Source organism: Nicotiana tomentosiformis, chromosome 4, assembly GCF_000390325.3.
Source record: "Nicotiana tomentosiformis chromosome 4, ASM39032v3, whole genome shotgun sequence".
In the NCBI taxonomy this organism is placed as follows: Eukaryota; Viridiplantae; Streptophyta; class Magnoliopsida; order Solanales; family Solanaceae; genus Nicotiana; species Nicotiana tomentosiformis.
The window spans coordinates 90,035,829-90,107,652 of record NC_090815.1 but is presented as its reverse complement, the minus strand read 5'-3'; the positions used below and the strand labels follow the sequence as shown (position 1 = coordinate 90,107,652).

The window sequence follows — 71,824 nt, the reverse complement described above, 5'->3', positions numbered from 1 at the left end:
TTCATCATTGATCTGAGATATATATTTTAAATTTGTTTGACCTTTTTCTGCTAATTGTTTTACCTGTTTAATTGAAACTTGGTTTTTTTAATACTGTGCATTATTTGAAGGTTGATTTTCTTTAAATTAAATATTATTAATACGAAGTATTTGATATTTTTAAATTTGATATTGAAGCAACGTATTAAAAATTTGAAATATTATTTTTCTGAATTATTTATTCTTGAATATTTTCGTAAGATTTTTTGGTACTCATTGTGATGGAGCCGTGAGCTCTTTATTGTAGAAAAAATATTATTGTTGGATTATTCTGGCATGAGCCGTGAGCTCTTTATTATTGAAAAATATTTTTGTTGATTTATTGTGGAAAATTGAAATATTGGGCACTTGAGGTGCAAATTGTGATATATTGTGATATTAATACGCATGCGATGGTATAAGGTCTGGGTATTGAGATGCATGCGGTGAGATAAGAGTGGCTTGATACGCGTAGCTAGTAGGGGTGACTACTAGAAGTCATGCAGTGTGATAAGGGTGGCTAAAATGCGGGATGCTATTTCGAAAAAAATATTTTCTTTAAATAAATCGTGAAGGCTCCCGCGGTGATATAAGAAAATGAGATATTGTGAAATTATTTATAATTTATGACTACGAGGCGGTACCTCGGTAGTGCCCTTGTTGATATTGATTTATGGTCATAGTTGCCTTTGATTAATTGTTGTGATTTTCATAAAGTTGAAGGAAATTCTGTTTTGATTCCACGAGATATTATTTGCAATTATTTGGTGTCATTAAATGTGTCATACTATTTGATTCAGTTACCAATGTCATTTTATTTTACTATATTGTTAAATATTTTACCATGCCATTATTATATTCCAGTAGGGCCTCACCTGACCTCGTCACTACTCTACAGAGGTTAGGCTTGGCACTTACTGGGTACCGTTGTGGTGTACTCATACTACGCTTCTGTACATCTTTTTGTGCAGATCCAGGTACATCTTATCAGCCTAGACGTTAGTGAGTTACCTGCGCACGGAGACTTCGAGGTATATCTGCCAGCGTCCGCATACTCCGGAGTCCCCTTCTATCATTTTATGTTGCTTCCTTATATTTTATTTAGACCTGGATATATAGAGACATTGAGAAGAAATTCTTAGAAGCTTGTGATTTATTTCTACCGGATTTTGGGAGTTGAAATTGTTTGAATTGTAGTTTATTTATTTTAGATATTTATTATTATTCTGCATTGTTAGGCTTACCTAGTTTTAGAGACTAGGTGCCATCACGACATCCTACGGAGGGAATTTGGGGTCGTGACAACGACGATTCTTATTGCTATGGTTCTGTAATTACGATAGGGAGCTGATGGTTCAATCAAATCATAAATAAAAGGTAGTTTGCACAATGTGGTACCCTTTATGCCAAAAGAAACGACGCCGAAATATCAAATAAGAGCGCGGCACAATCCAAACCCATTTGAAACTCACCTGAACCCCATGGGATCCCATCCAAGTATACTAACAAGTCCCAAAATATGATAAGAACTTGATCGAAGCCTAAAATCGCCTCTAACAACAATTGAATCACAAATCGAGCATCGATACAAGCATAAGAAACTTATGAACTTCCGAATTCCAAAACTAATGTCGATTCATACCAAACCAACTCCGATTGACTTCAAATTTTGCACACAAGTCATAAATGACATTACGAATCTATTACAACTTCCGAAACCTGGATCCGACCCCGACATCAATTAAGTCAACTCCCGGTCAAACTTTTCAAAATCTTTCATTTTTTCCAACTTTCGCCAATTCATGCTGAAACGACTTACGGACCTCCAAATAAACATCTGGACACACTCCTAAGATCAAAATCACCATACGGAGCTATTGGAACCATCAAAATACTATTTCGGAGTCGTCTACATAAAAGTCAAACTCTGATCAACTCTTACCGCTTAAGCTTCTAAAACAAAAACCATTCTTCCAAATCAAACTTGAATCGTTCGAAATCCAAACTCGACCATGCACGCACGTCATAACACATAATATGAAGCTGCTCGAGACCTTAAGCTACCGAACGAGACCCTAATCCTCAAAACGATCGATCGGGTCGTTACATCACTCTTCATAAAGATTGGCCTTCTCTTCAGCTTTACAATCTAGACGATTTGTGTAAGTGGATCAATATGCTTTGTCTCTCATAAAGTAAAAACAAGAATAAACTACTCTCTCTATTAGCTCGGGCAATATCTAAATGGGACTTTTTCTTATATATACGACATTTTAAACTTATTTACCCGGCTTATCTAAGTTTTCTTATTTACAAAAAGTAGAACAAAAGATTTTTACAAAGTATATACAAATTCGGTCAAAATTTATAATAAATCTATAATTTATCTACAACTTAAATACAAATTGTTTGTACAGAATTCGATCAAAAATTATAATTTATGTATAATTTATATACAATTATGTTAGTTGTATATATTTTGTACGCCTTTTATACACCCGACATACAAAATATGTACAGTCTGTTTGTCTTCTTTTTTGAGTTTCAATCTGAAATTCCAAACCAAAACCACCTCAAAATTGAGACATAAACTCCAAAGGATATTCCCATTCATTTTCAACAACAACCAATCCAAATAAATAATAATTTACAAAATGTCATTTTCGAATTCAAAGCTTCGAAGTTTTTAATGGTTGTCAATGGAGTTTCACAATGTCAATTACGTTCTAACTTTAAAATTTATAAAAAAGAGTTTTCGTTAACGAGCAAACAGATTGTCAGTGTCGTTCAAATGGTTTTCATTTGAACTATCAATAGTCGCATAATTGGATGTTCATGCTCATAGAAGAAAACCTTAATATTGAGGAGTAGGGAATATGAGTCCTTTGTACGTAGCAAGCTTCTAGGTTGGTATTACTGGACCACATAGCTTAAGCTTCAAGGTTGGATGAGGAAGAGAAAATAGGGAAGATTAGATTCTAATATAATATTTTGTATACAATTAGTAAATTGTATATCAACTTGTAGTTAAGTTAAAACTTCAATATTGAGGGTAAATAAGTTTCAAAAGTAGTATAGATATGTAAAAATCTGTATCCTAATCAAATTTGGCCCATATTATACCTCCTTACCTAGTTTGGCACACTTTGTATATAACTTAAAATTTCCTTTTGGGATTTTTTCGTTTCTCTCTACCCCTAGGGATGGGGTAAGGTCTGCGTACACACTACCCTCCCTAGACCCCAATAGTGAGATTTTACTAGGTCGTTGTTGTTGTTATTGTTATTCACCAAAATTATCCTAGATTTGTATATTACTTGACCTAACTGTATTTTTCTTATAATTTATATACAATCCATTATTAGTGCCTTAAATTAGAGAATTTAGTTACATCGTTTTTATTTTTTCTCTCCTCTCCTCCTTCTCTATTCTCTGTGGCCTCTCTCCATATACAATCCATTATTAATGCCTTACATTGGGGATTCAGTTACACCCTTTTTCTTTTTTTCTCTCCTTTGATCTTTCCTTATTCACTGCCGCCCCTTTTTACCCAAAAATGTGGAGAGTTGAATATTGGATCCTGGACGCACACCTCCGTGAAACTCAAAATTTAAGTAAATTATTCAATGACTCCACCTCTATCGATGTAGCACCACCACCAGCAGCAATAGAAACTCGACAGTGAAAAACTTGTATGGTACAATAGCATACAAATTAAAAATAAAATTTGGTACAAATTTGATACATCTAAAACAACATATAAACTAAAAATAAATTTTATACAACTAATTATATAACATATAATTCATTTATAACTTATCTACAATTTCATACATCATTTTTACCCAATTAAATATAATATAATTACAACATCATACAACTTAAATATAATTTTTATTCAAATTTTATACAATATACTTATTGTATGTATCTTATATATGATTTGTATATATTTTGTATGTGGTGTGTTCTTCCTCATCTATAAAATTTCAATCAAAACTTCCTCTCTTAATAGAATTTTGATACATATCAACAAATTTATGTAAAAAGATAATATTTATAATGTAAATACAAATTTCATACAACGATTCATATATCATATAACTATTTTTCAACTTTCATACAACATTTAAATAAAAAAATCACTACAACAGAATACAACTTAAATACAATTTATATATAACTATAATACAAGTTTAATATAATTTTAATATAATTTTGTATGTATATTGTATATCATATGTTCATCTTCTTCTTCGAGTTTCAATTTGAATTCCAACCAAAATCAACTCTAATTTTTTACCAAACCCCCCTCAAAATTGAGATATAATCTGAAAAGAATATTTTCAATTGTTTGCAACAATATCCAATCCAAACAGATAATATTTTTTGAAAACCCCAATTCGAATTCAAAGTTTTGAAGCTTTTTAATGGTTGTCAATTGTGGAGAGTCAAAATACCTTCAAAATTTATTTATTAGCAATTTCAATTCGAACACCAATTGTGAAACATGAAAGAAAATTGCTAAGTTAAAATGCTATAGTAAAACGATTGAATTCCATGAGAAAAAAGGACAAAGTAAATGAGAAAATAAAAGAAAAACAAAGAAAATTAAAGGAAGAAAAATAATGTTGGGGGAAAGAACAAAGAAGGTGAGAGACAAAGAGAGAGAGAAATGGAGAGAGAGAGAGAGAGATCGAAGAGAGAGAGAGAGAGAGAGAGAGAGAGAGAGAGAGAGAGAGAGAAGAGGAAATAAGTGATATTCTCTATTTAAATCCTAATATAAAGAGATACTCATTTAATACTAATTTGTATGTTATTGGTGTTAAATTTATAATGTGATTTATAGATACGTGAATTAACTTGACCCAGAAAATATAAAATGAATAAGAATAGAGTCCAGATTATAAAAATAAATTAAAAGAAATACAAGCCTAGTTGTATAATGAGCCTATCCGGGAGCAAAAGTATTGTCACGACCCAAAACCTCAACCTCTCATGATGGTGCCTATCATAGTACTAGGCAAGCCAACACCTCGCTCATACTAACACTTTCAAATGAAAAGAAAATAAGAATAACACAGGTTTAAATCATCAAACTCTCAAAAACGGAATAAAAGGCCAAAACCCAATACAGTAATTCCCGACATCGGGGTGTCATGGCGTACATGAGTGTCTATGCAACACAAGTCTGGAAATACTGTCTATAAAAGACTAAAACTAAGTACATAACGCGGAAAGATAGGTAAAGATAGACAAGGTCTGCGAACGTCGGGCAGCTACCTTGGAATCTCCAACGATTAAGCTGCACAAAGAAATCAACACCCACCATGACCAGAAGCACCTGGATCTGAACACTAAGTGCAGGGTGTAGCATGAGTACAACCAACTCAGTAAGTAACAAGACTAAATAATGGACTGAAAGTGATGACGAGCTTCACAGATATAATTCAATTACAGAAATTTCAACATAGAAAGATAGGCATGCTTTCACGTTCAACAGTTAAACTCAGTTCAAGTAATATAGATCAATTCTGAATGACATGAAGAATACGACCTCTCTATATCTACATACCAATATACATGTTATATGTAATGCACCACACTAGAAGCTTCGTGCACTCACACTTTTGGAATACTCAATCACTCAGTACTGTATATGGCCAATCCAACCCAGGGAAGATCCATCCCAAATATATATGTATCGACTGACAGTCAGTCACTCAGTGCTATATAAGGCCAATCCAGCCTAGGAAAAATCCATCCCTAAATATAAATGATTCGGGCAAGATCCATGCCCGGGGAAGATACATCCCTCAATATAAAACCATTGCGCTCAATGTGGGTGTGCACACTCTGGAGGGGCTCCTTCAGCCCAAGCGCTATAACAAGCCAATCAGGGCACAAATCAATTAAACATGTTGCGGCGTGCATCCCGATCCCATAATATCCTCACAAAAATTGGGCCATCGGCCTCACTCAGCCATCAACCTCTCTAGTCTCTCGGGCTCTCAGTAATCATGATAATCAGCCCAAAAAAATGATATGATGTATCAATAATGAACAATAGAGACTGAGATGTAATATGCAAATAAAACTGTGACGGAGTATAAAACAATAATTTAGCAGATAATTCAACATTTACACGACCTATGTGGGTCCCTACAGTGCCAACACATAGTCTAAACATGATTTCTAACATAATTTGTAGTTCATTTTCTATAACATACAAAGAGTATACGGATAAAAATAGATTTTCCAACTATTCAGTTCCATGGAATTGACTATGACATAATTCCTATGGTGCACGCCCACACGCCCGTCACCTAGCATATGCGTCACTTTCAAAACCAATCACATGACACATATTACGGGGTTTCATACCCTCAGAACCAAATTTAGAACTGTTACTTACCTCAAACCGTGCAAATCCCTACTCCAACACGCTCTTGCCTCGTGAGTCGGCCTCTAAATTCCTCGAATCTAGTCATAAATAGTTTGATACAATCAACACGGGCTAAAGGAATCAATTCTATAAGAAAATACTACGTTATTAATCAAAAGTAAAAAATCGGCTAAAAAGCTGACCCCCGGGCCCATGTCTCGATATCCGATAAAAGTCACAAAACCCAAAAGCCCATTTAACTACGAGTACAATCATACCAAATCTGTTAAAATCCGACACCAAATCGCCACCCAAATCCCCAAATTCAACTCTCCAAATCCCTAGCCTCAAACCCCCAAATTACACCTTAAAACCACACAATCTAGGTGGAAAAATCAATGGGGAAACAAGATTATCGAACACAAATGCACACAAGTGACTTACCTCAAGAAACCCCTCAAAACGCCTCTCAAAACTTGCCTAATCCAGAGCTTGAAATGTTTGAAATGGTGAAAAATACGGAACCCTCATTTTTAATACACTCTCGCATCTGCGACCCTTTTCCCGCTTCTGCGGTGTCGCAGAAGCGACCCTTTTCCCGCTTCTGTGGTTTCCTATGCTCCTGCGGTCCATGATTCTGCTCCTACGGTCCATGATTCTTCTCCTGCAGACTCGCTTCTGCGAGCCACAAAGCCGCTTCTACGGACCCAGCTCCCACTTCCATTTCCGCTTCTGCGCTCCAATCGCTGCACATGCGTCCAAGCAGGTGCGGTAATTCACTCGCACCTGCGACCACTCCACCCTCCCCTACAAAATTGCATCGCGCAACACAGCTCGCACCTGCGACAAATGTTCTGCAGGTGCGATTGCACCAGAAGGCTTCAGCTACAACAGTCTTTCAAACTCAGATTTTGATCCGAAAACTATCTGAACTCCACCCGAGGCCCCCGAGACCTCAACCAAACATACCATCAAGTCCTAAAATACGATACGAGCTTAGTCGAGCCTTCAAATTACATCAAACAACATCAAAACATGAATCGCACCCCAAATCAAGCCTAATGGAACTAAGGAAATCAAATTACAAACGACGCCGAAACCTATCAAATCACGTCCGATTGACCCCAAATTTTGCACACGAGTCACAAATGACACCACCAACCTACTCCGACTCCCAGAAATCCAATCCGATCCCGATAACCACAAAGTCCACTCTCGGTCAAACTTTCAAATTTCCAACTTTCCCCATTTCTTGCCTAATTCAACTATAGACCTCCAAATCACAATTCGGACACGCTTCTAAGTCCAAAATCACCCAACGAAGCAAACGAAACTATCAAAACTCCATTCCTGATTCATCTACACATAAGTCCACACCCGATCAACCTTTTCAACTTAAGTTTTCATCCTTGAGACTAAGTGGGCAATTGGACATAAGAATTGTAAAATTCCAAAATAGGGGAAATTATTTTTCAAGTGAAAATGGTATTTGAAATTTAGAGTTGTGTTTGGAGATGAATATAATTTTGGGTTATTTTTGAAGTTTTGTGAGTGAAAATTTTGAAAAATATTTTTTTGGAGTTTTTCAAATTTTCGAAAATTTCCAAAATGTATTTTCAAGTGAAAATTAAAAATTTTATGAACAAACGCTGATTTCAAAAAAAAGTGAATATTTTTTGGAAAAAAGGAAAACATTTGTTATGTCCAAATGGGCTCTAAGTGTCTCAATTCATTCTGAAACCTCACCGAACCCGAACCAACTACCTCGGTAAGTCACATAATAGTTATAAAGTAAAACATGAGTAGTAAATAGGGGAACGAGGCTACAACTCTCAAAATAACCGGACGGGTCATTACATCCTCCCCCTCTTAAACAAATATTCATCCTCGAACGGGTCTAGAAACATACCTGGAGTCTCAAATAGGCGTGCATAACTGCTATGCATTTCCCGCTCGGTCTCCCAAGTAGCCTCCTCAACTGGCTGGCCTCTCCGTTGCACCTTCACTGAAGCTGTGTCCTTTGACCTCAACTTTCGAACCTGCCGATCCAAAATGGCCACCGGCTCCATATCATAACTCAAATCACCATCCAAATGAACCGTGTTGAAATCCAAAAAATGAGACGGATCACCGACATACTTCTGGAGCATAGAAACATGAAACACTGGATGCACACTCGACAAACTAGGTGGCAAGGAAATCTTGTAAACCACCTCTCCAATCCTCTGAAGTACCTCAAATGGCCTAATATACCGAGGGCTCAACTTGTCCTTCTTTCCGAACATCGTAACACCCTTCATGGGTGACACGTTGACTAGTACTTTCTGCCCAACCATGAAAGCAACGTCACGAACCTTCCTATCGGCGTAACTCTTCTGTCTGGACTACGCCATGTGAAGCCGATCCTTAATCAATTTAACTTTGTCCAAAGCATTCTGAACCAAGTCAATACCCAATAGCCTAGCCTCCCCCGGATCAAACCAAACCATCGGAGATCGATACTATCTCCCATATATAGCCTCATACGGAGCCATCTGAATGCTCGACTTGTAGCTGTTGGTAATTCTTTCTCTTGTAAAGTTCTGCTAGTCCGACCACGATCCATTCTTCTATCATAAGTAAACCTATCCGATGACTGAAAACCTTTATTTCCTCGCCCATCGGCCCTTTGTAAGGCTAAAAGCGACCTTTGGAAGATCTCCAATCTATATCAACAACAGCTTTAAACCTTTCCTGATTCCTATCATGATTACATCCTTTAGAAGACATCGAGGAACTCAGTTGATCATCTTCTATTCTAATCTTTGACTTGTAGCGATTGTGGACATCTGCCAATGTGGTTGTCTGAAATTCTAACAAAGTTTCCTTCAGTTTCCTGGAGGCATCAGAGCTCAATGGGTTGAGACCCTTTGTAAATGATTCTGTTGCCCACTCATATGGTACTGCCGGCAACAACATCTGTTCCTTCTTAAATCGAATCACGAACTCTCGTAATAGTTCGGTTTCTCCTTGGGCTATTCTGAATATATCTCCCTTAATTGCTTGGACTTTTCTAGATCCAGCATGAACTTTAATAAAAGAATCTGCAAGCATTTTGAAAAAATCAATGGAATGCTCAGATAAAGAGAATACCAAGTTAAAGCACCCTTCGTCAGGGTTTTGCTGAATTTTTCAAAAAGACAGATGTGATCTCGTATTGGTCCAAGTAATTTCCTTTTACAACTGTAATGTAGGTCGTGATATGCTCTTATGGATCTGAAGTCCCATCATACTTCGGAATATCCGGCATCTTAAACCTTTTCGGAATCAAGTCTAGGGTCGGACTTGGTTTGAACGGCAACTGCTTATACTTCTTGGGATTCGGTCTCTTTAGCACCGGTGGTACTCCTGGGATCTGATCCATCCGAGCATGGAATTCTTTAGCATTTTGGTCCATTCATTCATTCATTCATTTCCATCATGAATCTCATGAGCTCGGTTTTGAAAGGGTCGTTAGCATTGTTATCATTCCCCGATCCACTATCGATGCCACCTGCCTCGTTAAAACTGAACTCCTCCCTTGGAGCATCGTTTCCAATTCTTTGAATTGTTTGATTTGCATGGACGCTAGGAGAAATCTGAACTGCTCCATTAGAATTATTGAAAGCAACCAAAAGCGCATGCTTCAATTCTGTCGTCACCCGGTCTTATCTTGAGAGGTGATTCATAATTTTTCTTTGTTGCTCTCTCAAGATTTTGACCATTTTAATAACGTGTTCATCATCTGCATCAAGAGGAGTTGTACTTCTCATATGATGAGGATTTTGACCTTCACGAACAGGAGTTGTTTCATCTTTTTCACTGCAAGTTTCGCTAGTTGAATCATCATGTTGGAACGCATCCTCACGTTCGTTGTGTGCTCCAACATTATAGGAACTGGTCACATCGTTAGCTATCATATCTGATTTTCCTTTTGCTAATAGAAAAGAATCAAACTTTGTTAGTAACAGATGAATGGATCAAAGTAATTACACTATTGTTTATGCCCCACGGTGGGTACCAAACTGTTTACCCATAAAACGGTACGATTAAATTAGTAATGTCATTTATAGATACGTGAATTAACTTAATCCAGAAAATATGAAATAAATAAGTATAGATTCCAGATTATAAAAATAACTTAAAATAAATACAGGCCTGGTTGTATGATGAGCCTCTCTGAAAGAAATAATATGAGTAATATTACGAACAAAAGAAAGCAAGTAATTTTATAATATGAAAGCAAATTATAGCCTTTGAGTACATATGATTTTTCGTGCTTCACAATGGATACTAATTCTCCTATTTATAACTCTATTTAGGATGACAAGATCCCCAAATCAAGCCCCTCTTGAATGAGAATAAAACCGTCATTGATGGCTACATAGCGGTTGGCTATAAATACAGAGGTTCTTTGTAACAGCTGCTCATTGAATGTTGTCTTTCCAAACGATGTCTTCCTTTTAAATATTTGTTATCGTATCCCATGCTTTCAAAATTTACACAACACCGAGCTCATGCTTGTATCTGGTGCCAACTATTTGCTGACTCACACCTTACCTATCTTAAGTTTCACGTGTTATCTCGTCATTCGTCCAACTATCGCAAACCAATTTTACCCATACAATTGGTAAATTGTATATCAACTTGTAATTAAGTTAAAACTTCGATAATGAGGGTAAATAAGTTTGAAAAGTAGTATAAATAGGTAAAAATCTTTTTTTCATCCCATAGCCCAACATTAAAGACCCATTAATAATTGTTTTTCTTTTCTTCTTTCTTATTCTCCTTTAGCTCTTTTTGTTTTTTTAATGTAACATCTACTGGTCCAAGACTTTAGATAAGTATTCAACATAAAATTAATACATCAAAATTGTGGGAGCTGATGGATGTTTTTCTTCTTCAATAGTAGCCACAATTCCAAGCTTGCGACTAACAATAATTTTTTTTTTTCTAGTAATAAATTGAGGAAGAAAATATTATTAAATTGGGTAGGCATGAGTTGATTGTTTTTGATGAATGGATGAGTGAAGGGGTTGCAGTGAGATGAAGAACATAATATCACCATTTTTCTTGATGTGAGGGCAGAAGAGACAATTATGGTATTGTCAAAAATTGCATTTTGTGTGGGACTGTTGCAGTGTAATATTTTCATGGTAGAATTGTAATTGCTCTACCATTGTTGTTCTCCTTCACTTCTCATTCCAGATTTAAAACCGAGATCTATTCGCTCCTTGTGAGTTAAGAGTTTTAAAAGAAAAGCTTGAACCTCTATTATTTAATTTCGTCGAAGATTCAAAGTCAGAGATTTTTAAAAAAAAAGTTAGATCTGAAGTTTATACTTTTGAACCGCTTTCTTTTATAGCTGAAGTCGAACTTCTCTTTACTGTGGTTGATTGAAAACTTGAAAATAGAAGTCCATTATTAAAATCCGTTCGAAGCTTATTTTCAGAAATTGTATTTTTCGAGTTTGTTAGTTGTTTGGATTGAGTGTTATCCCAATTGATTGAAAACATCAAGAGGAATTCAAAATTTAAATTTGAAGTGATTTAGCTAGCGTTTGGACATAGAGTTGGTTGAAACTTGAAAAAAGAGTTTTTGAAATTGTGTTGAAATTTTTTTTTTTAAAGAAGTTGTATCTAGACTTACATTTTATTTGACAAAAAAGTTGAAGTTTTGTGAGCAAAAGAAATAATTTTACCCAAAAATTGCATTAAACCATTTTTGGGAACTCTTAAAAAAATTTCAAATACTGATCATGTTCTATGAACAAATAATTTTTTCAACAAAAAAATTAAAAGTAAGTTGCCAAAATATATGGCCAAACGGGAGCTAAAGTAGATTTGAATTAAATTTCAGAAGAGGCTCACGAAAGAAAAAGCACCTATGAAGCTCCATTTATAGGATTTATTTGTAAAACGGTATATAATATTATATAATAGCATATAGGGGTGTGTAAATACCTCATATATATTATTTTATACAAAGTTGATATATTATCTATAGCTATTTGGCGGATTTCTTCCTTCTTCCTCCTTCTTCTTCTTCTTCTTCTTCACCTATATATAATAGTATATCGCCAACATATTTTTTACTGTTGTGCTTATACATCTTTATATATATATATATATATATATATATATATATATATATATATATTAAAAACAGGAAGCCCTTAATTTAAAAGTTAAATTAAAAAATTATCCTTTTAGTTAATACCCTATTTAATTTATAAAAAAGAAAACCTAAAACAAATCTTCAGGGAGTCGTGCGTCTTTGGCGAAGAGTCGCAATATTTTGTTTCCTTCTCTACAAAGAAATACAAATTTTCGATTGGGTACTTTTACTTCTCTGTTGATGCTTTTGAGTGCGCTGAACCTGTTCAACAAATTTATTTTTTCCGATATCTATCTCTGGTGAAATCGATATGTAAGTTTACTTCTATTTACATAGCGAAAAATATATGTTTAAACTTTTCATGCTACTCTTTGCCTTTGTTTCTCAACTAAGGTTCAGAGATGGGTTTACAATTTGTAATTGAATCGAAATTTTTTCTGATTAGAGTTAATCAAGTTTGAAGTTTTTCGGACTAAGTTTTTATGTTTCTGTGTTGTTTTTGTTTTCTGCATCAAAATAGTCATGACTCATGGACAAGGCATAAATTTGCTTTCAGTTATGTTCGTGCTTTCTAATTCTTGCTATAGCTTTAACTGGCCGAGGAATACAAAGAAAATAAAACCAATATTGGGTGTCAATATTCGTTCTATTTTAACAAATTTTGGTAATGTACAATGTGTGTTTTTATTTTCTGTTGATAAGTCATTGGGACCGTATTCTCGTGGTTATATCATATTCCTCAAATTACCAATTTTACTAACAGTTTATTCACCCAAGAACCCATGGCACCTATGTTGTGGTTTTCTACTTTAACTTCTTGTAATGATTTTTCAAGTCAAAAGTAACAAATATCTTTTAACCTTAGAATTCAATGCAAGAACATTAAAACTAACAGGAACATCAAAACATATATTAAACAAATTAATCACGATCTCAAGTTCCATATTTTTATAACAGAAGATCACGTCAGGGGATTTTAAAACAAAGTAATTGCTTTGAGGCATGAACTTGGATTTTCTAACGGTAAATATTAATTCTGGAACACAATAAAATATAAGCCTTTCTCTTAAAAGAATGTGAACTTATTCGTAATTTTTTCCTTACTATTGGAATCTACTTTTGAACTGGAGTTTGAACACATACATATATATATATATATATATATATATATATATATATATATATATATATATATATAAAGCTTCCTCTAAATAAATATATTAGGATTAAAACTGTAACGATCCCATCGGTCATTTTGCTTTCTAGATCTCTATTCCCCTAAATAAGACTCCCTGTATATCCTTTTACTGTTTTATGACTTGTGAGGATGGTTAGTTCGGGATTTGGAAGGGTTCGGGTTGAAATCGGAACACTTGGTTCCTTAGCATGGCTTTTAAAAGGCTAAGTTTGACTTTGATCAATATTTTGAGTAAACGACCTCGGAACCGGGATTTGACGGTTCCAATAGATTCGTATGATGATTTTGGACTTGAGCGTACGTTCGGAATGGGTTTTGGATGACCCGGAAGTGTTTCGGCGCTTAATATTGGAAGTTGGCTTATTGAAGGTTTAAAAGTTCTTTGAATTTGGTTTGGAGTAGATTTTGGTGTTATCAAGGTCCGTTTATGATTCCGATCCTGAGAATAGTTCTGTATGGTAATTTAAGACTTGCACGCAAAATTTGGTGCCATTCCGAGTAGTTTAAGTATGAATAGGCGCGTTTGGAGTAAGTTGAAAGAATTTAAAGTTCATAAGTTGATCATATTGGTTTTGGGTTGCGATTCTTAGTTTTAATGTTGTTATCTGTGTTCCGAGGGTGTGAGCGAGTCTATTTTATGATTTCAAACTTGTCGGTACATTTGGGCGGGGCCTCGGGGGCCCCGGATTCAATTCGGACCTTGCGCGGAAGTCATTTGGCCTTAGGGTCAGCCACAGGTGCGAGCTCGTAGAAGCAAGCCAGTAGCCGCAGAAGCGGCCAAGCATAGGCAGCCCACAAATCGCAGATGCAGAGGCGGTAGGCACAGATACGAGAATGTAGAAACGGTCAAGGGACCGTAGAAGCTAGGAAGGGCGCAGGTGCGGCTCGCGCGCTGCAGGAGCGGGCTCGTAGAAGCGAGCCATTCTTCAGCAGATGCGGGTTTAGGCCAGCCAAGAGAGGACCGCATCTGCGATGAACCTTCCGCAGATGCGGAGCCGCAGATTCAACCCATAGACCGCAGGTGCGAAAGTTCTGGAGGCAGTGAGGTCATTTATTTCGGACTTAGGTCATTTTTGGTTCATTTATTTCACTTCTTGGGGCGAATTTGGAGCTTCCTGGAGAGAGATTTCTACCTAACTATTGGAGGTAAGTAATTTCTATCCAATGTAAGTTAAATACATAGATTATGGGTAGATTTTAACATGTAAATTTGTGAAAATTATGGGTTTAGATGAATAACCCTAGGTTTTAATAAAAATGGGATTTACCCACGAAAATAGTTAGGGGATTGGGTGAAAATTATATATTTGAGTTCGTAAGGATATGGGTAACAATTTTCTTCAAAAATTTCCGGAATCTGGGCACATGGGCCCGGGGGTGAATTTTAGAAATCTTTCAATTAGGGTTAGGTAATTACTCTAATAGTTAAATTATTTACTTTTAAGCGTATATTGATTAATTTATACAATATTTGCCTAGTTTCGGATTGTTTGGTACCGAGTTGAGGCTTTATGGTGAATTTGAGGCCAGAAAGCGAGCTTTGAGACAAGGTAAGTCTCTTGCCTAACCTTGTAAGAGGGAATTTACCCCATAGTTGATTTAAATTTCTATTTGCTTCTAATGGTGGGGACTACGTACGCACGAGGTGACGAGAGTCCAAGCGTAGCTACTAACTATACTTATGTTCGGGTAGCTTAGGACCCGAATCATGAAATACTTATAATGTTAGCACCCTACTTGTTAATTAATGTGCCTAAATTATATCGGAACTTGTTAGAGGAATCGTAAAAGACCGAATTTCACTTATTGAGTTTTGGCGGGTTACTTGACCCTTAATAAAATTGTGTTTCATTGTACATTAGCCTTGTATTAGCTCTTAAATCGATTGTTTATAAAGTATCCTCTCTTTTTGTGGAGCGGGCCGAATGCCTCGGCAGTAGATAGATGCATCTATGGTTCGTGCCACTCGACCCTCGATAGTGTACATATTATTCTGGATCGGGTCGTACGACCTCGGCATAATCGTACGTGATAACACTCGAAGTGTAATTATATATTTGATATCTTTCTCTGGCTTGAGAGGCTAAAATTATATAAGACAAAAATTTATTTGGGACTTACCACGCATGAAAGAATTATTTACCTTCGGCTTGTTATTGAGTTATTATTATTATTTACGTAACCCATGCTTATTTAGAATTTTGTATTTCTTTACTGTTAGCCGATAGTAAGTGTCGATGTCGACCTCTCGTCACTACTTATTAATTAAAGTGCCTAAATTATATCGGAACTTGTTAGAGGAATCGTAAAAGACCGAATTTCACTTATTGAGTTTTGGCGGGTTACTTGACCCTTAATAAAATTGTGTTTCATTGTACATTAGCCTTGTATTAGCTCTTAAACCGGTTGTTTATAAAGTATCATCTCTTCTTGTGGAGCGGACCGAATACTTCGGCAGTAGATAGATGCTTCTATGGTTCGTGCCGCGATCCTCGGCAGTATATACACTATTCTGGATCGGATCGGACGACCTCGGCATAATCGTGCGTGATAATACTCGAAGGGTAATTATATATTTGATATCTTTCCCTGGCTTGAGAGGCTAAAATTATATAAGACAGAAATTTATTTGGGACATACCATGTGTGAAAGAATTATTTACTTTAGGCTTGTTATTGAGTTATTATTATTATTTACGTAACGCATGCTTATTTAGAATTTTATATTTCTTTATTGTTAGCCCATAGTAAGTGTCGATGTCGACCCTTCGTCACTGCTTCTTCGAGATTAGACTTGATACTTACTGGGTATATATTTTTTATGTACTCACGCTACACTTCTGCACTAACCGTACAAGATCTGAGGCAGGTGCATCTGGTGGTCACACCGGCACGCATCCCGACACCCAGAGGCCTAGTGGTGAGCTGCTTCTTGAGCTGTTTTACAGCACCTAGAGCCTTTATTTTGTACTTATTTTATGTCTTTGTTATTTCAGATAGTAGTTAGAGTTTTGTATATTCTACTAGTGCTCATACACTTGTGACACCAGGTCTTGGCACACACTCTAGTAGACATTATAGTTTTGGAGTATTTATATATCTATGATTGCACTCAGTTATTTTTGTTTTATTTATTAAATTTTCTACTTCGTAAATTCGCTTAATAAATGGAATTAAAATTACTTGGAAGCCTATTAAAAGGAGTAATCACGTAGTTATTTCATCTTTGGCTTGCCTAGCGGCGACATTAGGCGTCATCACAGCTTATAGGATAAATTGGGTCGTGACAACATGGTATCAGAGTACTAGGTTCACGTAGGTCTCACAAGTTATAGGCAGGCTTAATAAAATTTTGTGGATCGATGCGGAGACGTCCGTACTTATCTTCGAGAGGCTATAGGGTGTTAAGAAGCTACAATTTTCTTCATCTGTCATCGTGCAGTTGATGTTGTGCTAAGTATCATTCTCTTATTCTCTCACAGATGGTGAGAACGTGCGCGGCAGATGTACCCGATCATGGAGGAGTTGCTCCCCCTGTTGCTAGAGGCCGAGGTAGAGGCTGGGGGAGGGCTCCAGCTCATGGTAAAGGACGAGGGCGTCCCAGAGTTGTTCCAGTCATGTCACCAGTGGATCCAGTAGAGGATCCTATTATTAAGGAGTAGGGCAAGGTGCCTGCAGCAAAGCCAACCCCGGTGGATTTCATGTCTGCATCGGGATTCCAGGAGGTCATGGGGTGTATGTTGCAATTCATGGATTCTATGACTCATGCTGGTTTATTTCCAGCAGACCCAGCCACATATCAGGCGGGATGAGGAGCACAGACCCCTACCTCTCAGGCTCTAGGGCATGTAGCTGTCGTATATCAGACACCAGGTGCACTACCCGTGGGCGGAGCTCAGCTAGTTGCAGCAGCTACACCTGAGCCTAGACCAGCTGCGGCCGGCGATCCGCAGAAGCTATTGGACAGATGGACTAGGTTACATCCTCCTATCTTTGGGGGTGAGCGGCATGAGGACCCCCAGGATATTATTGATTGGTACAATGACAGACTGCACAACATGAGGATATTAGAGTCCCATGGGGTGGATTTTACTACTTTCCAGCTGGAGGGCAGGGCCCGTAGATGGTGGCAGTCCTATCTTCTTGGCAAAACAGCAGGTTCTCCTCCCATGACTTGGGATCAGCTCACACACCTCTTCTTGGACTGATATATTCCACCCTCTTAGAGGGAAGAGTTGTGGTTTTAGTTCGAGCAGCTTCAGTAGGGCCAGGTGTCAGTGACCGACTACGAGGCGAGATTCTCTGAGTTGTCTCGCCATGCACTTATGATACTTCCTACCGATGCAGAGAGAGTGAGGAGGTTTGTTGTCGGGTTGAACTCTAGTATTCAGACCAACATGGCTCGGGAGGTGGAGATGGAAACTTCTTATGGCTAGTTGTAGAGATAGCACGAAGGATCGAGGGTGTCCATCAGCGGAGCCGAGAGTAGGCGACGAGGGATAAGCGGTTTTGATATTCTCGAGAGTTCAGTGGTGGCCCGGCTGGGGGCAGGGGCCAGTTCGTGAGGGGTCAGCCTAGCACGCCCACATATCCAGCACCTCCGCTTCCTTGGGGTGCTCCAGTGCGACCTTATTTTAGCGCCATGTCAGAGAGTTCCTACTGCCCACCAGCTATTCAGGGTTCCTCTAGTGGATATTCAGGCCATCAGGGTCAGACTTTAGGTCAGCAGTCCACCGTACCGAGAGGTTGTTTCGAGTGCGGGGACCTTAGTCATGTGCAGAGGTTCTGCCCAAGGTTTTAGGGCAAGGCAGTGCAGTAGGTTCAGCAGCCTATAATTCCAACACTAGTTGCCCCACCAGTCGTCCGGCCGCCCAGAGGTGGAGGGCAGGTGGATAGAGGTCGTCCTAGAGGTGGAGGCCAGCCAGGAGGTGCTCCAGCCAAATTATATGCCTTCCCAGCCATACCAGATACAGTATCCTCAGATGCCGTGATGATAGGTATTATTTCTGTCTGCGGTACGGATTCTTCGATACTATTTGATCCAAGGTCTACATATTCATTTGTTTCATCTATGTTTGCTCATTTCCTGGGCGTTCCTTGTGAGTCCTTGTGTACTCCTATTTATGTGTCCATACCGGTGGTCGATTTAGTTGTTGTGGATCGGATCTATCGGTCTTACATTGTTACTTTATGTGGTCATGAGACCTAAGTGGATCTTCTGTTGCTCGATATGACCAACTTTGAGGTCATCCTGGGCATGGATTGGTTGTCCCCATATCACTCCATCCTTGATTGTCATGACAAGACTGTTACCTTAGCGATGCCAGAGTTTCCTATATTAGAGTGGAAGGGTTCGTTTGTCAGTACATCTAGTCATGTTATCTCCTTTCTGAAGGCTCGATACATGGTCAAGAAGGGTTGTTTGGCTTATCTAACTTATGTTCGGGATGCAACTGCAGAGATTCTGGCGATTGATTCAGTGCCCATAGTCTGGGAGTTCTCCGATGTGTTTCCTTATGATCTTCCAGGCATGCCACCCGATCGTGATATCGATTTCTATATTGATTTGGCTCCAGGTACCTAACCTATATCTATTCCACCGTATCGCATGGCTCCGAAAGAGTTGAAGGATTTGAAAGAACGGCTTGAGGAGTTGCTAGCAAAGGGGTTTGTCAGACCGAGTGTGTCGCCTTGGGGTGCACCGATGTTATTTGTGAAGAAGAAAGATGGGACTATGCGGATGTGCATTGATTACCGACAGTTGAACAAACTTACCATTAAAAACAAGTACTCGTTGCCGCGTATCGATGATTTGTTTGACCAGTTGAAGGGTGCTAGGGTATTCTCAAAGATCAACTTGAGATCTGGGTACCATCAACTGAAGATTCGGTATTCCGATGTTCCGAAAACAGCTTTCCGGACTAGATATGGCCATTATGAGTTTCTAGTGATGTCTTTCGATTTGACTAACGCCCCGACGACGCTTATGGATTTGATGAACCGGGTGTTCAGGCCATATTTTGATTCGTTTGTCATTGTCTTCATTAATAACATTTTGATTTACTCAAGTAGCATGGAAAAGCACGAGCATCATTTGAGAGTGGTGCTTCAGACCTTGCGGGAACAGAAGTTATATGCTAAGTTCTCCAAGTGTGAGTTCTGGTTAGATTCTGTGACATTCTTGGGACATGTAGTATCAGGCGAGGGTATTAAGGTAGATCCCAAGAAGATCGAGGCAGTTCAAAGTTGGCCTTGTCCTACCACGGCGACTGAGATCAGGAGCTTCCTAGGGTTAGCAGGTTTTTATCGTCGGTTTGTGAAGGGCTTCTCATCTATTACAGCACCTTTGACTAGATTGACCCAGAAGGGTGCTCCCTTCGGATGGTCCGATGACTGTGAGGCGAGCTTTCAGAAGCTCAAGACCGCATTGACTTCAGCACCAGTGTTAGTGTTGCCTTCTGGTTCAGGGATGTATACTGTGAATTATGACACTTCACACGTTGGTTTGGGTTGTGTATTGATGTAGAAGGGGCGAGTTATAGCATATGTTTCACGTCAACTGAAGCCCCACGAGAAGAATTACCTTGTACACGATTTAGAGTTGGCTGCGATTGTTCATGCACTTAAGATCTAGAGGCATTATCTTTATGGGGTGTCCTGTAAGGTTTACACCGATCATCGCAGCTTGCAGCATTTGTTCAAGCAAGGGGATCTCAATTTGAGGCAGCGCAGGTGGCTCGAGTTACTAAAAGATTATGATATTCTCATCCTTTATCATTCGGTCAAGGCTAATGTAGTTGCGGATGCCTTGAGCAGAAAGACGGAGAGTATGGGCAATTTGGCATTCATTTCAGAAGAGGAGAGGCCACTAGCTTTGGACATTCAGTCCTTGGCTAACAGACTTGTGAGGTTGGATATTTCAGAGCCCGGTAGAGTTCTTGCATGCGTCGTCGCCCAGTTTCCACTATTTGAGCAGATCAAGGCTCGCCAGTTTGATGATTTGTACCTGTTGGTTCTCAGAGAGACAGTACTGCAGGGTGGTGCCAAGGAGGTTACTTTCGATGGGGATGGTGTTCTACGACTCCAGGGTAGCCTATGTGTTCCAAATGTTGATGGCTTGAGGGAGAAGATCCTAGAAGAGGCACACATTTCTCGATATTCTATTCATCCAGGTGCTACGAAGATGTATCGCGACCTGAGGCAGCATTATTGGTGGCGGCGAATGAAGAAGGACATAGTTGAGTATGTAGCGAGGTGCCTAAACTGCCAGCAGGTTAAGTATGAGCATCAGAGGCCAGGTGGCCTACTTCAGCATCTGACTATACCTGAGTGAAAATGGGAGCGCATTACTATGTACTTCGTAGTTGGGTTGCCGCGGACCTTGTGGAAGTTTGATGCAGTTTGGGTCATTGTCAACAGGTTGACCAAGTCAGCACACTTTATTCAGGTTGTTACCACGTATTCTTAAGATAGGTTGGCTCAGATTTACATTCAGGAGATTGTTCGATTGCATGGTGTGCCTGTTTCCATCATATCAGAAAGGGGGCCCAGTTTACGTCGCATTTCTGGAGGGTAGTAAAGAGTGAGTTGGGGACCCGGGTGGATCTCAGCATAGCCTTTCATCCGCAGACCGATGAGCAGTCGGAGCGGACAGTTCAGATCTTGGAGGATATGCTCAGAGCATGTGTGATTGACTTCGAAGGGTAGTGGGATCGATTCTTGACTTTGGACGAGTTTGCTTACAATAACAGTTATCAGTCCAGCATCGAGATTGCTCCATTTGAGACTTTATATGGTCAGCGATATCGTTCGCCCATCGGATGGTTTGAGCCCGACGAGGCTAAGTTATACGGTACTGATTTAGTGAAGGATACCTTGGAAAAGGTAAAGTTGATTCAGGAGCGGCTTTGCATAGCACAGTCCAGACAGAGAAGTTACGCAGATCAGAAAGTGTGTGATTTATCATTTATGGTGGGCGAGAAGGTTCTCTTGAAAGTCTCGCCGATGAAGGGAATCATGAGGTTCTGGAAGAAGGGCAAGTTGAGCCCAAGGTTTATAGGTCCATTTGAGATGTTGAGGCGAGTTGGAGAGGTTGCTTATGAGCTTGCTTTGCCTCCCAGTTTATCGGGAGTTCATTCGGTTTTCCACGTGTCTATGCTCCGGAGGTATCATGCCAATAGGTCGCATGCGTTACACTTAAGCATTGTTTAGCTATATGAGAGCCTGGGTTATGAGGAGGAGCCAGTTGCCATTGTTGAAAGGCAGGTTCGCCAGTTGAGGTCCAAGAAGATTTCTGCGGTAAAAGTTCAGTGGAGGGGCCAACCAGTCGAGGAGGCGACTCGGGAGGCCGAGGAGGATATGCGGAGCAGATATCCACACCTATTCAGCACTCCAGGTATGATTCTAGACCCGTTCGAGGACGAACGTTTGTTTAAGAGGTGGAGAATGTAACGACCCGACCGGTAGTTTTGCTTTCTAGATCCACGTTCCCCTAAATAAGACTCCACGTATTTGTTTTTACTATTTTATGACTTGCGGGGATGGTTAGTTCGGGATTTGGAAGGGTTCGGGTTGAAATTGGAACACTTGGTTCCTTAGCTTGGCTTTTAAAAGGCTAAGTTTGACTTTGGTCAATATTTTGAGTAAACGACCTTGAAATCGGGATTTAACGGTTCCAATAGGTTTGTATGATGATTTTGGATATGGGCGTACGTTCGAATCGGGTTTTGGATGACCCGAAAGCGTTTCGGCGCTTAATGTTAGAAGTTGGCTTATTGAAGGTTTAAACATTCTTTGAATTTGGTTTGGAGTAGATTTTAGTGTTATCAAGGTCCGTTTATGATTCCGATCCTGAGAATAGTCCTGTATGATAATTTAAGACTTGCACGCAAAATTTGGTGCCATTCCGAGTAGTTTAAGTATGAATAGGCGCGTTTGGAGTAAGTTGGAAGAATTTGAAGTTCATAAGTTGATCATATTGATTTTGGGTTGCGATTCTTAGTTTTAATGTTGTTATCTATGTTCCGAGGGTGCGAGCGAGTATATTTTATGATTTTAAACTTGTTGGTACGTTTGGGTTGGGCTTCGGGAGCCTCGGGTGCCATTCGGTCGATTTGCGGAAGTCATTTGGCCTTAGTTAGATAGTTGAAGCATCCAGCTTCTGGTGCAATCGCACCTGCAGAGGGCCAGCCGCAGGTGTGAGCTCGCAGAAGCAAGCCAGTAGCCGCAGAAGCAGCCAAGCATAGGCAGCCCACAAATCGCAGATGCAGAGGCGGTGGGTGCAGATGCGAGAATGTAGAAGCGGTAAAGGACCGCAGAAGCGAGGAAGGGCGCAGGTGCGGCTCGCGTGCTGCAGGAGCGGGCTCGTAGAAGCGAGCCATTCTTCTGCAGATGCGGGTTTAGGCCAGCCAAGAGAGGACTGCATCTGCGATGAACCTTCTGCAGATACGGAGCCGCAGATTCGACCGCAGGTGCAAAAGTTCTGGAGGCAGTGAGGTCATTTATTTCGGACTTAGGTCATTTTTGGTTCATTTATTTCACTTCTTGGGGCGAATTTGGAGCTTCCTAGAGAGAGATTTCCACCTAACTATTGGAGGTAAGTAATTTCTATCCAATGTAAGATAAATATATAGATTATGGGTAGATTTTAATATATAAATTTGTGAAAATTATGGGTTTAGATGAATAACCCTAGGTTTTGATAAAAATGGGATTTACCCACGAAAATAGTTAGGGGATTGAGTAAAAATTATATATTTGAGTTCGTAAGGATATGGGTAACGATTTTCTTCAAAACTTTCCGGAATTTGGGCACATGGGCCCGGGGGTGAATTTTAAAAATCTTCCAATTAGGGTTGGGTAATTACTCTAATAGCTAAATTATTTACTTTTGAGCGTATATTGATTAATTTATACAATATTTGCCTAGTTTCGGATTGTTTGGCACCGAGTTGAGGCTTTATGGTGAATTTGAGGCTAGAAAGCGAGCTTTGAGACAAGGTAAGTCTCTTGCCTAACCTTGTAAGAGGGAATTTACCCCATAGTTGATTTAAATTTCTATTTGCTTCTAATGGTAGGGGCTACGTATGCACGAGGTGATGAGAGTCCATGCGTAGCTACTAACTATACTTATGTTCGGGTAGCTTAGGACCCGAATCATGAAATACTTGTAATGTTAGCACCCTACTTGTTAATTAATGTGCCTAAATTATATCGGAACTTGTTAGAGGAATCGTAAAAGACCAAATTTCACTTATTGAGTTTTGGCGGGTTACTTAACCCTTAATAAAATTGTGTTTCATTGTACATTAGTCTTGTATTAGCTCTTATTTCGGTTGTTTATAAAGTATCCTCTCTTTTTGTGGAGTAGGCCGAATGCCTCGGCAGTAGATAGATGTATCTATGGTTCATGCCACTCGACCCTTGATAGTGTACATATTATTCTGGATCGGGTCGTACAACCTCGGCATAATCATGCGTGATAACACTCGAAGTGTAATTATATATTTGATATCTTTCCCCGGCTTGAAAGGCTAAAATTATATAAGACAAAAAATTATTTGGGACTTACCACGCGTGAAAGAATTATTTACTTTCGGCTTGTTATTGAGTTATTATTATTATTTACGTAACGCATGCTTATTTAGAATTTTGTATTTCTTTACTGTTAGCCCATAGTAAGTGTCGATGTCGACCTCTCGTCACTACTTCTTCGAGGTTAGACTTGATACTTACTGGGTACATGTTGTTTATGTACTCACGCTACACTTCTGTACTAACCGTGCATGATCTGAGGCAGGTGCATCTGGCGGTCACACCGGCGCGCCTAGTGGTGAGTTGCTTCCTGAGTCGTTCTGCAGCACCTAGAGCCTTTCTTTTGTACTTATTTTATGTCTATATTTTTCAGACACTAGTTAGAGTTTTGTATATTCTACTAGTGCCCATACACTTGTGACACAAGGTCTTGACACACATTCTAGTAGACATTATGGTTTTGGAGTATTTCTATATCTATGATTGCACTCAGTTGCTTTCGTTTTATTTATTAAATTTTCTACTTCATAAATTCTCTTAATAAATTAAATTAAAATTACTTGAAAACCTATAAAAAGGACTAATCACGTAGTTATTTCATCGTTGGCTTGCCTAGCGGCGACGTTGGGCACCATCACGGTCTATAGGAGAAATTGGGTCGTGACAAAAACGGAAATTATGATTAGGATACCGTAACATAATTAGACTTTACCAATAATTGTGGAATCCATCAAAGTTGAGAGTGCATGAGGTGATTTGCATCACTAGAAACTTAAGTCGTGCTCTTAAAAGGAGCCGGCTTCTATAATCAAAGATGATTCGGTTAGATTATTTTATGTAGAACTCTATGTCCATCGACCACGGTATGTTCGTTTTGAATACCTCCCGAATTAAGGAGTTGAACATTGGCTTGAATTTGCTTGACAATACCCTTTCATTTCTATTTTTTGAAATGTCAGTTTAATTGAAATTTATTTTTCTCATAGCAATTACTCTTTATATACTATAATCCTTCAATAATATCAGATAATGCATACGCATGGTGTTGATATGTTTAAGAGTAATTAATTTTTTATTTGTTTTCGTTCCTTTTCAAGAAAATAAACTTGTTTTTATATTTACGAATTATTTATAATTTAGATTCTTACAATTTTATTGTCATTGTGATAGAATCACTTTTGTACTTTATTTATATTTTAGTTTTGTACTTTTAGTCTTAGTTTCTTAAAATTATAGTCTAATTGACCTATCCCAAGCTTGGCCGAATAGAAAGTTCAAGAATGAAATAACTCCTTCAAACTTTAACTATCGGCTCATTTCTTCTTCTCATTGACATTTGACTCTTTCTTCTTTATCTCTAATATATTCCATGCTTCTTCATGTGAAACATGAATACAAAACAACTCTAACAAAGTGTTAAAAAGTTGTATGATAAAATCTTTCGTATGATAAATAGCTCTAGCATATGCATGTTCAAAAAGATATTGACATATGACTTATAGCTCTGCACATATATTTACTTATAGTTTTCCATTCTACCGCTTTTAGTTCATTGCATTTATGAAATTATACATTAATATAGATAATATACTTCTTACAAGTAGAGGTAATATACTTCAATTATATCTGAAAATTTTTAGAAAACTGGAGGGACAAATCAATACTAAAGTCCATCATTTTGACAAGAATATTAATTCCTTCTATGCTTTCCTATTTATCTAAGTCCCATTTTAATTTTCTTCCACATCTTATTAATATTTTTTTGCTAAATTTTTATTGCCTTTATCTAAGTCCCATTTAGTTAAAGAGGGAATAGGAAGGAGAACTCCTTGTTGTGATAAGGCTAATGTGAAAGAAAGTACCATGATGAGGAGGATATCAAGCATTACGTTTTTATTAAAAAATAAGAAACCGAATAATTTTAGGTAGTACAAGGATATATGAACCTTAATTTTATCTTATCTAATTAATTAATTTCTATTAACTAGATTAAAAAATAGCTCATTATGCAATTCAAAATTTTTATATTTACCGATGCGACTTTGAACTCTAACTCTTATCGGTGTATAATATTTGAGGTCTATATGATGAACTTGGAGATATTGTGAATGATATGTACATTAAAATAGAAAAGGCAAGACTTGAATATTTTAGAAAAGAGCAATGAACTTTGAGAAAATAATTACTTTGAAGGAGCAATTGATATTGTTATGACCGAAGAATATGGAGAAAATAAGTTGATCAAAGAATACTATTTTCAACATGGTCTATTAGAGAAATCAAACCTAAAGAAGGAGATATACTAAATCTTAATTGCTACTGATGGTTAGAAGAACGGAGAAAGAGTTTATCGACCAAGATGCCATATGACTTTATTCATGAAAGATTTTAAGTTTACTTAAGAATGCTAGCTTTTGATATATTTAAGTTTGTAATACATAAACTACATCATATATATATATAAATAATATACCTACCTTGTATAAATGTATATAATATTATATAAAAGGGGATAAGAGTCTGTAGACAAACTTCTTTTACGATTTTCCGTTGTAATTCTTGGTCAAAACTAATTTAAATCTCCATCGAATGGCTTGAAAATATATAGGCAACCTCTTTGGACTATTTCTAACACATCCAAATTCTTTTAAAAAGAAAATTCTTTTGTGCCTATTTTTTTTTTAAAAATATTGTATATCATTAGTAATGAATTTTGACTCCAAACTAGTCCAATTCACCTTCAATCTTCCTCAAATTTTGTATATTGCCTCATCTATATGTTTTCAATGAATTCTAGTCATACCCATTGGGAAAAAAATCTTTTTTGCCTAGGTTTTTTGAATGTTGTATGTTATTAGTAATTTTTTAGCTATTTTTGAAAGCATGACTAAAATGGCTTATTATTGGTAAATAATTTCTTTTTGTGGTACATCTATGTAGTTTTCCTTATAAATATGGTACTTAGAAAAAGGAGGAGATTTGTTGGGTTGTTACGAACGTGATTCCCATCCATTTGGATTGAAATTTGCTACTGAATATTAATCTTTTGCTTCCACATTTTGTTAACAACTCATTATTCTGTTAATAAACTCTATTTATACTGCTAATATAGTATTTACATTTGCAATATTATATCACATACAAGATAATATGTATAATATACGAAACATATACTGCTAATACGGTTTATCACATATAACATTGGTCCATATTTTTTTTAGAAAAAGGAACGAACTAAACACACACTTAAAATTAGCATGCATAATTCCTACTTTGACTTTTGAGGCATGGGAAATGCCAAGAAAAAGAAAAAGGCATGGGAAATGGGCAAACAGCTATTTTCATGCCTGTTTTGAGGTATTTTTTAGACGGAAAGGGTATCATTTTTAGGGGGGTATATGCTATAGTAGGTAATTTTGACAGTATGACTTAATATTTAACAATTTTTAAAATTTATATAGTTTATTTTTAACTCAAATGAACAGCTTTATTAAATTGAATCAGCCATCAAAAAAATTACATTAAAATTAGGTGCATGCTTCGAACATAAGTTTAGATTTGCTTGCTTTTTTATCCAAACTGAAGAAATATTAGGATTTTGGGTTATAAATTTAATCAAAGGTTTTCGGGTTTAAACCAATATCATGTTAAGGAGCGCCTTAAGTAAGTTGTACGCGGCACGAATCATATCTCCTCCTTTTTTTTTTCTCCCCACCCCACCCGACTCCAAACCTCATATATCTCCTACTTACCAAACCAAATGTCAACATAACTGTGCACCAAAAAGCCAAAAAAATCAGTGAGAAAATAACAATGGAAACTCGAATTGGCAATTCCCTTGGCCTCATTCTGCAAGACCCTAATGACCTCAAAACTGACTTCAACTCCCTCTTCAACAATCTCAACACTTCCCTCTTATCTACCCCAACAACAACTTTACACCACAAGAATACCAAATCAAGAAACCATTTTTTCAGTCCCAAATTCAAGTTTTCCTCAACTTCTGTCTCAATTGAAGCACAAATCAAAAACCCCACTTCCAATTTTCTTAAACCTGCCACTAGGGACTCCCCAAAAGTTCAGGTTTTATTCAATAATCTTTCTGTTGTTGAAAGAGCACTTATTGGTGCAGCTTCTGGTGGCATTGCAGGTGCATTTACATATGTGTGTCTTCACCCACTTGACACTATTAAAACTAAGCTCCAAACTAAAGGGGCATCTGAGATTTATCGTGGAACAATTGATGCCTTTGTCAAGACTTTTCAAAGTAAGGGGATTCTTGGGTTTTACAGTGGCGTTTCTGCTGTAATTGTGGGTTCCACTGCTTCCTCTGCTGTGTATTTTGGTACTTGTGAGTTTGGTAAGTCAATCTTGTCCAAATTCCCACAATTCCCTTCTGTGCTTATCCCACCAACAGCTGGTGCAATGGGGAATATAGTGTCATCTGCTATAATGGTACCAAAGGAATTGATTACTCAGAGAATGCAAGCTGGTGCTAAAGGGAGGTCTTGGCAGGTGTTAATGAGAATCTTGGAAAAAGATGGAATCTTGGGATTGTATTCTGGTTATAGTGTTACATTGTTGAGGAATTTGCCTGCTGGGGTCTTGAGTTATTCATCATTTGAGTACCTGAAAGCCGCGGTGTTGAGTAATACGAAAAGGGAACGTTTGGAGCCGTTTCAGAGTGTTTTTTGTGGGGCATTGGCTGGTGCAATATCAGCTTCTATAACAACACCTTTGGATGTGGTGAAAACTAGGTTGATGACTCAAGTTGTTCATTCTGAAGCTGCTAATAAGGCTGCTGCTGCAATGGTTACTGGCGTCTCGGCTACTGTTAGACAGATATTGAAAGAAGAAGGGTGGGTTGGTTTTACAAGGGGAATGGGTCCTAGAGTACTACATAGTGCTTGTTTTTCAGCTCTCGGCTACTTCGCGTTTGAGACAGCTAGGCTTACAATACTGGATCAGTATCTGAAGCATAAGGAGCTTGAGAGTTTGGTTCCTGCAGATGCAGCACAAGCCAATTAGAGCGTATGAGTATGGTTCTTAAATACAGTTGCTAAAACCTTTGGTAAGTGCTCTTTTATCTTAAGATTAGTGTCTTCACTGGCTAAGAAGAATGTCTGGGGATTCAGTTTGCTAATTCTAGACGGATATTTATAGCTGTTTGCCTGCTTCTTATTGTTATCTTATTCTGGCACTATATTACTACCTTATAGCTTAAATGATATGAAGTGCACTTTAGTAAATTTCTGGTTGGAAGCAGCAAAACTTTTACTTCTATTGGATCTTATTAAGTCCATTTAATTCAAAAATCAACTACTAAAAGCAAAGTAAGTGTTTGTCTTCTAATTAGGTGTGTCACTTAAGGTGATAGTCTAGCATCACTTTGCCTGACTGAAAATGTGAGAACATCAATGTACTGTTGAATAATTAATTTAAGTATAATCAAGTTGTGCAAGAGAATGCCTTATATTTGAGCTACATATTTATAGATTGAAGGGCAATGAAAATGAACCACCAAAAAGAAAAAAAAAAGAACAGATAGCAGTAGGCCAACACAATGAAAAGATGGACATGAACACTATTGGTTGGCTTGCTAGTTGACAGAATGATTGTGTCGCATACTTTTTCAGAGGAAATAAGAAAATTCTCAGATTGCCAGTTTTTCTCTTTTATTTCCTTGCTTTTCATTTCATCGAGTAGAATACAATGGAACGTAAAGTAGCTCTATTGTTGACACAATGACAGTGTTTTTTTGATGAGCTGTTGTAGCCAAGTCTTGCCTAGGAGGATGCATGTCTTCCTGATTGACCTTTGAATCTGCAATGTGGTCAGCACATGCATTCATTTTGCATTAGCGTGTGGCTGAATTAGTAATATGCTTAAATCGTTTTTACATGCTCTATTGCCCTACTCTGCTGCGTCTGATGCAGAGAATAGTTTTATCACTCTTTCAAGTTGCCTAAATGACATCTGAAATTTGTCTTTTTCGGATCATCATTGGTCCCTTATAATTTGTTCTTTAACTCTGCAATTAGGCTGTCTGTATGTGGGATTATCTTGCATACCGCATCAATGTGGAATGCGTTAAATTCCTCCAAAGGCAGCAGATACTGAACAACCCTTTAAGCAACCATCTAATGAACTTGTAAAGCTGATCAACAGAAAAAAAGAATAGAAAAAAACTATTATTGCCAGTCAAGAGAACTTTAGGGGATCTTCCTCCACACCATTTATTGCTACCCAGAATTGCCTGCTCGCATATATTTTGGTGTGTTCTCACTCAGAGTTGTACTTTTTATCCATTGTCAATTTCTAAGTCCTCATTATTTCCAAATGATAGTTGGAAAGAGGATATCCCATCAGAGAAGTCCCTATGTGATCAATCTAATATACGCAATTGCTAAAGTGTCCTTCTCTTGTTTCCCCTTTCTGCAGGACATGAATGTTGTGATCAACAGTCTCCTGTTTCCAACTCTTATGCAAATGAAGGTTGAAAGTGCCTGACCTTTAGGGATCAGAAAGTCTTATTAGCATAGTCAAACTTAGGATAAGTTATTACTCTTTTTCCAAATAAGTTTTATGATAAGTTATGATAACTTGCTCTTAAAACAAAATAAGATTTATAGACTCTTGAAAAAAGTACCTTGATGCTCCCTGACATAAAAAATATAATCAAATGGCTAGTTCCATGAAAACGATACCCAAATGAAACGTAACCTTGCATCCATCAATCCTTAAACTGTGTTTTGAGGTTTTCGGATGTTGGTGATGTTACCCTTTCCCATTTAACATGGTTCAATCTCTCTTTGACCTTCAATCTCCCCCCTCCCTCCTCCCACGGGATTTTCTTTTTGAACATTTTGACTATTACAAGTTACCTTGGGGAATACCAGACATTACATTTTAGTATGTGTCCGAGTGCATCTTTTTCTGGTTGTGCATACTACAGCTTCATCTTAATACTGTTTTTTGGATAAAATTTCATTTTACTGATTCAAAAAGAAATTAAAAGGCAAAAGTGCATCTTTTTTGTTGTTGGAATTCTGCATGTATTGGCTGCATTTGTATTTTATTCCCTTTAACAGTTGGACTTGGCAATTCAATTTGGTTCCTGACTGTCAGGAATCGTCAAGATGTGCACGTTCTCATATTTCTCAACTTTGGAGTGCATTTTCCAGAAAACGGGAATGGGATAGCGATATTTCTTCCAGGGATGAAGGCTGAAAATCTTTGTTCATTGTTGCAAATCAAACAGGCCAGTAACGGCTTAACCAGTTAGTAGATATTGCATCCGCAACTTTTTGCTAACTGTTCCCACTGGCCCAATTTTGATGTTGCATCATCAACTTATATTACAGAACACAATGTTCCGTGACATTGGAGTTGATTGGGTCTCTGATCTGATGTCACCTATTGGTCCGACTATGATCTCTAAAAGGCAATGCACATCTGTGATGATTATATGTGTCGAGTGCTCTTTAATTAGCAGAAAAGAAAGAAGTTATTCCTTTGCAGCTATGCATTTTCTTGAGATATCTAATAAATTTAACAAATTCTGCAGTATGTTTTAGTTGGTTGGTTCTTACACTCTCCCCTGCTGATTCATTGACCTTTTTTTTCTTTCTTTTGTAGATGCATCGAACGAAGCACTAGCCCTGTTTGGCAATTGGCGCTTCTCTCTTCAGTTACCCATGCCTGTCAATTGTAATCTTCTTATCGGCGGCAAGAATCCTACCTTGTAATTTCTGTAACTAGTTCAGAGACTAAGCTATTTTAAGTCAATGAATAGGATACAATAAAAAGTTACTCCTTCTATGTATGGGCTAATAGTTGTGCTCCTCAGACTACAAAGAATTATACTCCATGTTTCAGAAATTTTGTTTGTAGCACCTGAACAAGGAATGCTTTTATCAGCTAGTTTCTTCTATCAATTCAACAATGATTTTCTTGGAGTGAGTCGCTAGCATTTGTTTTTGGCTTCAGCAATGTATTGCAGGTTCTTGATCCGAACATGGGGAAATGACTGTAAGTAGCATTAAAGTTTTTTCCTTATACTTGAAGTTCTTTCTGATTTCAGATAAAACTATTGTGTTGGATTAGAATGTCTCCTTCGTATTTGGTGCACTTAGGGGTCGTTTGGTAGGATGTATTGGGGGAAAATAATATATGTATTAGCTTTGATATTAGTAATGCATTATTTGGTAGTGTTTTACAATCTATGTATTAGTTATACACCTTATTTGGTATTATCCTATATATAACTAATACATAGCAAACCATGACATTAGTAATACCATAATTTTTAATACATGGATAAGCATGTATACACTCCTATGCAATTCATGTTATTTTTAATAGGCAAAATACATAGTTTACCCGTCGATCTTGTACCAAAATTCCTCTTACACATCTGTTCACCCGGGGATAATATTATACACTCAAACCTTTTAAAAGTGTGTCAACAACACACCACTTTAGCTACTTGGCACTCGCGTGTTCTTCACATAAAATAGGCGCGTAAATGCTAAAAATTTCATGCCAGAAGTTTTATAAAGGGAAACCATGTGTCTAATATTTAAGTTTTTTTCTCTTTTTACACCAATTAACAAATAAAAAATAACCCTTCCCGTTCTTGTCTTCTTCCCCGCCCCAACACCCCACCTCGTGCGTCTTCTTCCTAGTTCCAAACCTCCCCATCTGCATTATATTCACTAGATGCCCTTCCCCCTTCGTCTTCTCCTCCCCCACCCCCCCAACCCCCCCCCCCCAAAACCAGGTTTCGTCTCCCCTCCCCTATTTTGTCTTCTTCCCCCCGATACAACCTTCTCCCATTTCATTTTCTTTGGTTGCGCAAGATCCGAAATTATCCAAACAGTGGATAAGAAATAATTTTAGCATAATTAATCCTAGTATAATTAATCTCATCATTACTAATGCACCGTATTCACCGTAAGATATTTTCAAAATTTTAAATAGCCATGTATCTTTTTATTTTACAAGTGTTCTATCTATTTCCAAGTGGCTTCTTGCTTGAAGCCTTGTGGCTAAATACTCTTAGATAATTGGTGCATGGCAAGAGTTTTACATGTGGCATTATTTTAAAAGATAATTTGATAAATGACTTTACTAAGCCAAGTGTCATTATGCATGAGATGTTTTAGCATCTTGCATTGAAATAAAATTGACAAGTAAGAAAATTGACAAGTAAGACATTTGTCATGAAACTAAACTCATTTTCATGCTATAAATAGGATGGTCATTTGCCATCATAACCATCAGAAATATTTTTTCTCTTCCTTCCCGCCTTACACGTTTTGTGTAATTATTTCTTACACAAAAATTATCTTCTTCAAGTCCTTATCACTACCCAATGATTAGTCATAATTATTGTGTATTTTCTTTATTAGCTTAATCATTTCCGTGCTACTAAATTGTTCCTTCTTTCCAGTTTATTTTCTAGATTTGCCAGTATATTTAATTTTGTTGATTCCTATATCATCTAAATAAATAGAGGCAGGCTTGTTTAATTCTGGAGAAATATTTCATATTACTGAAATAGTTTCTTAGGACAGTGTTCAGCACGACTCAAGCCAACCCGTATTATTTCCCTACACATTCAGTACTATTCTTATATAACTTAACAAACGACCGCCTATTGTATTGTCATGTAGCATAGTCTAAGCTGGAAGGAGGTTCTATAAAATAAAAGAAAGAACAAAAAGGAAAAAAGATGTGCAAGATATTAGAAGATCCTCTGATTATAATGGCCTAATGATAAAGGTTAAACGCTTATTGAATTTGATACCGTTAACACAGGATTTAACAAAGGACATGTCGAAAAAAAATTAAACAAGAATGAAGAAAGATAAAGGAATATGGTGAATTCGGAGAAAGCCAATTTTATAAGATGACATTTTAATCAATTCCAAATTTTTACTGAGTTAAATGAGGAAAATTTTCATAATATGAGACTAAGTGGGTGTTTGGACATAAGAATTGTAAAATTTCGAAAAAAGTAAATAAAAAGTTTCAAGTAAAAATGATATTTGAAAATTAGAGTTGTGTTTGGACATGAATATAATTTTGGTTTTTTGTTTTTGAATTATTGTGAGTGATCTGAAGTGAAAATTTTAAAAATTTATTTTTGAAGTTTTTAAAATTTTCAAAAAATTCTGAAATTCACCTTCAAGTGAAAACCGAAAATTTTATTGCCAAATACTGATTTTGAAAAAAAGTAAAAAAAAAAAAAAATCGAAAAAAAGAAATCTTTTTTATGGCCAAACGGGCTCTAAATTTGAATTGGTAAACTTGTTTGGCCATTTAGCTGTTGCATGTGGACTGCAACATTCTAATTCTATTTCTTAATATTTTTAAGATTTGTTTTAAGTTAACATTCCAATGAAGGACTGAATCAATTTAAACAACTTTTTTTCCCCTTTTTCAAAAATTTTCTTAGAAAAGTCAGCTCTTCATTTTCGCTGGGGGGTTTTGGTGATTTAAAATACAATAAAATTGGAAAAATCTTACGCCATGCCGTCATAGTATTATTTGCTTTGAAGTTTGAACACATTTTCACAAAAAAGATTATAACCAAAATACATACTTAAAATTAGCTATCTCTACCCGACCCGACTTCACCCGCTAAAGTTTACTAACCGTTCTATTCTCTCCCGCTCAAATGATGCAACTGCAGAGCTCTCTGCATTTGCAATTCTGCAGGAGAAAAACCATCAAATACCAAAACTTTTCCTAACATTCAAGAACTCTCTGCAAAAACCCACAAACCAAACTTCCAAAATCTCCAGAATTCATCGTCAAGAATGCATTTTTCTTTGCAAAAACTCTTAACAGTCACTCTGTTTCTCATCTTAACAATCAATTCACCTTCCCATTCATCTCCTTTCTTTCCTCTTAACAATGTAACTCTTTACGGTGACGCTTCTTTCACCACCAACTCCATTTACCTCACTCAACAACGCAACTGTTCATCTTCATCATCAAATTCTCCTTCCATTTCTGGCATTGGTAGAGCTTTTTATGTTTACCCAATTCGTTTTCTTGATTCTTTAACAAATAACACTGCTTCTTTCTTATGCACTTTCTCTTTTACTATTCTCTCTACTTTCCCTCTTTGCCCTTTTGGTGATGGCTTTGCCTTTTTGATCACTTCTGATGTTGATTCTTTGAGCAATTCTAATGGTTACATGGGTCTTCCAAATCAAGATTCTGACATGGGAGATTCATTCTTGGCCGTGGAATTTGATACAGACGATAATCATATTGGTATTGGTGTTAAAGAAGTTAAGTTTTTGGCTTCTGCTGATGTTGATTTGAAAAGTGGGAAAGAATTGACGGCTTGGGTTGAGTATAAAGATTCTGAAAAAATGATGAGAGTTTGGATTGGTTATGAAATGCAAATTAGGCCTTTTAATCCTGTTCTTTCTACTAAAATTGACATTTCCAATCAGTTAAAGGAGTTTATGAGGATTGGTTTCACTGCAAAAGGCTCTGCAGTTTATTCCATTAATCATTGGCGATTCAGAACGTTCGGATTGCTTTCGTCTCAAACGTCTTGGGATCATCAATCCGACGAAGGAGATTGCTTGATGTGTTTTCCTGAGGAAATTGGTGAGCATTTTTCTGCCCCACATCATGGTAAAAGTTTACTAAAATTGATTTTTGTATACGGTGGCTTAGCTGCAGTTGTTACACTTGTTGTTGGTATTCTTGCTATTGTTTCTGTTTTTGTGTTAAGGAGAAAAAAGAGAGATGGTAATAAAGGGGAAAATGAAGGCCAAATGTGTAGATTACAAGGAAATAGAGTGCCTCAAAGATTATCATTATCTGAAATAAAATCAGCCACAGAAGGATTTAATAATGAAAGGATAATTGGTGAAGGAGGATCTGCTGTTGTATATGAAGGAGATATTCCTTCTAAAGGAATTGTTGCTATTAAGAGATTTGTTCAAGGGACTAGATTAGGTCCTTCACATATTCCATTCAATACTGAATTTGCTTCTATGGTTGGTTGCTTAAGACACAAGAATTTGATTCAGCTCCAAGGATGGTGTTGTGAGAGGAATGAATTGGTTTTAGTTTATGAATTCATGCCTAATGGTAGCCTTAACAAAATCCTACACGAGCATTCGCATTTTGCTAAGTTTTTAACGTGGGAGCGAAGGCTGAATATAGTTCTTGGCGTTGCGTCTGCTCTGGTGTATTTGCATGAAGAGTGTGAAAATCAGATAATTCATAGAGATGTGAAGACTTGTAATATAATGCTTGATGCTGAGTTCAATGCTAAGCTTGGGGATTTCGGCTTAGCTGAAGTGTTTGATAATTCTAAGACAAGGGATGCTACTGTACCAGCTGGAACAATGGGATATTTAGCTCCTGAATACGTCTTTTCTGGGGTTCCAACTGTTAAAACGGATGTGTATAGCTTTGGTGTTGTGGTACTAGAAGTAGCATCGGGGAGAAAGCCTATCGATGAATGTGGCGTTTTGATTACTGATTGGGTGTGGGATTTGTGGGAAAAGGGGAGGATAACTGAGGCTGCTGATCCGAAACTGAAGGGACGATTTCAGAAGAACGAGATGGATAGGGTGCTCGTCGTGGGACTTTCTTGTGTGCACCCTAATCAGGAGAAGAGGCCGAGAATGAGGGATGTTGCCCGTATTCTTAAAGATGAAGCTCCACTGCCCGTTTTACCTCCAAACAAACCAACTGTGAGAATTCAATCTGTTTTACCGGAGGGATGTGAAGAAATCATGAATTGTGCTGGAAAAATGGAGGATAGCCCATGGGCAACTCCAAGAACTCATTTTAGCAGGAACTAGCGTTTAGGAATTTTAGAAAAAGCTGAAGATCATAAGTAGCTAAATAGTTTGTGCTATTCAAGATTTATGAAAACTTACTACATTGAATTACACTACTTGAAAATTATCTGATTTGTACTTGTGTTTGAAACAAGTAGTGCAGACTAAATTTTGGTGCGAGTAGAATCCAGTATTTGAAATTTTACCTTGTTGAACACTATATAACTAGGAGAAAAATTACTTTGAGTTTGTTCTATAAAATGTGTGTACTTCAGTGACAGATATGCTTCAAGCAAATTCCTTCTTGCAAAACTTATTTTCTCTTTCTTTTCTGACAGTATTTTTTGCTGTTATTAGTACACTTGTTTTCTGCTAAACAAGGTTATGTACTCCTTTGCTTTGTTAGAGGAGACTGAAATGAAAAGAGATATTAAAATAGTATCATGAGATTATGGTCATCTCATGAAACTCCTATGTGACTTGATTAAACAATACTAGTAAAGAATGGCCTGCTATCCTGATACAAAGGAAATGTTTCAAGTTTTCATGTTTCAGGTGACTTTACATCTGATTTTTGTTGCAAACTCCTCTTATTCTACTGCTCTATTTACTGCAAAGTGGGATAGACTCTTTTTCAAGTATTAAATCTTCTAGTGTTTTTCACTGAAATGTCTTCTTGTATATTGGCCTTATAAGTTTAGTTTGATATTAATTAATTTAAAAGTTGAACTGAAATCGAACTAAACATGGAGGATTCTTTTTTGAAGGGAGAACAATGGGCATTTTAACCAGTAATGTTTCCTATTGATTCATTTACAACTTTTTGTAAGGAAAAAAGAAGATAGTCATATGCAACTAAGCTACTAACGAAACAATTCTTAAAGTTTCACTTAAACCATATGTAGCAATTTAGTTATTTCCCTTGGATTTGGGCAAGTTCATAATGATTTTGACTTTGAAATGGACTCCTAATAGCAAATGTTTTTACACATGCAAAAAATGATTTATGTTGAACCATTTATAGTGATAGATTTAAATTAATAGTTCACCTATACATAAAGTGAGAGAAAATGTCTTTTTCTTTGAGATAATTTTAGTTTCAAAATATAAAATGACATTCTTGACATGTATTCTTTCAATTTTAAGTCAACGTAGAATAAGCTATAGTGAGATAGTGAACTAATACATTCAACTATATATACAAGACATGACAAAAAAGCTTAATTTCACTATACTAAACTCCCGTTTCGCCATAGATTTTGGCTTCATTTTTTAAAAAAAAATTGAAAACATTATTTTTTTGAAATATGATCATGTTTTGGAAAAAAGATTTTAAAAAATTTCAAGTTCCCAAAACTGGTTTAAGGCAGTTTTTGGGTGAATTTTTTTTTTCCACGCACAGAACTTCAACTTTTCTTCAAATAAAATGCATGTACAAATACAACTTCAACTTTTAAAAATTATTTTTCAACATAACTTCAAAAACTCTTTTTTCAAGTTTCAATCAAATTTATGTCCAAACGCTAGCTAAGAATCTATAGGTTGACATACACCTAATATTCCTGAGGTTGAAAATAATTTTAAAAAAAACACCTGTATGTTGGTTTATTTTTTATTTAAAGATCTACAAACTAACATGAGTAATTGTTTTGATGATTTTCCCAAAAAAATAAAAGACTTGACTCAAACCAAAATATACACCCATAGGTCAGAGAATTAGAGTTATGACTTAAAGCTCACAAATAAAATTCATAGTGTTATAAAATAAAAATTATAAAGTAAATAAATCGAAGACAAGTATAGAGAGAGATTGATATATTATTCAACTTCAAACTCATGTACATAATAAACTGAAAACTCCTATATTTATAGAAGAAAGGAAGCAGCTGCGAGGCTTTTCAGGAAGTAGCTACGAGGCTTTTCTTGAGCTACTTGTAAGTTGTCCGCATGAGCTGCTTGCAACCTGTCTGTTTAATAAGAAGCTGCTGCAAATCATTTCATTGAGTTGCTTGCAACCTGCCTGCATCAGCTGCTTGTAGATAAACTTCAATAGAATGGATAATCTTTTTCAGGATGATTATCTATAGCGGAGTAATAAATGAACATCCACATTATAACTATTTTCATAACACTCCCCTTGGATGTTTATTGAAAGATATTGTGCCTCGTTAAAACATTACTAGGAAAAACCGAATGAAAAAAATCCTAGTGAAGGAAAAAAGAGTACACATATTTAATAATACGCAATTCTAGTTGCCTCGTTAAAAACCTTACAAGAAAAATCTCATGGGAAAAACCTTAGTAAGGAAAAAAGAATACAGCGCGTATTTTACTTCCCCTGATAAAAATCTTGTTCCAAATATTTAAGTCTCCGCATTCCAATCTTGTATATCATCTTCTCAAAAGTTGAAGTTGGCAAAGATTTAGTGGACAAATCTGCTGGATTGTCACTTGAACGGATTTGTTGCACATCGATGTCACCATTTTTCTGAAGATCATGTGTGTAGAATAATTTTGGTGAAATGTGCTTCGTTCTATCTCTTTTTATAAATCCTCCCTTTAATTGGGCTATGCATGCAACATTGTCTTCGTATAATATTGTGGGTTTTTTTATCACATTCCAACCCATATTTTTTCTCGAATAAAATGAATCATTAATCTCAACCATGCGTATTCCCTACTTGCTTCATGAATAACTATTATCTCAGTATGACTTGAAGAAGTAGCAGCAATAAATTGCTTTGTGAAGCGCCATGATATGACAGTACCTCCACATGTAAACACACGATTTGAGATCTAGCTTTATGGGAATCAGATAAATAACATGCATCTACATAACCAATATAATTTGCACCACCTTTGTTAGCATTAACAAGATACATAAGTGCACCAATTGCACTAAGATAGAGTATTTCAGGACCAAGGAGTTCCTCATCCTCTTTTGGAGGTCAGAACGAATCCTTATTCACATCAAGTAATCGAGCACCCATTTGGTGTACATAATGGGTGCGCTTTGTCCATGTAAAAGTGTTTTAAGACCTTTTATGTATAGACCAATTGATGAATAAAGATCACGTCTGCTAAATATTCAATTTGCAGACTAAGACAAAGTTTTTCCCTTTGGAGCTCTTCTAGAGTTCCTATGAGATTTATGTCATTAACATAAACAACAAGTATAACAAACTCTTATGTTGTTTTCTTTGTAAAAATGTATGGACAAATGCCATCATTTATATAACCTTCATTCATCAATTTAGTGAGGCGATTATACCACATGCGCCCTGATTGTTTTAAATCATACAAAGACTATTGTAATCTGATTGAGTACATTTCTCGAGACTTTGAACTATATGCTTCAAGCATTTTAAATCCTTCAGGGATCTTTATATAAATTTGATCAAATGAGTCATATAGGTTATGACTTGCATCTAAATGGCATGACATCTTCAGGTGTCTGGACTACAGGTCTGATCCTCACAATCTTTTATAATATTGTACACTATATTGTATCAAATATATCATCGACGACCATTTTGTATCGGTTCGCAAGTGACATAACTTGTTGAGATCTCATCACTTTCTTTGTTTTCGGGTACCTGAACTTCTTCTGGAGTTTCATGAAATGTTATGTCGTGGGCTATTCCAGAGCTCATTTCCTCCTCATTATGATCATTTTGATCATTTGCTCCTATCCTTTACAGGGAATGTTACCTTTGGAACCGATCGGTTTACTACGCTTCATGCGTGCAGTAAACTTTATCCTTCAGAGATTTTAATTTTAATAGGAGCATTTACAGCTAAAATATAATATTTAATTTTGGATCAGCAAATGCTTCTGGCATTTGACTTAAATTATGTTCTAAGTGAGGATCATATTAATGATAATTCGATTCATATAGCATATTTTCCAGCTGTTTATTCCATCCCCAAATATTAGAAAAACTAACTCGTATCCCCGATTTTCTTTGGAAAACCTATCTTTATGCATTGTGGTAGAAAAATTAATCATATACCACACATCAAAAGTTATTAGATAGTAAAATATTTGATTTTTGATCCTAAACCAATTGTGAGGAGAGGACTTATTATATCTTATTGGTCTGATGCATACAAATGTTGCAGTATGCAATTTAGAAAATTTTAAACCAACACATGGAGCTTTGTTCTCATAAGCAATAGTTTAGTCATTAATAGGAGGTATTCAATGCTAAACTAGCTTGGATATAAACCACCATCATCAAGATGAACTATCTTGATTTCATAATCTGAAAATTATGCTCTTAATTGAGAAAGGCAATTTCAAATGCCAAACTGCAGGTTGACAATAAACACATGTAACCATCTCATATATGCATCTATAAGTAGTTCACATGATAGGTTAATGGACCCATATTCACCTTTTATATATTTCAGAATTTAGGGGTTTTAATCCCAACTTTAGCTGGTATAATCAATTTATTATGAGAACAAGCAACACAAGAGAATTCTCGAAAAGTCTTCTAGTTCTTCAGTATATGCTTATCTGAATTCTCAAATAGCTCATTTAAAAATGGCAAATGAAAACTTCAAGTTTATCATGGCATGTGCTATCTCTAAGTAAACTTCTGGTTCATTATGGCATAAACTTTTGCATTAGTAAACTTCTGATTTGCTGTGACTACTTTTGTATCAGTAAATTTCTGGTTTACAGTAGCTACTTTTGCCTCAGTAAAACTTCTGGTTTACTGTGACTGCTTTTGCATTAGTAAAAAAACTTCTGGTTTACTGTGATACATGATGTACTACAAATTGAATAATAAGGCGGGTACCTTCTCACATACATATTATTTTACTCACTCTAATTGTGGAAACAGAAAGATTTTCAATCTTCCAATCATTTGTGGTCTCAATATGATAGCCATTTGTATCAGTAAACTTCGGGTTTATTACAACATATGTTTTGGCCATAATCATATAATATGAATGACATATTTGAATATAAGCTATTCGAGAGACTTCATTTATTATCCACAATCTAATATTATTCGGACACTACTTGTGTCACGTGTCTTCTAGACAAACAATTAGTTCTTTAGGAGTTTTTGATACATTTTGTACTATCACATATTGCTCAGACACTTCTGATATCATGAGAGAAAATCATAATCAAATAAACAATATAAAGACAATTATAAATTTATAAATGTCAGAAATCAAGAATTTTAATATTTTTACCACCAACTTTGTGACAAATATCTCCTTTAGGGAGAAACGCCATTAACATCTGAATATTTTATACCAAAGAGGCAACCACAGTCATTACATCCTCTAGGGAAATATACATGAGTTGTTATTTTCTTCAGGGTAGTTAATAATAACTAACCATAATATATCAATGTGGTTGTAGTAGAAAGTATTCTACAAGAATGTTTTTGCCTTAGAATGATACATAATAAAATTATCCAAGATGTTTTACGTACAACAGGTACGTGTGGCAATGATCTTTATACTACAAAAATAATATTTATATTCTCTATTATTCTACCTCTTCAGGAGGTGAGTTGTGGTATTTTTTCATTCACTCTAGGGAATGAAAATGTACTTCAAATATAACTTTGAATAACTCATTATTTTGTTTAAGCACAGAAAGACACTGCTTCAAAATATTTTTCTACTTCAGGAGGAAAATTCAATTGTTTTACTTCTTCAAGAGCAAATTTAAAATACCAAATATTTAGTATATATATATTCTCTCAATCATAATAACTCTTCTGGAGGTGAATTGTAATATATTTACATCAAGAGTGCGTTCATATTTACGGCTTTATTAATATTATCACATTCACTTCAGGGAATGGATTAATATTTATAAAAAATTCTCATCCTTCAAGAAATCGAATATAATTATCTGAATGTGCATTAATCACATCAAATTGTGATGCTTCAACCTCTTTTAAAATATTTACTATTTCGGGAGCAAATCGAGGCATGCATATATTATAGAGAATATTTCTCTAGTTTATCTTTAATTATAACCATAAAAAGCCTAAATTATTACTTCTGGTGGTTATAGACATATATCACTTATGGTGGTTAACAAAATTTAGTTACAATGAGATATACGAAACATAACCACTTCTGGTGGTTGTATATTTCTTGCAAGCTCTGCCGGAGTTTAAGTGGATCTAACAATGTTATCCACTTTGTAATCCTTTATTAAGATAATTAGGATGAAAACAAATATCAAAATAGGTATTGTATACGTAGCATATAACCAAGCAAGCGATAATAAAGATATTAAAATATAAGCAAAAAGCTCAAATTAATTTACGCAAATTTGGCCACTCCAGATGTAAGTGATAACTATATCACTATTGCCAAGAAAAAAAACTCATCACCTCAAGGATATAATCTGCCTTATGATGCTCGGAATGAACAAGATCTAACTACGGGCATAAAAGCGTCTCCTTACATCGTAGATGAGCACTACAATAGAAATTAAATTCGAAGTAAGTGCTCAAAATGACAGAGTCTCGTGCTGATAACATGTTATAAAATAAAAACTATAAAGTAAATAAATCGAAGACAAGTATAGAGAGATTGATATATTATTCAATTTCAAACTCATATACATAATGAACTGAAAACTCCTCTATTTATAGAAGAAAGGAAACAACTGCGAGGCTTTTCAGGAAGCAGTTGCGAGGCTTTTCTTGAGCTGCTCGTAAGCTGTCTACATGAGCCGCTTGCAACCTGCATGTTTAATAAGAAACTGCTGCAAATCATTTCATTGAGTTGCTTGCAACCTGCCTACATCGGCTGCTTGTAGATAAATTTCAATAGAGTACCAAACTAATAATCTTTTTCAGGATGATTATCTATAGCGGAGACATCCACATTATAATTATTTTCATAACACATAGCTTAAATTAAAAAAACTTGATTTTTACATGATTCTCTCCTCCTATTTTCCATTATCTTTGAGGTAGGGCTGTTCAAAACTGAACCGAAACCGTTAACCGAACCGAACCAATGGCTTCTTGGCTTATTGATATCGGATTATAAGGGTAATGGATGGTGAACAGATTGAGATTTTATAATTAACGGCTTAACGGTTTGGGGGCGGATTACTCAATTTTCTTATCGGGTAAACCGTTAATCCGTTAAGAATTTTTATATTTATACTTTTAACCCTATGTATATAAAGTACTATTGAAACCCTAAATGGCTAAATTCCTAATTTCTATATTCTCAATTGTCTGCGGCCACTAGAGACAAAGAAGTCGTCAATCTTGTCTCTCTCTTGAACTGACAACTGAGAAGTCAAAAAATCGAAATTTCAATGATTAATACGTGTATGTCTGTATGAGTAGTCTTGATGGTATTAAAAATTTGGTTAATACGTGTATGGCGATATAAGTAGTTTTAAAGATTCTTCAATTAAAAAAATACCGTTTGATTAGATCTTAGATGGTATTAAAAATTTGGTATTGATTTGAAACTGTTTCGTATTGATTGAATGATTGTTCAAAAAAATTCTATTTGGTTTAGCCGATAAACCGTCCGATAATTATTAATCCAATACCAATCCGCCCGTTATCTTATTGGATGGCTAACAAATTACTACATTTATAATCCAATAACTATTAAGCAAAAACTAATTATTCCTCTGATCCACTCGATAAGAAACCGTGCTTTGAGCTATATCCCATGGAAAAAAACCCCGAAGAAGTCAAAGAAAGCAAAAGTATACTTTATTTTTTGAAAGAGAGAGAGAGGAAAGGAAAAAAAGGAAAAAAAAAAAGGGTGGGGGGGGGGGGGTGGTGTAAGGGAGGCCTCATCGCCACTACGGGTGTAGTTGGGAAATTTGGTGTATTTGTCTACCGATTACTGTAACCCCTTTTACCCTTTTATTTTATGCAATGATTTTTGAAACCCTATAACCCCCAAAACTTGTCTAAACTCACCCATTTCCTCAGCTCATCATCAGTTGGACAACTTCTTTCTTAACTCTGCTGAATCGGGTGAAAATTTTATTTCTTTTTAATATAGTACTTGTAAATAATAATACTTGTATTTAAGTTTATGTTTTTTTTGTTCCTTCAACTATCCAGATCATTTTCCTTTTTTCTTTATAGTATAATTATGCAATGCACAGAGGAAGAAGAAAATAAAAATATAGAAGTGAATGGGTTTCATGACTTAGATTTTGGAAAGGAAAAAAAGGGACAAAATATCATAGATTGGTGATCTTCTACTTTCATTCGCAAGAGTATACTTGATATGCTATTTTGGGCCTTTTTGTTATTACTGAAGAAAATGTTTGGTCTTCTTCTTTTGCTTTACCTTTATCTCAACCGGCTGTCTTCTTTAAGTTTTGAGGCTTAAAACATTAGCCATGTTGTCTTTTTTTTTTTTTTTTTTTTTGCAGAAAACATCTTTTAATCTAAACAAAGAAATTTTTTATAAGTTGAATATTTCATTTTAAATTTATGTAAACAGAGACCATCTTGAAATTTAGTCAAGTTTAACCAGAAAAAAGCAATAGAAGACTTTTGTTCCTTTGGACAGTGGCAAAAGCATTTTGTTCTGTATACTCTGTGATGAGTTTATATGGAGTAATATGGTCAGTTAGGATTCATATAGCCGACTCCAATTTGTTTGGACTGAAGCATAATTGTTGTTGACAATGGACAAAACGTTTTATTCTTGAAATAGCTGATGTTGAAGTTGCAATAGTAGTGTTAGTTTCTGTCTCTCTATCTTTTATTTCTGTTTACCATATAAATAAAGCCGACATGTTTAGAGAGGAAAGATGACAGTATAACATACTCCTAGTTTTTGTGATTACTTTATATAAAGAAAATAAAAGAACATTGTTTGCTATGGTAGCTGAGATTAACTCTCTTGCCTTGGGTTTAGTAAAGTAGTTGATCAATTGAAGCTTATGCATATTAACAATCACAGACGGGATTAAAGAGGAAAAGATGAGGATGGGGAGATTGTAATTGTATTATGGTTGACCTCTTCTCTTTATGGTGTTAAGTACAGATGGTTGACATCTGATGAAAGCTTGTTGAAGTGAAAAAAGACAATCTTTACAGATCGAAAGAAAGAAAATTTGCTTGGTAAAGATTAGTGCTCTCAGCTCACAATTGTGACATGGCTGCAAAACCTATTGCTGATACCATATGGAGGTACACTGCAAACCCTACTACTTTATCATTCTTTTTCCATCCTACCTCTCACCTCTTTTGGAGGATGCTGCAACTAGTTCTTATTAAGTTCTATGCATAAAATCTGGTTATTCTCATTTCACAGGGGTAGTTTCATGATCTCCCATCCGAAAGTGAGTTTGAATCTTACGGCCCATCTATCAAGTAAAGCATGCGCAAAAGTATGGCTGGCAGCTAAAGAGATGGCGGAGGTTCTGTGTTTTGAATTGCTTCCCAGGCTGGATGTCTGGCCTAAGATATTTAAAAGTTCTAAACTGATTGATGATAATATTGCCATTTATTTCTTTTCAGTTAAAGGCAGGTGCGGTAACCAACCTAGCCTATATCTCTGCTTTACCTGTTATACCACCTCTAATCTTGGTATGATTTTGTGTTTCAGAGATGATCAGGTTTTCGACAATCTGCTGTACAATTTAAGACACTACGACTTTGCTTTAAAAGCCTTGGTTGGTGATTCTGAACTCCTTATTTTTACCTCTGCTCAACTGCCAGAGAAGCATCAGAGTAATTGTTACCATCCCAAAGTCTTGAATGCCTACAAGCTTCTTTACATGTTTCAACTAACCACACTAAATTTGCAGGATTTGAGGGTCAATTATATCTATGGGGCGTTTTCAATGGAAGACAAGCTCCTCCTCAACACTCATCCGATGATTGTTTCATTTATAATACCCGAGTGACACAAGCTTCAACCCCAAAGTTAGCTAATGATGTTGTCATTGGGAAGGATGGAGGTTGCAATGAATTCTCCAATAAGAAAGACCCTTGTAAGTCTTTGAGTAACTAAACTTGTTGGTTGCTTGCTCTCACCCATGCATGATAACACATATCACCTTCATCAACATATGTAGATAATGTGGATTTCAGCTATATTTATTTGCTCTGTGTACATACACTTGAAAGGAAAATATTTTTGAAGATGCTAGCGGTTAAACTGAAGTTTAAAGATACATATTACTATGGGACATGTTGCGCACTATTGTTCAGAAAGATGTTTTAATTCATTTTATTACCTTTATTAAAAAAAAAATTCTTTTCTGATTTGATCTTTTCAGTTATCATTGCAAAACTGATCACCTCATCCTCTGAAGTTATGGTCATTTTATAGTTTGAAAAATTAGGGCCATCTTGAGGTGACGTGTAGTTCTTGCCCTTCACAACGAAAAATGATTGCAAGTGTGATTCATCAGATCTTTGTTAGTGTTTCCTGTGGAACTTATCCGCATTAAGTTCTCAATCTTCTGAATTCTGACATTCCCCTTTTCCCTACACCGAAATCTAGTTTTGAGAAAGTGCGAAGTAGTAAAACATGTGAAAAGAAAACATGTAGTAATAAAAAGCTAGTAGAAATTGATAGACGATGTAAAAGCAGAACTGAAGATCTAAATGGTTGGAAGCTTCTCTGTGAGAAAATATCATATAGGACTTTTAAAGGCCAATGGAGCATGCAAGAGATAATTTAGTCACGACGAGAGCTCACTAATCACTCAATACATTTGTAACATAGCTAATTGAAAATGACATTTCATCGATGTGATTTAGTTCACTAGAAATCAGGAGTTTGCCACAGCGCTCCGGTATTTAAGTTAGATCTTGATCGTCCTTTTCCCTCTTTCTAAAAGGAAGAAGCGCAGTTAGAAGTAAACAAATAATGTGTCCGTGGCCAACAATGTACTAATACCACTAGTTTGACCAACCGTTCTGCTGCCACAGTTTTCTACTCCTGCTAATAGTTTAGCACATTCGTTGTTGCTATTGGGTGTGGGGGCCAGAATCTCACAGCAAGAAAGCTTCCTGTCAATCCAAAATGTTAGAAAGAAAATTAGATCATGGAGGACTAATGGTAATGTTTCAGAAAGATGTGGCCTAAAAAATGCCCCAACTTTCTTGTCATTTTACATTTCTATATGAATCTACAGTACTTCATTGATTGTCCATGTGAAGTTGAAAGAAATCTCCATGAAACAGTATTGACATTCCTGTCCTTTTCTTATTCTTGTGTTTCTTTCTGACTCTATCTCGGAGGGGAATAGAAAAGTTTGTTTTAGGCATAGTGTTGAATGTGTGCCTTATAAGCCTTGTGTTTTACTTTTGATTGTTTTTACCAACCTTTTCTCCTGATAAAAGATTACTAACCCTTTAAATTGCACCGGCACCCTGTCATAAAGAGTTGGTCTCCTCCTACTTGAGGGAGTTGAAAATCCATGTTCAAAGTTAAAAGTTCCTTTTTATTTGATTTTTATCCATGTGTAGGCGTGTAGCATGAATACCCCAGTCTGCATGGATAGTTGGTTATGATATTTTTATAAATTTTGGGATTTTTAGGGTTTTGTATATGTTACATGATTATTGTATATTAACACCTTCGATGCAACATCGATAAGATTACTTTTGAACAATTTTTTTTAAAAGACAGAAAATTCAAGAATATGGGTTACTTACCAATTTGTTATTGTTTGTTTTAAACTTTTGTAGCGCTTCCATCATGCTCAATTACTAGTTTCTCTGCTTTTGTAACTTGCTTTTAGCACTTATTCAGTTCTAGGATGACCTCTGTTTTTTATTCCATTTTATTCTTTGTCTTAAATATCCTCCCCAAATCTGTGAAGTGAAAATCTTTTTCTTTAAATAAGCAGCACCTGCCTCAAAAACAGCTAGAAAGGGAAGGCCACTTGATGATGCTTGGCAACATGCTACTCCAGTAGATGGAAAGAAACAGAGGACAATTTGCAAGTATTGTGGATTTGTCTCTTCCTCTGGAGGCATTACTTATCTTAAGACGCATCTGGGTGGGGGTGATCCAACGGGTTCGTTAAAGGGTTGTCCAAATGTGCCACCAGAAGTCAAAAGGGTGATGACAGAATGGTTACAAGGAACTATAAGAGGGGTGAATGCACCACAGCTAGAGGATATCAGGACTGACATGGAAGGTATGTTTCTGAAAATGTGGATGATTTTGAATCTCCTCTAATGTGGACGATTGTAACATCTTGACAGGAGTCTTTTGCTCCACAGAAAGATAATTTACTTCTATCGTTATGAGAGAAACTGAAGTGTTTTCAGGATGACCTTTTCTTTCCCGTCACTTAGCTTAAAATCTGTATGACTCAGAACTCCATTTTTTTGGTTTGGGCCACACCGCATTGTGTCTATTGTACACAGCCTTATTTTGCATTTATGCAAGAGGCTGTTTCCAGGGTTGAACCTGTGACCTCCTTTTGTGTATCAATCTAAAAGTAATTCATTGTCCTTGTAAAAGTTGAAAAGGATTATCTCATGAAAATGGATAAGTGCTGTCACTCTTTTTCTGGGCCTGTTTATTAGTTCAGCTTGCTGTTTGATTTGTCTTTCCAATTACTTAATTTTAATTAAATATATTCCCTATCCCTATTCCTGTTTCCCTGTCTCTCTGGTATCTCAGAGGGGGAAGACCGGGTTGGTTTTACACTGCTGTACATTCGTGATTTTTGATCACGATCTTTTGACCACCTTTAATTGCACTGCATATGGGAAGTGGCATCCTTTCCTGCAACTAGTATCTTCATATTGCTAAAATTTTGTATTACGGGAACAATTTGCTATGGCTGTGTTTCTTTATCTTAGAAGTGCTTCCATCACAGATAATTATTAATTTCCCCTTTACTATAACAAGTTTCTGTTAATGTTACTGTGCTAGGAAGGCTAACTGTTTGCTCTTTTTCTTCCTTTAATTTTTTTAGTACCCCCACCGTCAGTTAAGATTTATTTCTGAATGCTGTTGTTTGTACATTCTCCTCTTGCTCCTTTAAATTAGCAGCACGTACGTCAAAAAAATCTGTTAGAAGGGGAAGGCCACTTGATGCTGCCTGGGAACATGCTTCACCAGTTGATGCAAAAAGGCAGAGGGCTGTTTGTAAGTATTGCGGTTTCATATCTTCTTCCGGAGGAATTACACATCTTAAGGCGCATTTGGCTGGAGGTGATCCAAAAGGGCCCTCAAAAGGTTGTCCCAATGTGCCGCCAGAAGTCAGAAGGGTAATGGCGGAGTCTCTGAACAGAACAGTGAAAGGGGTGAAGGCCATGCAGCCAGAGGAGATCAGGAGGTTCATGAAAGGTATGTTTCGAAGGATATAACACATCCAGAACTTGCCTTGATGAGGAAGTATGCAAGATCTCCACCGAGTTTTTAGAAAGCTATAATACATCTTTTGCTCTTCGAGAAAAGAAGGGTGTTGGAAAATTTTAGAATTACTTAACCCCTTGGTTTACATAGAACAGGAAGTAGCTAATGCAATTAGGTAGTACTAAAGTACTTGTCACCAGAAAAAGAAAAAAAAGAATTTGCTAAAATAAGGGGACAGGTTAACTCACCATTTGTTAGCCAAGCAATTTGCACCTTTTCTTGCTGTACACATTTCTACTTTTTCTATCTGGATAAAGTAACAATTTTTTTGTCCAAATGTTTCAGCCGAAAATGATTGGTCTCCTCCCAAGTCAGATGACTATTCGCTGAATCAACATAGAATTGTCAAGAACGAGCAGTACTCAAATTTAGTTAGTGGGGGAAATTCTGTAAAGGATATGACCATATCAAAGCAATCAGAGACAGCATGTGTTGATAGTTGTATGGAGGTTATAAGTTTGCATAATGCTTGTAAGTCGAGCTTTTTAAGCAAACCTGCAACTAGAGTAGGTTTTCTTTAACATAAAAATGCATCAGTAGATTGAGTACTAAGAGCTAGGAAGGGATGACTGCTTAATCTAATCGTGAGAGCATGCTCTGTCAATTTATGACATGGCGAAACATACACGAGTACAGATGATGAAGTTGGTGGAGAGGTTGGTTCTTTTGATGTACAAATTGGTTATGAATCATATCTTAACCCGATACTTAGCAACTTTGTGACATTGCTAGTGATTGTATCTATGAATGTGTTGCTATGTTCCGTCCATCTTGGAGTGATTTTGAAAGATCTATTAAGCATGTTGAGAAAGTCCCCCCTAGCAAGGGACACCATTTGAAAGTTCTCAAGTCTGTTTATTGCTGTGAATGCGAAACTGAAATGGCTGCATTAGCATCATGCGACCCTCACGGAGACTAAATCAGCAATGCTTTAGCCGATGTTACCAAAGTGTTGCGAGGGTAAGAAATATAATTTCTGAGTAAAGATGTGAAGGATGCTTCAATGTGAGATTGAGACTTTGGAAATTGAATTGAGCAAACACTCGAGTACTAACCAACATCAGGGACAAGCTTGTGTTAATAATCAATTGCCGATGGACTCTAGATTTTCTGTATATGTTCCTGTATTTTTTGAGCTGGTTTGAGATCACTATAACTTTTTCTTATAGTTTAAAAATATTGCCCTTCGTGCGAGTTCTTCTATTGGAACCCGTGTGCCAGTCTTTGTTACTAATCTGTGGCTCCATTGTGACAGCTATATGTGAGAAATACGCAACATTCTCTAACCTTATCTATTTGGAACGCACGTCGCTTGTGTACATTTCATTAAATTTCCTTTTCTTCTTAATTGCGAACCAGATAATACATAGGACATATTGCTAGTTTGATGTTTCCATATGTGAATTCGCTGAAAAAATGAGCTCTGCCTTCATGAGTTGGAAGTTTGCAAGTAAGCTGTCACTTTAAACAAGACAATCAATTTTAATAGTGCAAGTAATCCATATTAACGTCCCTCAAAATTTCCATTGTTAAAACAGCTGACCTTCATTCATTTGGGATTTCATTCCCTTTTGCTTTTGTTTTTCCGTTGTTTTTTGTTTTTAATTTTAAGATTAAGAAATACAGTATTGAAGACATATCTGATATTAGGCAATTGTCCTTAAATCTGAACATTGAATAATGAAGATTGCGTTTGAATGTGTATAAATTCTTTATTTTAGTTAACAGTAAGTCTAGGTATCCGACATCGTTGATTGTCCCTAGTGTGATTCAATTTGTGTTTGTTAGTCTTTTGCTACTATGCTATGATATGATAGCACATGTCAGTTCTTTAATTTGATATGGTTTCTGATTTGCAAGACCCTTGGACCAAATGTCTCGGGTTGACATAAGACAGTTTTGGTGAACAAGAGGCTGTTAGAAAGAAACGAGACAATGATCAGAGACACTTCTAATCAAATTCTAATTCTGGTGGTCCGTTATTAGTCTTAGAGTTTCCCTCCCAACTAATGAAGGAAATTATCGAGGACAGCAAACGAATCACGAAAGACGATTAGTTGCAAAATAACTAAAAATAAAGTAAAGTAGCTAACTAATCATCGTGCATCTAGCGTGTTAAAGGTGGAGAGAAAACCAAGAGTCGAGATTTCGCGAAAGAGTGACGCTGCAAGATATCCCCTGGAACTGCCACTTACTTAGCCTTGAGTACACGAGAACGATATTCTCCCAGTGCCCAAATTGGGAAAATGTTCCTATATGCAGAATAGGATATCATGCAATTCCTGTTGAAGACCCCGCTGATCTCCTGAGAAATATAAAGACGGTCGATAAGTAAACAAATTATCCAGCCACATATTAGAAAGAAATAAAAAGTAGTAAATAAGATTATTAAGCTCCACATGCGACAAGCATAACGTAGCACCTACATATTAAATTGAGATTTCAAAACAACTCCACTACCAGTTTATCAAGTTTTATTAACTCAGAAATGTAATGTAGTAGTGCAGTTTGAATAATTAAAAGAAAACATTCAAGTTTCAATCTGTATAGAGGCCTGCCTTTTTAGTAGAAAGGACACCAAAGTTGTCATACGCAGTGAAAACCATAAAACAGAGGAAAATATATTGGACCCCTAAAATCATGAAACAATGTAACGCCCCGTGTTTATCCAACACTGTGTATAATACATTTGAAAGGTACTAAGGGATTACCATGCTACTGGCGCAAATATTATCCTACATCAACACTAAACCAAAATGCCATCTTCTTACCCCAACCGTTGTACTTGAGTAGACTTCTTTGACTTTAAAAAAAAAAAAAAACTGATTAACTCTTGAGGGCCAGTGTGGCACGCAGTTCGAAAGTCAACAGATAATGAGCCCGCCCTTTTACCCATCTCCATTGAAATAAAAGACTTGTCTGCAGCGGGCTTTTTAAACAAGACGATTAGAAATATGAAAATTTTGACCTTATTTACTGAACCAGCATCCACTAGTTCTTTATTCTCCCATAGCCAGGTACTCTTATAAGCTAACTCTCCCACGAAAGATACCCAACACTTAACCAGATTCTCTTGAACAATGTAGTTTATATTTACATACTTCCTCTCCCAAAACTGTATGCAGCTCCGAAGTCAATTTAAGCCCCAAACTCCATCCAAGAGGCACAGCCAATTAAACCAAATCAAAACTCTGAGGCAAGCGCTTAGGCAACCTTTTAACTTGCAAGTCAAAAAGTAAAAGGAGGGTACGCTCTTTTCAATAATAACAACCAGGCACCTGTTCGTATACAGTACAAGCATTTTTAAGCTACAGGGACTGGAAACTGCAGAATTACCTGCTGAGGAAAATCTCCATTTTCTAGCTGAGCATTTATTAATGCTTTTGCTGCATGGTGTAATGGTGTGGGATTTCTCTCAGCCTGCAATTGTTTAAAGGGAAAAAAGTAAACTTCAGCGAAAGAGGTGGCCATTTTGATTTATAGTTTCACATCTCAGTAATTTATAAGGGTGTGTTTGTGAAAGGGATGACAGCCCTCAATTATAATCACTAAGCAGAAGACTCCAACATTTTCAAAGATGTACAAAATATTCAGCTGAAAGGTGTATGCAGATCCAACAATTTGGGATGTATTGATAACACAAACATTCTGCTTGAACATTTCTGTCTCAGTATCTCAAATTAGGACCAACCATGTAAATCAACTTACTAGAAAATGCCAAATGAGGCGGAGGATTAAGTGAGGCGGAGGATTCTCTTACATGGAAAGGAGGCAAGGGCTCTAAATTTACAGTCAAGGCAGCATACAACTATCTATCATCCAGAGGACACCCCAACTATCCTTGGCCTTGGAAAAAGATTTGGAAGATCAAAGCAACATTCAAAGTTATTTGCTTTTCATGGTTAGTGGTAAGAAAAGCCTGCCTCACTCTAGAAATTCTCCAAAGAAGAGGTATTCAGACCAGCTCTACATGCTTTCTATGTCAACAGGAAGATGAAACCAATGAGCATCTTTTTTTTTTTTTTTGATTTGCACCGGGTGTCCAAGTCTCTTTGAGCCCCGACTAATCCCGGGGTGCACAGGCCCTCGGCAAGGAGTTTCCCGCAAGTGCACCACGGTTAATTCAGGTTTTACCCAGTCCGATGGCCCTCAGAAATTGTTTGCACCCAGTGGGTTTCGAACTTGAGACCTTGAAAGGGAGCAAACCCCAAGGCTCAAGTCAATTGCCACCAGGCCAACCCCTGAGGGTTGAAACCAATGAGCATCTTTTCTTACATTGTGTTATTACTAGACAACTTTGGTAGCTCTTTATAGCACTAGCTGGTATTGTTTGGGTAATGCCCAAAGACACCATTGGCCTGATATGCAGCTGGAACAGTATTAGGGGAAGAACCTGTCACAAGGAATGGTGGAAGATTGTTCCAGCTTGCATATCATGGACAGTTTGGAAGGAGAGGAATGCAAGATGTTTTGAAGGCAAGAGCAGTTCAACACAAAAAACACAAAAAATCAAGAGTTCTTGTATTTTTCTTTTTCATTTTTGGTGTAAAGAACAACTGATAGGTGATGTAGAATCACTACTAGATCTTTTTGATTCTCTGTAAGATTTTCAGGGTCTGTACTTGTAAATATTAGATACCAGCCCCGTTTTATGGGTGCTGAAGAATATAATTGTTACCTTTTTCAAAAAAGAAAATGCCAAATGCTTCATAAAGTTCTTTCAATATATCTTGTTAAAAATAGCAATTTAAAAGTAAAGAAAAGTCAAGAGCAAAAGAAATATGTCCCCAGAAGCAAGGAGTATGCCCGCGTGTTTCAACGAGAACACCTTAAACCCTAAAATCGCCAATCTAATTAAAGTTAGCCTTTAAAAAAGCACATCATTGAAGACTCAAGAAATAACAGTTCACTATTGATCCCAAAGCGCCCCCCCCCCCCCCCAACCCCACCCCACCCCCCCACACACAACACCTTCCCTTCTCCCCCATAAAGAGAGGGAGAAGAGAGATGGGTAAAATATCAAGCATAATTCAGAGGAATGCCAATATAGTAGTGGGGAAAGCGCTTGGAAAAAATCGACTGAACCAAACCAACAATTATAGAAATCATTTGGTTAGTTTTGGTCTTAAAGAAATGGGAAACTGCCAAAATTTGGTTTGATGTTGGTTTTAAAAATTAAATATCGCAGAACACTAAAACAAACTGATTGTTGGTATATATGTTCCAATGGAATTTCTTAATTTCATTCGATAGTGTATTTATGTTTCACTTTCTTCTCTAAAGTATTTACTGTTGAGAAAAATTTAGTCTCTGTGGGGTTTCTTTTACTGGAATATTCTGTGGTTGAAGGTATTGTATCTTATACATGTTATAATTGTCATCTTAGTGTAGGTTTATCTGTTTCTACTTATTTTCTTCTATTTCCCCCCGTTAAATATTACTACTGATTTTTTAAACCAAAATGTTGTTTAAAGAAGAAAACTTTCTAAAACCAGAAAACTGAACCAAAATCAGGAACTATTCATCTTTAACGCTCCCGTTTTTATTTTTGTCATTAGTTTTTGAAAGACTGTTAAAAATGTTTTTTAAAACATGAAAGCAGGATGACCGACCACTAATCAACATGTCTGAAGTCATTGGAAGTCTCAGTCACCATTGGGATCCAGTCAATTTTCTGAGGATATATATTAGAAAATCACAGCTTGGTCCCTCCATCTTTCAATTTTCATCCATGAAGGTACATAGAAATATTCATGAGGTCTTCATCTCCCTCCAGACATGTTACTTATAAGTTCTCACAATCATGTTTAGGTCAAAAACTTTATTAGTACCTGTCCAGCAGCAATTAGAGTCAGCATAGCCCATGATGTATTTACAACATGATATCTGTTGCCTTCAAGATTTGTATACACCTATTTGGAAGAGAAGGAAAAGAGGAGAAAAATGAATGGTAAGTTAATGGATATATAAGAGAATAAAAGGCAAAGATAACTCTCCCTACTACATCTTATAGGAGATATGACAAGCACCTTGATGGTATGAAAAATTACTTTAGCTATTTATGTCATATTGGTCTGTTTGCAAAAGTTTTGTCACTGCATTATAAATATGAAATCAGTAAGACAATACTCCTACCCCAAGATTTCGTTCATTATTTTGTATGAATTTCCAACATACAGGTCCCTAGATCGGAGCACTCTGCCTGATTCCATGTAGGGGCAGATGTGAGTATTGCTAAATAAAAAGTGAGTCCAAGGGGCAATTTTTTTCATGTGGCCACAAAAGGTTTGGACTTAAATAAATAAAGGCATTATGGATTGAATAGTTCTACGGATAGCGGATTGCTTGTGAAGGATAATGGATGGGTTTGTAGTACTCCTGTCAATATTTGGTTTAGAACGGAATAAAGGTGCGAATACCTCTTCCTTCACTTAAATGAATGAATGACCTATAAGGCCATAAAAATTAACTAATATTACAATCAACTTATATCAACAAGCAGATTGTTCTTCAAAAACATTTTATGAAACCAATATGAAAGTTTTGTCGTAAAATTCATTAATTCAGTAAGAAAAAAGAATTTGAAGAAAAGGTTAAGTATTCGGGGAAGAAAAATTATGGAGCAATATGAAACAGATCTAATTAACAATAGGTGTAAGAGGCAATGGAGCGGAGAGAGATTTAAGGGACTGGAAAGAACCCCTTATCCCATTGTTTTTTTTTTTGGGAGGGGGGGGGGGGGGAGATAGTATTGCAGTTGCCTTCCCAATTCCAGTCATAAATAGATGAAACAACCTAAAACTTTGATATAATGTTATCCAAACTCATCTCACACCAAAATACACAAAGACCAATCAGTTTTTACTATGGGCTGTATAATATTGCAATTGCATTCCCAAACCCAATCACAAATAGCTGAAACAACCAAAAACGTTGCCAATTTTTATCCCACACCAAAATCCACAAATTAAAAGACCACTTAGATGTTTCGAACATTAAACTTGATGAGGGACAAGTTCAATTTACTATGCACAGAAAAAATTATAACATATGCAAGGAACCAGAATAAGAAGTAAATGAAATGAAATGAGATGAAAGTACCTTGTTTTGACAAGACAGGTAACTCTCCCCCCAGCCACCAGATGAGATTTGTTTGGACAACAAAAAGTCACAAGCCTTACGGATGCTGGAAGAATTAGTGTAGTTCCTTCCTACAGCTAGTAAGCCAAGCACCCCAAACCAAGTGCCATAGGTGAAGCAAACTGCCCAAGAGCCATACCTAAGAAGGAAGTTCAGACGCTAAATACAATTCTTATGGTTTCAGGAGAAAACTATGGACATGAACCAAGTATGGACTGTTTCAATGTACAAGGATACCAAATGCTCTGGCAGTTCTACTGCATGTTGAGAAAACGGGGATAACAAGAACTAACCAGGAGCCATCTGCTTCTTGAATCTTTTCAATGAAGGCAGCAGCTTTAGCAATACAGCGTTCCACTTCTTCTTTGCGATGACCAGGGTATAATTTCTTAAATGCTGTTAAAGCTTGAATTGCAGCTGAGGAACACTCTACATAACTGTATAGTGACAAAGCTGTGTGGTTAACAGGAATCGACAAATGTATTTGTACACATACAATTACTGCTATACAAGAAACAAGTTAGACATAAATGCAGATGACTTACGGGTAATCAATAACAATATCTCCAAAAGTCTCAGCAGGATTGATTATCTGAACAGGGAAAAATAATTTCAAATCAACAAAGGATTCAAATACTTGCATAATGCACGTGCAATAAGCAGCAACCCAACATCCATGTAGCATCATGTCAATAAGAGTAAACATGGAATGAACGTTTTGTGCAAGAACTATTTTAATGATTTTCGCACATTCTCTAAAACATCAGCCCCAAAACTTCTTCAGTAAGGACAAAGGAGAAAAGAAAAGGACAAGAGGTTAAGAATGTCATTGTGGGAAAACTAGTTGTCTTCCTATTACCCTTTGTCTGCTGCTCTTTAATTTTCCCCTTGCAATACTGGTTAAGTTTATTATGGTATATATACTTTCTGGGCCAATTTGCTTTTTAGCAACCATTAGATACTTTTACTAGCATTTACAGCATTATCCCCTAGGTGCTAAAAGATAATGTTACAACACCAGGCAAATCTTTTGAAAGCTTATCCGCCTGGCCTAACTGTTAACTGTACTAACGGCAAAATTCTAAATTAAATTGCATAATTTGAACTTGTTACAAGCAACCTCATCTTGATAAGAAGGCTTCAATAAACACTCTTACTGCAATTTTTAAAAAAAAAAAAAACACACACACAAGTATATAGTGTGAAGGAAAAGTATGGGATAAACCAGCAAGCAAGCCAAACACAAGGCAGGTAACAGTGCTAAAGCACTCTATATTGTTAAACTAACCTAAATATAATTTTCAGTAAAGAAAAGCTCCGAGAAAATGAGAATAATAAGACCCAATTCACAGTGTTCTTTCAACCCTACTTGGAGGGAACAAGATTCAGGAAACCTGGATGAGGGAAACTAATACTCCTTTTCATTACTCAAACTATATTTTTTTACAAATAAACTATTCTTTTAAATTTTTTTTGGTTGAGAAAAGGTGACTTTTACTTATGTTTTAAGAATTTTTAAAGATTTTAAAGTAATTTTTCAATTTAATTTCAATGGGGATACATTTTTCTTTTTCCTTTGGATTCTTTTCTGCATGTTACCTAGAGGAGAAAGGGGGTATCCATTTTTAAGCATAAGCTACCACCCTTGAGAAGACACAGCAAGCGAATTCAAATGTCTTGTGAAATATTATTTTCAACAAAAAGTGATTACAGAGGTAAAATCCTAAATACAAAGTTATTAACATGCGTAAACAGCATAACTTTTTGATAAAGTTGAAATTAAAATTTACTGACAGCAACATTTCAAGATAAATACTCTTTTCGAGAGTTAGCTGGCAGAGTTCCAAGCACAAAAGAAGGCGGAAAAAGAGGTAATGTGTATCTCTCATCTTTGTCAAGAAAGAGAAATTGTCTTTTTACACGACAAAGAAATTATCATCAATATTTTAAAATAACCAAAGCATCGTTCAATTCTCCCAAGAGTTTGAAATGTCTTGGCATATTAACTGATGATAAAAAGGTAAGTGACCCCATGGAGGGCAGCATTGAAGGAACCTCCTAATGTGGGCTAAAGAGTCAGAATTTAGAAGATACCTTTAATGTGCAAATATGGCCGGCAAGTGGGCCGGGCCAGGCCAAACGAGCCGGTCTCACGGCCGCAGGCCCGGTCTAACATGCTTTTTGTAGGAACCGGCCCGGGACCGGGCCCACTAGTTCATGGACCCGGGCTAAACGGGCTGGGCCTGCGGTCCAAACGGGTTAAATGAGCCTAACGGCTATAAAATTTTTAGGCTATTTTTTAGACAATTTTCAGGAAAGGGCAGAGCCTCACCTTGCAGTAGGAAGGTGCTCGTTGTTGGGACGGGTTCAAACTGGACTGAAGGGAGGAGGAAAAAAAGAGTCCTCTCTTCCTGGTCCTATCGAACCAGACATTGAATACCTGGGGATTCATCACTGGCTAGGGCTTTCGAATCAAAGCATGGGCATCTGCTATTAAGAGGGAGCAGTAGATCGTCATTGGTCCAACGGTTAATTTTCAAAAATAGCCGTTGGGCTAAATGGACCTTTTCAATTTGAATATTTAAAATTCTCATACTATCACTCACAATTAAATGGTAAATATGACAAATACATCTAACATGAAAAATGTTACTAAATGCAGAATTTAGCGTAGTGGTAAGCAAGTCTATAGCATTTGGGTTATTAGTAGCATTATCCATTGAAACCGACATTATTTTATCACTAATGCAAAAAGGTCCTACTGCGGCAATAGATGACCAATTGAACCTAATTTTCATGATTTACTCCGCGTGAGCAAACAAGACCTGATGGTGATTCGCTCTTAACTTGTAGTCAAATAAGCAATCAACGCTAGTCTTAGCTGTAAAAGTTCTACATAGTTTTTTATTTTTTATTCTTTTTATTTTGAATAGCATGAAGATTAGCTACATACAAGTCGGACCAACTAGCACTGCGCCATACTGGTGGTTCAACATTAGCATTTCACCAGGTTTTACCATAATAGTGAGACTTGTGGGCAGAGTATAGTCGTAAAAACATTTTAAGAAATAAAGGGGACCATAATTCTAGTGGATGTTAATAAGACCCTTAAAGAAAGAAGCCATTAAGAATCTGAACATCCCCAAGCAAAATAAAAAGAAAATATTAACTAATTTTCTTTTTCTTTCATAGCAGGAAATGACTTCAGAAGTGAAAAACAAGACTCTGCTATCCTACTAAGCATGAGCAGAATCACATTGAATAATATGGTGTACGTGACTCCACCAAGTTGACAAAAATGTTTATATCTGTAAAAGCGTAAAACCAATGACATGGAAGAAAATATTTTCTACAGGGTAACATGAAACCAAATGTTAACTTTCAAAAGAAATACCTCTAACCACGGATATGACCTCGATAGTTCATATGTTGCAAAGCCACCACCACTATTCTGCACACATACCAGCAAAAAGTTTTCTCAGTGATTCCCAAGACTGCACTTTCAGGAACAACAGGACCAAACAATAACAATAAATTGTCTTTAAAACTTCAGAAAGGCATAGATTTTATTCGGCTGGCTTTGAGGAAAGGACCTAGAGATGTTGCTAAAGTAAGCTCACTATCAACTGGTTGGAATACTGCAAGTTAATTTGCTTAGAGCTTCATTTCGAAAAAGACATACTCTAAAGTTCTCTGCATTATGAGACCAGAGGCAAACTTTTGGAATTCCAACACCTGACCGGAACTAGTATATACAATCACATAGAAAAGCCACAAGAAGATGCAGATCATTCTCATATCCAGAATATGATGTTGCAGATATTCTGAATGACTTGAGAAACCAGAAGATGCCTCAAATCAGAATCTTCAGATTCTAATCCAAAGGAATCTCTTTTTGTCACTAGTCCCAGCAGTATCATTTTTCACGCCCAATCACTAGCAATGTGGAACTGCACCCATCCCATATCAATAGAATATGCAGAATGTTTAACAGATAAGTAGATAATAAACAAAATACAGACACACACACACACACACACACACACACAGAGAATAGTGGGAAGGGGGTACGAAAGGACAAGAAAAATACAGAGCTTGTGTAATGCAGAGGGCAGCAGAGATCTATTTTATGTGAGACTACCTTGGGAGGTGGGAATTAATGTATACGTTGTTTTACTTTTACATGAAGTTAATGGAATGTCTAACAACCTAAATTTCAAATGGAATGGTATCCAAGTTATCTACTGTATGAGTTTGGAAAGCAATCCTGCTTCAAGTCAAACAAGTTAGCTTGATTTAGCTTTTAAGAAACCAAATTAGGCCAGGTTACAGTAATTTTTCTGCAAGCACAGTTGACAAAATCATAGCAGGTGTTCTTCCTGTGTTTTATTAGAATATGTACAGAAGCCAGGGGCAAATATTCTGCAAATGCCTCCTATCCTTTTTCAGTTGTCATAACTATAAAAAGACCAAAGTAGAGGCTTTCTGTCAGCTCCTAGCACACAATTTAAGATACTAGTTCTTTAGAACATTGTTGCCTAAAATATGATGCTCAACATGAATTTAGCTTACTTACAAAAGCCTCTAAATTATAAATTTAGCTTATTTTCCGCCAGAATGCATAAAATCCAAACTTAACATCCAGTCATCACATTAAGCGTTTTGGGGATGCAACTGAGAACCTAAAAGCATCAAAGAAAAATATTGAAGCCACTCTTGCAATCGTCAGTTTGTTTACCCACAAAATGCAGCCTTCACGTAAACGTGACGGAAAGTGCAATGCAAAGTCCATACACAAAGAAGTATAATATGAAATAAGAAGGGGAGAATGCTATTACCTGTAAAGAAAGCAAAACATTTACAGCATCATAGAAACGCTTTGCATCCAATGGATCACCGACTATCTCTGATGGTAGTTTTGATAATAGAAGAGTTGCCTGGTAGACACTCACTTAGGTTAGCAGAAATGGAAACATATCAATGGGTTGGGAACACTTGTTACAAATTCTTACTTTAAGTCCCTCTGCAGTACAATCTGAAATGGGCCATCCGTGATCTGCAGTTGAAAAGGGCCAAGCACCTTTTGAAATATGACGGTACCAGAAATCTAGATTGCCTGGGCAATCATCTAACACCTTCAAAACAAAGGAAGGAACTTGCAAGTTAGATCAATATCAGAGGTAAAAATCAAGAAACTAATATGGCAGGTTACACCATAAATGATATGGCAGAGAAAAGGTTTTACCTGTGTATTTTTTATGAATGAATGCGCTTTTCTCAATGCTGAACCATATTCCTCGCCAAGCTCTGTTGCAATGATTGCTTGAATTGCAAATGAAGTATCCCAAGATTGACTTCCATTGTATCCCTGCAATATGACAACATATCATCTATATATCATCAGACAAACAGAAAACAAGGCTTATAAATGACCAACACCAGAATAACTAATGTAGGACATTAAGAAACCCATATTTCAAACATTAAAACTGGGAACTGATATTTGTAGACCTTAATTTTCATGCCATCTTCAGCAACCCACATATAGTCATGAATTCTTGGAAGGTGCAACTTGAAAGCTTCTGAATTAGGATCTTCAACCCAGCAGCAAAGCATATTTAAAATCTGCAAATGAACGGTCAGTTTTTCAGGAAACAAAGGAAGATTATACTCCGTATTATTCATCTATCAGGAACAACTGAAACATGCAGACAAACAACAGAAGAATAAAAGAGTTGCCAAATAGATAACTCATTAGCCTAAGATTGAATGCAAGGAATTAAAGCTAAATAAATGCTTCAGAACAGAAAAGCGTATGCAAACTGTATTTTGACACAATTTTGGAAAGGATCATCAAATCTTATAGCTAGGTAGTTTAGAAAGACAATTACTATAGTGTGTGGATTAACAAAGACCTTCGTTAATGGAAATTAAGGACCAATACCTTGTTTACAGGTCCTATGCATATGTAACGAGTGTTTTCATCTTCATAATGAATGTGCTCCATCACTATGCGGAGAGCTTTTTCTCTCAATCTTTTCCCTGGCCAATGCATCAGAATAGGTTCCACAACCTTGTGAAGTGAAGCCCACAGGATATCTTGTACTAGAGGGTGCGGGTAGTAAAGGTCTTCCTGCAGAGAGTTTAGGTAAGTAACAGAAGATACAAATCAGAAAAGGAAAAACAGTATAAGTTGCAATCCACATGTCTTAGTGATGCAGACGAAGAAGCTACAATGGGTCTTATTACTTTTGGCTGCCAAGATCAAGTTATTTGCCAAGTTCATACATGTGAACTTGCTTCAAGCCTTCAAGTACAAGAAGCCCAATTGTACAAAGTCAAAAGGCCCAAGTCGTCAAAGAAGTCCAAGAAATCCAAGTTTGAAGTTTCCTTGCAAACAAGATAAAGACTTTTTTCCTTCCAAGAATAGGAATTCTTATTTGTCGTTTCAGTTTCTTAGTATGTTTACTGGAGCCCCAATATAATTCCAGACTTTTTTACTGCCACGAAAGGATGAATTTTCACAAGTATGCATGGACATAAGATCTCTCAATGACATTACCATCAACGGCTATCAATCTGGTTTGAACAATGTTGTGCATTATTACAAGAACATATGCTTGATCTTCGTGTTTATGTTTTATTATAACAGTGGCATCTGAGTCAGTATTCTAGTAACCCAAAAGATAGGTGGCAATTGTGTCATTTTGCCAAAAACAAATGACAAAAGAAGTGAAATTTGTGGGCCATAGCCCATAATGCAGACACAAATTGGAATAAAGTGTTTAAAGGGTTTGATAGCCGTCAGATTCTCCACAGAACCTTTATAAACCAAAGGTCATTCATTTGGCTTTAGTCGAAAGCCGAGAGCTAACGAAGAGGAAGAGAGAGGGGAAGAAGAGAAAGAAAAGGGAAGTATTATGTGTTATATGGGAGTGAATGTTGGGCTGCCAAAGTTCAACACATCCACAAGATGAGTGTCATAGAGATGCGGATGCTAATATGGATGTGCAATCAAACAATATTAGACAAGATTAAAAATGACGACATTCGTCACAAGGTGCAAATTAAACACATTTAGGATAAATGAGATAAGGTTGCTTGAGTTGGTTTGATGATGTTGTGCACCAACCTCTGATACAATAGTCTATAGGTGTGAAATCATGGTGAGCGAAGGTGTTAAAAGGGGACAACGTAGACCTAAAATCATATAGAGGAAAATTGCTCAAAAGACCTACAATCTCTGACGTAGTAAAGATAGGGCACAATGGAAGAAAAATATTTATATACGTGATACCAATAAGTTGGGAGTATGTTTTAGTCATGTTAATATGTTTACTTTAGGTCCTATGCTTTCTAGGAAGCCTTTTGATCATATTATAGATTCTTATGCCAGTATAATATAGAAAACTTCTACTACTTTCATTTTTATTTTTATTTTGTATAATGTTGACCTCAGATGAATTTAAATGGGATAAATGGACAGTGGGGATTGGTAAGACCGACCCCAACTGGTTTAGGACTGACATGCAATAAGTATTGTTTATGCCCCACTCTTTGAAGTTAAAAGGAGACATCCGTAGTTACTCTTCCAAATGAAAGCATCGAATAATAGTGTCTGTGAAGATAAAAAGAGAAAGGGCAAAAACCCTACATGGTAGGTTTTAGTGTTTTAAAAGAATGACTTAGGCGGTGTAGCATAAGCCCTGCGCTTCGCCTCTCTTAGGCAGCAATTTAGTCAAACAGTAAGGACCTAAAGCATGCCCCTGCTCATAGACTTCGACTTGAAGACGACGACATTAAACTGTCAATATAGCTAAAGTAATTTTATTAATTATTAAGACACGCTGTTAATGAATATGTTAGTACTTCTTAAAAAATTAACATTTTAGTATTGAAAAATAGTAACTACATATTGTTTTTATAGCTAAAGTGATCAACAGTCACTCGGTTAAGCCGAAAGTCTAACGGAAACAACCTCTCTGCCTTCTTAAAGGTAGGGGTAAGGTCTGCGTACACACTACCCTCCCCCGACCCTACTTGCGGGACTACACTGGGTATGTTGTTATAGTTAAAGTGATCAACAGTCACTAAATATTGATCAGAAATTTAAAATTACATATTAAATAGTACTTTAACTTAGTTCACAGGAATTATACTTCATAAAATTCACTTAAATATTTTTATTTATTTGTTATATAACACTATTATTTCTTTTTATAGTTGTTTTTTCTTGCATTACATGTATGTTTTTCTATTTTTTTCTCCTTGGTTGATGCCTTTCTTCATTAACCCCCCCCCCCCCCCCCCCCAAATTGCCTATGCGCTTAAAAACATAGCTAAAAGCTGATCTTGGCATTTTCTTTGCTTTTCACCTTTAACGACACCGGGGTTTACTTCTAGGTAGATTTACAATGTGTATGAGATGATGATCGTTTCGCAAGTTATTGCATATTAGTTCAGTCTATGTTATCATGATTTCGTGACAATTGGATGTTTCTAAATTTTCTCAAGATTGTCCAGAACAAAAGGGGAAAAGCAGTAAATAAACACGCGCAAATTACTGCTCCTACCAACCTTTGCGCACTCATTGCGTGCTTTATTCCAATCTATCTCATGATAAGGCACTGTAAAGAGCTCCTTTCTCAAAGATAAAACTGTTGGCGTGATTGGGCCAACGAACCTTTTACCATACAGGTAGCACATAGGAAGATAAACCATCCTGCAGTGACACCACATTCTTCCTGAAAAAATGGATGAAACAAGAGTTTCCATTTCTTAGAAAAGACAAGAAGCATATATTCTTGAGAAACAAAATCAGCAATGCATTGAAATGCTCATAATACAGCTAACACCAGGATTTGACTATTTAGCATTATTGCAACAAAGGCACCAATAACTAACACAAAAATTACAAAACGAAGTGAGTGATGACACAAAAAAAGTTTTTCCTGTGAAAATACCTGTTTTGTTTCAAAATTTATTTTTACGAAGACATTAGTAATGAGCTTATGTTTCGCCCATTTATCCACTTTGCCACATTCACTGAATAGGTTGATTTTCCCATTATTCTATTACAGGTAATGATTTTCCAAAAAGAAACAAATGTAAGATGTTAAAAAGTAATATAAGAAATGAAAGTGAAACTAACCAGGATGAATTGGAAGGAAGTAGGGAAGAAGCCATATTTCCGGAGGGAGTGGATTGTTCCCAGACCAGTCGAATGCTCCAAGCACCTTATATTAATTTATGAAGGAATATAAAGTTTATTAAAATATACAATTTATTCATCTATCTAAAAGATATGCTTTCAAACCAAAAAGATGAGATCTAGAAGTTACTGAACTGTGAGCCACATTTTCCCCCATGAAGTAATGGCCGTGGCACTACCATGATCCAGAATCCATTTACGGCCCTTCTCCATGGCCCCTTCTCCATCATTAGCTCCTTCTCCAAGTAACCTTAGAGTAACATAGCTCAAAACAGAACCAAACATGGTGCTGTGGCCCTCAATGTGCAAGCCCCATCCACCATCACTGTTCTGCAATTCAACATTGTTAAGACAAAAGCTTTTTCGCCCAGCTCCAAGATATGAATGGTGAAGGAAAAAATTCAAGGAAATATAATCAGCAAACTGAAAACAAAAGCAGAGATGCTAGTGTTATCAAAAGGACTATACTTGCCTGATGGTTATAAAGATATCGAATCATTTCACGTTTATGTTCGCTTGTTAATACTGCATTGAGTGCCCCCGTAACAGATAGAGCAATGACCTGTTACAGATATAAAAGAAAACAAAATAAAATCGTAAAACAGAAATTATGACCCAATTATAGGAGATAAGACAATTAGAAGTATCTCTTAAAGTCAGGCAGCAAGTAGCAGCAACAGAAACATGTACCATGCCAGGCATTAGAAACATCGGCCCTCCATAATCTCCAGCCCAATGACCATCATGAGTTTGTAGAGTGGAATAAAAACTTAGTGCTCTTCTGAGCGTGGTAGCTACAGTTTCTTCTGTAATATCTTCATTGCCTTGTACTTTGACTTGGGGCAAAATAGTAATTCCTGGATTCTCCTTTGATAGCTGATATATAAAAACAAAAGAAAAGGGGGAAACTATGATGACATGAACTGGAAAATGGACATATACTCAAGGGCTAAGTTGTATTTGTTCGGTATTCTCCCATTTTATGCATGTCCCGAAAAGATTGGCACCTTTCTATATTTAGAAACTATCTAATGCACATATTATATTTTTCCCTTAATAACATGCTAGGAATTGATAGGACTTGTGGATGCAAACTTATTTTTGGTATTTTATGTATATTTAGCTTGACAAGAGTGGGTTGCTTTAGTGGTGAGCACCCTCCACTTCCAACCAAGAGGTTGTGAGTTCGAGTCACCCCAAGAGCAAGGTGGGGAGTTCTTGGAGGGAGGGAGCCGAGGGTCTATCGGAAACAATCTCTCTACCCCAAGGTAGGGGTAAGGTCTGCGTACACACTACCCTCCCCAGACCCACTAGTGGATTATACTGAGTTGTTGTTGTTGTTGTTGTTGTATGTATATTTAGCTTATATGTCAGAAGTCTTCCTTTTTTTTTTGAATTTCGTGTCTAGTCAAACACCACCAAGCAAATTGAGGAGGAGTCAATTGTTCACAAACATCAACTTCTAAAAGAGGTTATGAACAATGTGAAAGTTGCACTAATTATCCATAAGTAATAGAGCAACCAAGTACAAAAAAACTGCCAGAGCAACGAAATATAAAGAAACTGGCAGACCATATACAATGATGTACAATTGAGCATAGCGGGAATAGAAACATGGAGTTAGTTGACAGAAAAGTTTGATCAATCAAGTCCATTGAAGGTCTCCAATTCGAGTCCTGGGTATGGAAAAAAAATTATTCGTAGGGAGCGCTTCCCCCTTTAATGGGCCTTAAGTGGTGCGAATCCGGATTAGGCGGACCCAAAAAAAAAATCAAGTCCATTACAAGATCAAAATCAACAAAGAAATTGCTCCGGCGTGGTTTTATTTTCCTCCACCATGTAAAGCAAATCAATCCCTTTTCAAAATGTACACAAAACACAGAGAACTTGAACAGTACAGCACTAGATAAACACAACATATCCATTATTCTCTGAAGCTGACACCTCTGTGTTGGCTATAGACGGACGTACAGAGCGTCAAGGACGGGCTATGCGTCCCTAAACTTCTGAAAAATATATTATCATACTTTTTTTTATACCCCAAAAATTCACTATTACAGTAAATAGTGGTCCGCCCCTCTACCCTCTAAATCAATTAACATACCTGCATTTTTCAACCCCCCCCCCCCCCCCCAAATACTGGAAACCTTATTCAGTTAATGTTGGGTAAACTGTTGCCATTTGCGTTAAGTTACTTCGAAATTTCCTTTTGTGTAATTTTCTTATAGCATATTGTTTACTGTCAAACAATTTAAATCATAGAAAACACAAAGGTTTAAAAATTAAAAAATAAACTTATACATTAAGATTTGTATAGTAAGACTAACAGGATATGCTAGCCAAAACTCCTAGACCCGCCCCTAGTGCAGTAGTGCGTGCAAACAAAGAACAGTAGTTTTTGAGCCAAAATGCATCTGCTAATTTACTTAAGGAGGAACTAGACATTTTTTTTTACCTGATAACGCATAATGAGATCAGCACTATGCTTTTGCTCAAAGCGATGTTTGTGGAAATGCTCGCGAAACTTGTCGATCTCCGCTCGATCTTCCGGAGATCCGAGTTCTGGATCAAACTCCCATAGTTCCCTACCTACATGATTGTTTGTTGTCCGTAGCCATGGATTCCCTCCTTCTGCTATCTTCAACTTCCACATTCTTCTACAGATTCACTCCGATTACTACAACATGAATAAATAATCACAAATCACATACTCAAATTTTGCATGAAAAAAAGTTATTGGATTGTTAACCATATTGAGAATTGAGATAAAGCTAAATGGAGGACTTACAAACACCATGAGCTATGTGAAAATAACAGCCATTAAAACTACTGAAAATAATTTCAGAAATGGGTAGACGAAAATAAATAGTACTAATAACTAAAAATGGACAAAAATAAGAGCAAATGTATGTCGACTCCGAAAAAAAAGGGATTAAGAAGCAATAATTCAAATGTATATTTCTTTTAAGTGTATGAATTCTGAAAATTAAAGAAAAACATAACAGAAATCAATCGAATGATAGAACAAAAAAACAGAGGCGTAAGAATGCATTATGGAAATCGTAGCGAATCTGATGATGAATACAAGAAGAAGTGCACACCTGTATGGATTAATTGAGAATCTCGAAAGAGATGGAGAGAGTCATTGATTTGAGTATAAGGATTTTTTTATTTTTTATTTAATGCAAGCTCTGATGTTGAACCACGTGCAATTGCAAATGTCAATAATCAATTAAAAAAAAAACTCAAATTGAATGGTAAAAACGGACGGCAGCCCACCGGCATCAGCATGTGAAACACCACGTAGGCACGTACACCTAGATTCAAAAATAGGCACCCCTTTTCGAGTGTATCTACGTCAGCAGTTTTCGAGTGTGGCACCCCCATTGCATTTGATTTCAAAATTGAAGTAAAAACTGACTAATTGAGCACATTTTTAGGTTATATAGGGAGGCAGACTTTCTAGCACACTTTTTGGGAAATCAAGAGCATGGATTTACTTTGGAGAATTGTATTTGGAGCTTCCCGCTTTATGGGTCGTTTGGTTTGAATATATGTTATGATGGGATAACTTAGGTTGAGATTATTTTTTATTTTTGTTTGGTATGTTATATTAAAAATGATATTTGTATAATTTTTAATAAGAATGTATAAGTTATTGTGACACTAATTATTTTACCCCTACAAGGTATAAGTTATTCTGGTATTAATTTTAATACACGAATAACTTATCTTAGGTTTGCTAATCAAACAAAGTATTAAGATGGTATTAAATTTTTATTCCACCACTATTTATACTAATATCTCGTACCAAACGACCCCAACATGTTTTGTTTATATTTGGTAGACTTCAATGGAACTCTTTCTACTTAATTGGTCTCGGTTTGTAATGCACCTCTTTTATTTTCTTTTGCTCTTTCAATAAAAACGTACATTATAACTAGGCTGATTAAAGTATATTGGTAGAGTAGTTGATTATAATTCCACGTCTCAAGGTCTTGTTTAGAATTCTCGTAAAGGAAGATGAACCCTTACAATTCATTCTATTTTTCAAAAAATTCTTGTTAAAATGAAATAGAGAAAATCATTTCTCTATATCCATTTATAATTTTTTTTTATTTTTTAGTTAGATGTTAAGTACCTATGTTAGTCCCAAAAAGGGTTAAAAATCAACCTGTTAGCTTGTTATATTTTTTGTTCATTAATCCAAAAATTTTGAGATGTTTCTCGTGACCCATTTTTAATTATGTTTCTCGCTCAATCCTCCAATTGATTGGTTACACAAATTTTTAGCTTACTTTTACACCTCGTGTGTATCACGATTCATTTAATCCATGATCAAATCTTTAGCGATGATGAGTTAGATCAAGTGAGAATTGTTTACTTCAAATAGTTTAATTTTTGTAGGATAATAGTTTGAATTGCTAATGAGGTATTGATTTATTGGTGTATATTTAAGGAGAAGATACTTAGACTAAGCGTTTTGATCTTTTCAACAAAAACTTATCTTATCTATTCAAATACAATAAACTGCAAAGAAAAAATTATCAATAATCCAAGAAGAAGCTTACTAATTCAAAAGGAATTATTAGTAAACGAGACAAGTAACTCTAGTTTTAAACTACGTCATGATCAAAACTTGCAATCTAATTTTGTGTTCAATTCTCGCTATCTCGTTCTCCCTTCCCATTTCGCTTTACTAATTCACCAATATAATAAAAAAAATGATTTCCTTTTTGTTTTGAAGAACGTTATATGGAGTATGAGAAACTAAAAGAGTTGTTTGTTTGATAAAAAATATAGCTCTTGGTTCAAATAATTAAATTTATGTAATTATGGGTTAAATTTAGTTAACAATAATATCTCTAGATGTAGCTTTCAAGGGTGCAATAAACATTAGATGGGTTTGGTCAAATAGTGATAACAATATGCGATAACTGTTATAAAAAGCATGAACAATAATGTAGCATTTAATATAAATGAATAACAATAAATGACATTTAA

At 36.4% G+C, this 71,824-nt stretch overlaps 5 protein-coding genes across 11 annotated transcripts; 4 read left to right on the top strand and 1 right to left on the bottom strand.

Moving 5' to 3' along the window:
- Window positions 1-19,439: 19,439 nt before the first annotated feature.
- On the top strand, window positions 19,440-20,261 carry LOC138910119 (uncharacterized mitochondrial protein AtMg00860-like). Its single transcript, XM_070201341.1, has 3 exons — window positions 19,440-19,624; window positions 19,808-19,887; window positions 19,930-20,261. The coding sequence occupies exons 1-3, from the start codon at window positions 19,440-19,442 to the stop codon at window positions 20,259-20,261; spliced, it is 597 nt and encodes a 198-aa protein (XP_070057442.1).
- Window positions 20,262-27,981: 7,720 nt separating this feature from the next.
- Window positions 27,982-32,230, top strand: LOC104112540 (protein MITOFERRINLIKE 1, chloroplastic). 2 transcript variants are annotated; one of them, XM_018776497.3, is made up of 2 exons: window positions 27,982-29,339; window positions 31,397-31,885. In XM_018776497.3, the coding sequence occupies exon 1, from the start codon at window positions 28,082-28,084 to the stop codon at window positions 29,294-29,296; it is 1,215 nt and encodes a 404-aa protein (XP_018632013.1). In that variant the 5' UTR covers window positions 27,982-28,081; the 3' UTR covers window positions 29,297-29,339; window positions 31,397-31,885. The 2 variants fall into 2 exon arrangements, with proteins under 2 accessions (XP_018632013.1, XP_009620785.1); XM_009622490.3 differs by lacking the exon at window positions 31,397-31,885 and adding an exon at window positions 31,907-32,230 and having other exon boundaries at window positions 27,984-29,339.
- Window positions 32,231-34,940: 2,710 nt separating this feature from the next.
- Window positions 34,941-37,280, top strand: LOC104112538 (L-type lectin-domain containing receptor kinase S.6). The gene has a single exon (XM_009622489.4). The coding sequence runs from the start codon at window positions 35,095-35,097 to the stop codon at window positions 37,111-37,113; it is 2,019 nt and encodes a 672-aa protein (XP_009620784.1). The 5' UTR covers window positions 34,941-35,094; the 3' UTR covers window positions 37,114-37,280.
- A 7,673-nt stretch (window positions 37,281-44,953) lies between these two features.
- On the top strand, window positions 44,954-51,238 carry LOC104112537 (uncharacterized). Of its 5 annotated transcripts, none has more exons than XM_070199992.1 (8): window positions 44,954-45,095; window positions 46,123-46,268; window positions 46,393-46,608; window positions 46,687-46,811; window positions 46,889-47,074; window positions 48,944-49,237; window positions 50,104-50,400; window positions 50,755-51,238. In XM_070199992.1, the coding sequence occupies exons 2-8, from the start codon at window positions 46,234-46,236 to the stop codon at window positions 50,988-50,990; spliced, it is 1,389 nt and encodes a 462-aa protein (XP_070056093.1). In that variant the 5' UTR covers window positions 44,954-45,095; window positions 46,123-46,233; the 3' UTR covers window positions 50,991-51,238. The 5 variants fall into 5 exon arrangements, with proteins under 5 accessions (XP_070056093.1, XP_033516249.1, XP_009620783.1 ...); XM_033660358.2 differs by having other exon boundaries at window positions 48,941-49,237; XM_009622488.4 differs by having other exon boundaries at window positions 46,118-46,268.
- Window positions 51,239-52,386: 1,148 nt separating this feature from the next.
- LOC104112536 (cycloartenol Synthase) lies at window positions 52,387-70,038 on the bottom strand. 2 transcript variants are annotated; one of them, XM_070199990.1, is made up of 19 exons: window positions 69,922-70,038; window positions 69,276-69,497; window positions 67,511-67,696; window positions 67,293-67,382; window positions 66,956-67,150; window positions 66,761-66,845; window positions 66,187-66,353; window positions 63,554-63,742; window positions 63,121-63,234; window positions 62,855-62,977; window positions 62,622-62,744; window positions 62,448-62,546; window positions 61,004-61,060; window positions 58,155-58,201; window positions 57,903-58,046; window positions 57,571-57,748; window positions 56,301-56,381; window positions 53,806-53,889; window positions 52,387-52,774 (listed from the first exon to the last, which is right to left on the bottom strand). In XM_070199990.1, the coding sequence occupies exons 2-19, from the start codon at window positions 69,471-69,473 to the stop codon at window positions 52,661-52,663; spliced, it is 2,274 nt and encodes a 757-aa protein (XP_070056091.1). In that variant the 5' UTR covers window positions 69,474-69,497; window positions 69,922-70,038; the 3' UTR covers window positions 52,387-52,660. The 2 variants fall into 2 exon arrangements, with proteins under 2 accessions (XP_070056091.1, XP_018632007.1); XM_018776491.3 differs by lacking the exon at window positions 69,922-70,038 and adding an exon at window positions 69,609-69,750.
- Between the last annotated feature and the right edge of the window lie 1,786 nt (window positions 70,039-71,824).

Excerpts from the sequence above, each read along its gene's own strand:
- LOC138910119 (XM_070201341.1), top strand. The coding sequence starts at position 19,440 with ATGTTATTTGTGAAGAAGAAAGATGGGACTATGCGGATGTGCATTGAT. Across the intron at positions 19,625-19,807 it reads TACCATCAACTGAAGATTCG|CATGGAAAAGCACGAGCATC; the intron begins GTATTCCGATGT and ends TTACTCAAGTAG. Across the intron at positions 19,888-19,929 it reads ATATGCTAAGTTCTCCAAGT|TATCAGGCGAGGGTATTAAG; the intron begins GTGAGTTCTGGT and ends TGGGACATGTAG.
- LOC104112540 (XM_009622490.3), top strand. The coding sequence starts at position 28,082 with ATGGAAACTCGAATTGGCAATTCCCTTGGCCTCATTCTGCAAGACCCT.
- LOC104112538 (XM_009622489.4), top strand. The coding sequence starts at position 35,095 with ATGCATTTTTCTTTGCAAAAACTCTTAACAGTCACTCTGTTTCTCATC.
- LOC104112537 (XM_033660358.2), top strand. The coding sequence starts at position 46,234 with ATGGCTGCAAAACCTATTGCTGATACCATATGGAG. Across the intron at positions 46,609-46,686 it reads TTCTTTTCAGTTAAAGGCAG|AGATGATCAGGTTTTCGACA; the intron begins GTGCGGTAACCA and ends TTTGTGTTTCAG. Across the intron at positions 49,238-50,103 it reads TATCAGGACTGACATGGAAG|CACGTACGTCAAAAAAATCT; the intron begins GTATGTTTCTGA and ends TTAAATTAGCAG.
- LOC104112536 (XM_070199990.1), bottom strand. The coding sequence starts at position 69,473 with ATGTGGAAGTTGAAGATAGCAGAAGGAGGGAATCCATGGCTACGGACA. Across the intron at positions 58,047-58,154 it reads GATATTGTTATTGATTACCC|TTATGTAGAGTGTTCCTCAG; the intron begins GTAAGTCATCTG and ends GTCACTATACAG. Across the intron at positions 52,775-53,805 it reads ATGGAGATTTTCCTCAGCAG|GAGATCAGCGGGGTCTTCAA; the intron begins GTAATTCTGCAG and ends TATATTTCTCAG.